This window comes from Hoplias malabaricus, chromosome 6 (assembly GCF_029633855.1).
Source record: "Hoplias malabaricus isolate fHopMal1 chromosome 6, fHopMal1.hap1, whole genome shotgun sequence".
NCBI lineage: Eukaryota > Metazoa > Chordata > Actinopteri > Characiformes > Erythrinidae > Hoplias > Hoplias malabaricus.
In genome coordinates, this window is record NC_089805.1 from 16,658,649 (window position 1) to 16,730,737 (window position 72,089).

Consider the following 72,089-nt stretch of genomic DNA (forward strand, 5'->3'; position numbering starts at 1 on the left):
CAAAAACCATGGATGACTAACCAAGTCCGCATGCTCCTCCAAGCCCGTGATGTGGCCTTCAGATTGGGTGACAGAGTACTATATAGTACCACTAGTGCTAACCCGAGGAGAGGCATCAGAATCGCAAAAGCAGAGCACAAGAGGACAATAGAGGAGCAGCTAAACAACCCTCATCAGGTTTGGCAGAGCATCCAGTCCATCACCAATTACAAAGGCTGTGCTACGACATCCGATGACTCAGAAGTGGCACTGGCGGAGGAACTGAACTGCTTCTATGCCCGCTTTGAAACCCAGGCACAGCTATTAACTACAACACCACCCACCCTCCCACTACAACCCACTTCTGTCTCTGGCTCCCCCCCATTCATTCTTGCAGCTGAGGATGTGAGATGGGCGCTTTGTGCTGTGAACCCCAGGAAGACTACAGGCCCGGATGGTGTACCAGGGAAGGTGCTTAAGGCATGTGCTGACCAGCTAGCACAGATCTTAACCAATATCTTCAACCTGTCACTGAAGCAAGCCGTCATCCCAGCCTGCTTGAAATCAGCCACTATTATTCCAGTCCCCAAAATATCACCCACGACCAGTCTCAATGACTTTCGCCCGGTAGCACTCACCCCAGTTATCACCAAGTGCTTTGACAAACTGGTTCTAAAACACATCAGAGCCTGTCTCTCCCCTACTGTAGACCCGCATCAGTTTGCATACCGGACTAACAGATCTATAGAAGACGCAATAGCCATAGCTCTCCATTCAGCACTGAGTCACCTGGAGAAACGGGGGAGTTATGTCAGGATGCTCTTCAATGACTACAGCTCTGCCTATAATACAATAATTCCAGACTTTTTGATCCCCAAGTTAGTCAATCTGGGGCTCCCACCATTAACCTGCTACTGGATCAAAGACTTTCTGACCAACCGACCCCAGCAGGTGAAACTGGGATGTCACTTCTCTTCCGTCCATACCATCAGCATCAGCTCCCCCCAAGGATGTGTTTTGAGCCCACTTCTCTATTCACTCTACACATCCGACTGCAGTCCTGCCCACCCAGAGAACATCATAGTGAAATTTGCTGATGACACAACGGTGGTGGGACTGATAACAGGGGGATACGAGACGGCCTACAGAGATGAGGTCCTGAAACTTGGTGAGTGGAGTGCAGCTAACAACCTGGCACTGAACATCACTAAGACTAAAGAATTCATCCTGGACTTCCGGCGGAACAGGACTGCTCCTGCCCCCTTACACATAAACGGTGAACGTGTGGAGCAAGTGGAATCTTTCAAATCTCCGCAGACCTCTCTTGGACAATCAACACCTCTGCACTGGTTAAGGCCGCAGCCAGCAGCGGCTTCATTTCCTGAGGGTGCTCAGGAAGAAGCAACTACACACGTGCCTGCTGGTGACCTTCTACTGCTCCAACATAGAGAGCCTACTGACCTATGCTGTGTCAGTGTGGCACTCCAGCTGCACAGAGGCTGACAGAAAGAGGCTGCAGAGGGTGACCGATACTGCAGGAAAAATCATTGGCTGCTCTCTGCCTTCCATAAACTCCATCTACAATTCTATTTCTATCATATTCAATAAAGGACATTCAACTTACTCAACCTAATGCTATTTCTCTACCATCTCACATGACACTCAGTCATGCACCAGTTTATTAAAAGTAGTTAATTCATAGACTCACTAACGCCTTTCATTTACCTACACACAATCCAGGACACCAATCAAACCCTTGACCAGAGTACCTGAATCTGTCCATTCTGTAGCACTTAATGACCAGCATTCCTGTACGTTTTTGGGGGTCTGGCTTCATACGCATTCATAAGCCACCCTGAGCTCCTCCCCAAAGACTTCTGAGTTCACCTCGCCGATTCAGCCTCTACGGGCGTGGTCCGTACTAGCAAAATATGGGTTATTGAATACATTTTAATTGTAATTCTCCACAGTGATGACATTTGTATGGGTAGAGAGCTCAAACTTTTCACTGTTAGAAAATACAAACTGTTTAAATTGCACGCATAATAAGCCATTTGTAATTCAGTAAGTATTCATTCAGCCTGTTCTTTTACTTCAAAAACTTTTGTCATTGAAATGCTTCCATATGTATGCCTACTCTTTTGTCTGCTGATGCTTTGCTGTAAACAGTTTCACAATGTGCCAGAGGGTAGAAACATCACAATGTTAAACTTATTCTTTTCCCAGAGATATACAGTATTTCAATGCAATATATAGTAAGACCTGTAAGAATCTAAGTACACACACTAATAGCTTTTATTCAATATATTCAGTATTGAATGCATATTTTTCTACACTCCTGACAAATGGGTGTGGATGTTGGAGCACAATATTTTCAATAATAATAATAATAATAATTAAAGTGTGGTCTGTGATTTTTGCATGGTATAGTAGATGAAACATTTTAAAACGCCTGAATGTTCTGTAAGTATATAGGTGTGTGTGTAGTGCTGGGAGTGTGATTTCGCTGGCCCTTAATTAGAGTTCTAGTTTACTCTTTCTAATTATTTCATTCATTCATTCATTCATTATCTGTAACCGCTTATCCAGTTCAGGGTCGCGGTCGGTCCAGAGCCTACCTGGAATCATTGGGCGCAAGGCGGGAATACACTCTGGAGGGGGCGCCAGTCCTTCACAGGGCAACACAGACAAACACACACATTCACTCACACCTACGGACACTTTTGAGTCGCCAATCCACCTACCAATGTGTGTTTTTGGTTTCTAATTATTTATGAATTCTTATTCAAATACCATGACACTGTTATGACACTTTTATGTATGTTTTCAATGGCCCTTATGTAAAGTGAGTTCTACTTAACATTTTATAATATATTTATAAATTCTTATTCAATAAGCCGGAACTTGGAATCAAAGTTACATTTAACCCTTTGAGGTCTAAGGAAATTTTCTCAATCTTTGCAAATTTTCTTTAAAGCCTTTGAAGATTTATATTATAACATAACGCCCACATGTTTTATATCAAAATGTCCAGAACAGTCTCAGCCCCATGTGACCTATAAATCCGATTTTTAAAATTCTTCATATCTCTTGTGAAAACATCCCTTTACTTATGTGGATGAATTGTTCTGATGAATGAAATGTGTCCATTAGTAAATTCATGGCCTGTCAATTAGTATATTTTTCTCTGTAATGGTATAAGGTCTGTCCAATAGTAGCTAAATGTTCATTTTACTGTGCAAAAGGCCATTATAAAAGCCCCCTATCTCTAAGTTTGTCCATAAATATGCATTGCATTCAAGAAAAAGAAGACACCTGAGAAGATGTGTCCAGTGATCATCTGAGTACAGATTTTGGAGTATAAGCCTTGTATCGGACACATACAGGTGCTGGTGATAAAATTAGAATATCATGAAAATGTTTATTTATTTCAGTAGTTCCATTTAAAAGTGAAAATGAGTATATTATACTCATTCATTTCACACAGACTGCTATTTCAAGTGTTTATTTCTTTTAATTTGTTGATTATAGCTGACAACTAATAAAAAACCCCAATTCAGTATCTCAGAAAATTAGAATATTACTTAAGACCAATGCAACAAGATGATTTTTAGAAATGCTGGACAACTGAAATATATGAACATGAAAAGTATGAGTATGTACAGCATTCAGTACTTAGTTGGGGCTATCTTACCTTTTGCCTGACTTACTGCAGCAATGCGGCGAGTCAATCATTCTGTGGCACTGCTCAGGTGTTATGAGAGCCCAGGTTGCTCTGATAGTGGTCTTCATCTCTTCTGCATTGTTGCGTCTGGCATATTGTATCTTCCTCTTCACAATAAGTTGTGTTAAGGTCAAGTGATTTTGCTGGCAAATTAAGGACAGAGGTACCATGGTCCTTAAACCAGGTATTGGTAGCTTTGGCACTGTGTGCAGGTGCCAAGTCCTGTTGGAAAATGAAATGTGCATTTCCATAAAGTTGGTCAGCAGCAGGTAGCATGAAGTGTTCTAAAACATGCTGGTAGACGGCTGCATTGACCTTGGACCTCAGAAAACACAATGGACCAACACCAGCAGACTTCATGACACGCCAAACCATCACTGACTGTGGAAACTTTACACTGGACCTCAAGCAACATGGATTCTGTGCCTCTCCCCTCTTCCTCCAGACTCTGGGACCTTGATTTCCAAAGGAAATGCTAAATTTACTTTCAATAGACAAAATAACTTTGGACCACTCAGAAGCAGAATATTATCAGGAGGCACTGTTGTCTGAAATGTATCTCTCAGCACACGCCACACTTTACCTCTATTTGCAGAAAACAGCTATGGATCATTCACAGCAGCCCCCACATATATATTAAGTCCAGCTTTTTCTAGAATGTCTTCCATAGCGGGAACCCAGGAGGTTCTATTATTTCTCTCCTTTTTGGTGTCAAAACCTCCTTGTTTTTCTGTGATAGAGTATCTGAGCTTTTAAATATACACAAGTCAGCAGAACTATGAAGCCATAATTCAGTGGCAGATGCTGGTCTTTCAAGGAGGGGAAGCTCAATTTCGGCCTACATCTTAAAATGTGTTGTTTATTTATACGTAAATTCTACCCTCCTTTCCTTTTCAAGAAAATGATCTGTGACCCTGTCGTACCAACAAGGCGTCATTTCCAGGGATTTGACTAGTGTACTCTCAATGGCCAGCAGAGCTAGGCTGCTTAAACGGCCTTGGCCCAAGTGAAGTGTGTCCGCCTGTGAGTGCTTTGTGACGGTGGAGGGGCTCAGCAGCACCTGCTGTACAGAAACTGTGATAGAAGTCAGAAAGAGTGATAGAAGTCAATAACGAGCAGCAACAAGAAACCCCACCAGAAATAGAAGCTCGGTTTGTCGCTAGATGTTTTTAACAAAGAAAATGCATTTAGGATTAAGAAAGTCTCCGGTTCAACTCAGAACAGAATGAAAATGTAATGCTCCCACGGATCTTTACACCACAGGATAGCTGATTCGTTCATTTCGCTGTCAATCAAAAAGGGATTCAGCCTCAGAAAGATCATCCAATCATCATGCAGAAGCTGAGCGTCCCGGCCAGCCGAGGCCAGCCCACTGGCCCATAGACCCCCAGAGACGCTGAGCGTCCGATGGGCGGGACAAAGCCCAGCATTTATCCTATGACTCATCTCGTTTCGCTGCACTTCGCTGCTTCGAAATTGAACTATGTGGATGCTCGGCGTCCACACTATTAAAGCACTCTGAAGCTGCGGGAATGATTGAGAGGAAAGCCGCGTCTTTACTAGTGATAAGAAGGAGTTTCTGAACAAAAGTTGAGCGGGTTGTAGTGCATATTTATTCAATGACATGTACACCCAACAGTATATATTTGATCATTTATTTTTTGACATTTTAGGAGAAGCTGAGCTTCCCTTGCAGTCTTAGAGCAATCGCCTCTGCCATAATTGGACATTTTCTGCTTTTGATACTTTTTAAAGTAGTGTGATTGCTCTAGGAACCAGGGCTGTTCTAACAACCAGGGCAGTTTCAACAGGCTACAGTGAAAGAAACTTTGTGAAATGCCTCATCATTTTTTTCAACACATGTGCTGTCAGAATTGTTATAGACTTCTACTGAGAATTACAGCTTTGGAAAGGGATTTTCTGAGCCTGCTATCAGAGTGAAAGAACTGGCATTTCAGCACTGTGCGAGGAGTAACAGTAAGTGGAATTTTGGGCAGCAGACAGCGGGCTCAGGACTTAACAGAAAAGTGGACAGAATCTAACCAGACCAGAGGATCTTGTGGATGGCAACACTGCGAGTAAAGGGAGCAAGTTAAAGCTAGACCCAAATGCCAAGCTTTGTATAGCTCTGTAGTCTCGTTTTCTACTCCTGGTACCAAAGCCGGTCCAGGAAATTTAGCTGCTAAACCTAACACTGCTGCTCAGAAATCACAGCCCAGAACAAGACCAGAATATTGGTCTTACTCACTTCAGCAGAAAAATTTATTTAAACCACTGCATGCCTTCATTAGAATCACAAACGCAGTGAACACAACACAGAAAGTGCCAGAAGTGTCAGCCGATCACAACACCACAACAAACATACAGCAGACGCCCTGATCTTTGGAGATGACGCTGGTAACAAACCCAAAACTCATAGTTTGATGTGAGTTGAACATCAAAGTCTCTGAACTTAGTGCAAAGCTTCTTGCTGTACTCTCTGAGTACACAAATGTGAAGCAGATTATTGTACATGTTGGAAAGAATGATAGTGTCAAGCAGGAGTCTGAAGTTTTACAAAGAGACTTTAATAACCTCTGTAACACACTCAGCAAGCTCAACATACAATCTTTCATCAGTAACCCTTTACCTGCAGGAGGCACCAATATGTTCTCAGGGTTACTGGGATTAAACACCTGGCTACAGAAAAGCTGCAGGTCAAATGGACTGGACTTCATTGACAACTTTAACTTGTTCTTTGGGAAGAGAAAACTTTTTAGGAGAGATGGACCGCACACAAACAAGAGTGGTGTTAAATTTCTGACAGACAACCTAATTTTCGCAGTGTGCAATTTATCCACTTCTCTTGGTGGTGGCACATCAGCACCAACATCCAGGAACTCTACTGTACAAGATGGTGACTCCATTTCAGAGCCAGAACATCCTCCCCTCACTGAGGACGACCTGAGGGAGCAGCAGACACTGGACATGAGTGGCAATGATCAATTCTATCAGCTGCCAGACACCATAACTCCAAAAGGAACTCTCCATGTCATCTACCCCACCCCCACCTCCCATACACACACACATCACCCCACCTGAACCACCCAGCAGCTGTGGAGAAGCTGGTATCGGCTGGGACATGGCTGTCACTTTGCCTGTCAGCCAGCCCTCAGGTGTAGAGAAGAACTACCCCAGCTTCTATTCCACTCTCATCTACTGCCACATCCCCACTGCAGTCCCCCAGACTGTCCCTTAAGAAAGATTATGCTCCATCACTACCTAGACCACCTCAAAGAAAGAGACAATCCCCTTGACCCCTGGAAAGGCAGCTTCGCTCACAGCCCCATTGCTAGCAGGAGCTCCAAACAGCTCTGTCAGCTGATAAAGGCAAGGAAAAGTGATGTTTTTGGGTCCTGGCTGCTGCATTGATGATGTCAGCAGTACATGTTTTCAAAACAAGCTTGGACCCTTGGTGCCTGTAATCTCTCCCATTCCAGTACTTATACGATAGAGAAAGAACAGGGAGTTCAGGTACCTCTGAGTACCTTTGTGCAGTTCTGAAAGGGACACCACAGATATTTTTAGTAACTGTCTACAGGTCTCAGCAAGTACAGTGCTAATTTTATTGATGAATATACAGAGATGTTGTCTTTTAATTTTACTGACTTTGACCATCTTATTTTTGCTGGTGACTTTAACATGCATATTGACAAGGACAGTGTTGCCAAGGAACTACAAGCCATATTTGACTCTCTTGGCCTTTAACAGCATGTTACAGCGAGTACACACTCTCTGTTCTCCCCGTGTCTGTGTGGGTTTCCTCCGGGTGCTCTGGTTTCCTCCCACAGTCCAAAAACACACGATGCAGGTGGATTGGCGACTCAAAAGTGTCCGTAGGTGTGAGTGTGTGAGTGAATGTGTGTGTGTGTGTGTGTTGCCCTGTGAAGGAATGGCGCCCCCTCCAGGGTGTATTCCCGCCTTGCGCCTAATGATTCCAGGTAGGCTCTGGACCCACCGCGACCCTGAATTGGATAAGCGGTTACAGATAATGAATGAATGAATGAATGAATGAATGAATGATGTAATGAGTTTGCAGGCTTTATACTGAAATCCAGAATATCTGACAAGCAATTAATACATCCATATCCAACAATGAGTCTGTACCCTCTCCATCTCCTCATAAAGACACCTTAGTTAAAATGTCAGAGTTCAGTACTGTTAATAATTAAATTTTAATTGACACAGTTAGTCATCTCAAACCATCCACTTGCAGTCTTGACACACTACCAACCAAATTTTTAAAGAGTGTGTTTCACACTATAGCACCAGACATACTCTACATTGTAAACACCTCACTCATGTCGGGGGTCTTTCTGAGCTCATTGAAAACTGCAGTTATAAAGCCTCTTTTTTAAAAAGAAAACTTTAGTAATAAAGTAAATAAAGTAAAACTTTAGTAATTAGTAATTATAATCTCATATAAGTAACTACAGACCAATTTCTAATTTACTGTTCATTGGCAAAATCATTGAGAAAATAGTTTTCAGGCAAATCACTAGTTTCTTGTCCATAAACAGTAGCCTAGACAAATTCCAGTCTGGGTTCCAATCTAATCACAGAATTGATTAATGTAATTAATGACATTCGCTTAAGGCTAGAAAAGTAACTTTTCTATTACTTCTTGACCACAGTGCTGCCTTTGATACCATTGACCATAAGATGTTATAGTTGAGTCTTCAAGATTTTCTGACAAAAACAGACCTAGAGAAACTTATCCACAATTTTATTTCTAGCAGGATTAATTACTGTAATGGTCTCTTAACTGGACTTCCAAAAAAGACCATTAAACAGCTTCAGCTGATTCAAAATGCAGCTGCCAGAGTTCCCACTCGGAGCAAAAGAAGAGATCACATCACCCCCATTCTCAAATCCTTACACTGGATACCAGTCTGTTACAGAATAGACTTTATGATATTATTACTGGTCTATAAGTGTGTTAATGGGGTAGGACCAGCGTATTTATCAGATCTGCTACAGAGATATGAGCTGAGCAGAGCTCTCAGATCTTTAGGAACTAGTCAGTTAGTCCTGCCTCAGGTGAAAGCTAAACATGGAGAAGCAACATTTAGCTACTATACTGCTCTTAAATGGAACCAGCTGACTGAGAGTATTAGTAGAGCCCTGACTTTAGACACTTTTAAATCACAATACCTGTTTAAGCAGGCTTACAGTTTAAAATACTCTGCACTTTGTATTCTCTAACATCACTTTAGTTATTTTATTTATTTTATCATTTGAAATTGTTTTAATCATTTTTATCATGCTTTCTCTTACTCTTTTTTATGTATTTCCTTTTATTGCACTATTTTAATTGTTTTAATGGATTTAATGATTTTTATTCTTGCTTTTAATTAAAATGTTTTTTTTTGTAAATAAACTTGCCTTGCTTTTCCTTGCCTTGCCCATAGTGTTAATAGATTTCAAATTGATGACTGCAAATTGACCTACCAAACCTTTTTTTCCAGTCTCTTGGTATTCAGCTGTGATATCCTATGGATTGCTGTATGTTGCTGATTGAGAGAGGCTACTCATGCAATGGGAGGACAAGATTATTGGGAAGGGACAGTCCCATGGGAAACCCCAAACAAATATAAACCTGACTAGGTAAATGTGTCGATAAACCAGTTGAGAAAGCCTACCTATATTTAGGCTCCATTTATGTTGGGATATATGCTTAGGTTTCTCTCAAGTCATTGAACAAGTCAAGCGCTGCACAGTCGACCGCTTTCACCTGCAGTTGTCAGTCACACTGGAGACGTGCCGGTCAGTGGACATTACACTGCAGTTTTGATCAGCTGTCTGGTCTTTGTGGGCGGAGCCCGAGGCATCACAACGCTCTTTCATTGGATAACGGACCGAGAAAGTGAGTAGAAGAGAGGAGCGCAACTCTGGCTTCCAAAAGTTAAGAAGTTTCGGTGACACGTACTGCTCGCAGAAATCAGAATTCATTTAGCTATCGTTACGAGGCGAAAAGGATCTACTGAGGTTGTGGCTTTACGCACACGGTAGGACGGCTTTAATTAGCCTGTATGGCTGCTAAACTGTCGAGTTCTGTGTACGTTCAAGACAGAGGCTTCGTTTTGTATGTCGTGCTCGGGTTTGGATGTTACTGTGATAAGGATATATAACATACATGATGATAATATCATTTAACACCATTATATGGATGTTTTATTTCACACCAGATTGGTTCAAACGATTCCGACGGACGCTTCTTATTCAATATGTTTTCCTGACCTTATTGTAGAAGCCTGATTCGCGTTTATTCCACATTACCTCGCTAAAGATTAACAGACTGCTGGAGTTCGGAAAACATTCAGGGTTTAACCTGTTGTTCTCTCTAATCTTTGAACATCCTCCCTGTGTGTGTGTGTGTGCAATGTTTTGTTGGTTATGTAAGAGTCAATTAATTGCGTTTCTTGCGCTCCACACAAAACTCGTCACGACGAATAAACCCACACACACCCTTTTTTTGTAGGATTTGCTTTTTGTGATAAAGGCCCTTTTCTGTGCTTTCACTGTAGTCGTCTGTGAAATCTGCATCCCCCCCAATAGTGTTTTGGACCGCGGTTACGCCATCTGCACTTCGCGAAAACGCAGTCACGCCATCTACACTAGGATTTCCTGTGCGCGTCTACATCGCGGTTTACGGTAGAACGAGCGAGAGGGGGGCTGGCAGAAAAGCGCAAATATTGAAAATTCATAAGAAATGGAATGTAAGACATAATTCAATACAGTTAATATTAAAAACAGGCCTGATTGGCTAAATGAACGGTTTGCAACCCTTAAAAAGTCCAGAAAGATCCATAAAATGGAGGGAATACAGTTTCACTGAAATTAAAAATCAAATTGTTACCAGAAAATCTCACTGTTGTATTGAAAAACATGTCCTCAGGTACACGGGGTATACTATTTATGTGTATTTACTGTAAGAATTAGAAGTAATTGGCTTGAAAAAAACTCAGATATTAAATTCCATAAAATGGTTAAATCAAACTGTTACCAGAACACTTCACTGCATTCTTGAAGAGCATGTTCTCATGTACTCAGGGTATAATTTTCATACATTTTTACTGTAGGAATTTGAAGTAATATTATTTGATGATGTTTAATTTACATATGACAATTTTGAGTTTTATTAAAGGGTTAAATCAAACTGTTACCAAACCACTCCACAGCAGCCTTGAAGAACCTGTTCTAGAGTACCAGAGAATAATTGTCATACATTTTTACTGTAGGAATTTGGAGTAATATCATTTCAAACTCATAAATATGCTGTTTCATTTACAAATATTGCAAAATTGTGAGAGCTATTAAAGGTTTAAATCAAATTGTTACCAAACCACTTCACTGAAGCCTTGAAGAACATGTTCCAAGGTACCCAGAGAATAATTGTCGTACATTTTTACTGTAGGAATTTGGAGTAATATTATTTCAAATCTCATAAATATTATGTTTAATTTACATATGTGGCCAATTTTGAGTGCTATTAAAGGGTTAAATCAAACTGTTACCAGACCATTCCACTGCAGCCTTGAAGAACATGTTCTAGAGTACCCAGATTATAATGGTCATACATTTTTACTGTAAGAATTTGGCGTAATAGCATTACAAACTTCATAAGAATAAAAACACAATTCCATAAATTGCAGAATGCTGAAGGCCATAAAATGGTTAAATCAAACTGTTACCAGACCACTCCACTGCAGCCTTGAAGAACATGTTCTAGAGTACCCAGGGTACAATTGTCATACATTTTTACTGTAGGAATTTGGAGTAATAGCATTGCAAATTCAGTAAAACTTTTTAATTTGCACATATTGTGATATTGTGAATGCTATTAAAGGGTTAAATCGAACTGTTACCAGACTACTCCACTGCAGCCTTGAAGAACATATTCTAGAGTACCCAGATTATACTTTTCATACATATTTACTGTAGGAATTTGGAGTAATATTATTTTAAAATCATCATAAAAATGATGTTTAATTTACAAACCGGGTTCCAAAAAAGTTGGGACACTAAACAAATTGTGAACAAAAACTGAATGCAATGATGTGGAGATGGCAAATGTCAATATATTCTTCGTAATAGAACATAGATGACAGATCAAAAGTTTAATCTGAGTAAATGTAACATTTTAAAGGAAAAATATGGTGATTCAAAATTTCACAGTGTCAACAAATCCCAAAAAAGTTGGGACAAGTAGCAATAAGTGGCTGGAAAAAGGAAATTGAGCATATAACAAACAGCTGGAAGACCAATTAACACTAATTAGGTCAATTGACAACATGATTGGGTATAAAAAGAGCTTCTCAGAGTGTCAGTGTCTCTCTGAAGCCAAGATGGTAAGAGGATCACCAATTCCACCATTGTTGCGCTGAAAGATGCAATACCAGAAAGTGCAGCAATACCAGAATGGTGTTACCCAGCATAAAATAGCAAAGACTTTTAAGTTATCATCATCAAACGTGCATAACATCATCAAAAGATTCAGCGAATCTGGAACATTTGCTGTGCGTAAGGGTCAAGGCCGTAAAACATTACTGGATGTCCGTGATGTCCGGGCCCTTAAACGTCACCTCAAACAGGAATGTCACTGTCAAGGAAATAACAGAATGGGCTCAGAAATACTTCCAGAAAGCATTGTCAGTGAACACAATCCACCGTGCCATTTGCCGTTGCCAGCTGAAACTCTACAGTGCAAAGAGGAAGCCATTTCTAAGCAAGCTCCACAAGCTCAGATGTTTGCACTGGACCAGGGGTCTTTTAAAAAGGAGTGTGGCAAAATGGAAGACTGTTCTGTGGTCAGATGAGTCACGATTTGAAGTTCTTTATGGAACACTGGGACGCCATGTCATCCGGACCAGAGAGGACAAGGATAACCCAAGTTGTTATCAACGCTCCGTTCAGAAGCCTGCATCACTGATGGTATGGGGTTGCATGAGTGCTTGTGGCATGGGCAGCTTGCATGTCTGGAAAGGCACCAATAATGCAGAGAACTATGTTCAGGTTCTAGAACAACATCTAGACATCATCTCTTTCAGTGAAGACACTGCCTTTTTCAACAAGATAATGCCAGACCACATTCTGCAGCAATCACAACATCATGGCTACGTAGGAGAAGGATCCAGGTACTGAAATGGCCAGCCTGCAGTCCAGATATTTCACCTATAGAGAACATTTGGCGCATCATAAAGAGGAAGGTGCGACAAAGAAGGCCCAAGACGATTGAACAGTTAGAGGCTTGTATTAGACATGAATGGGAGAGCATTCCTATTTCTAAACTTGAGAAACTTGTCTCCTCTGTCCCCAGACGTCTGTTGGCTGTTGTAAGAAGAAGGGGGGATGCCACACAGTAGCAAAAAATGGCCTTGTCCCAACTTTTTTGGGATTTGTTGATGCCATGAAATTTTGAAACAACATATTTTTCCCTTAAAATGATACATTCTCTCAGTTTAAACTTTTGATCTGTGATTTGTTTTCTATTCTGAATATAATATTAGATGTTGGCACCTCCACATCATTGCATTCAGTTTTTATTCACAATTTGTTTAGTGTCCCAACTTTTTTGGAATCCGGTTTGTACATATATGGCATTTTTGAGTGCTATTAAAGCGTTAAATCATACTATTACCAGACTATTCCAATGCAGCCTTCCAGAGAATAATTTGTACTAGAGAATAATTATTATTCCAGAGAATAATTACCAGACTATTCCAACATGTTCCAGAGAATAATTTGTACTGTAGGAATTTGGAGTAATAGCATTGCAAAATTCACTAAAATATTATGTTTAATTTGCACATATTGCAAAATTGAGTGCTAATAATGGGTTAAATCAATATGTTACCAGATAATTTACCAGAAACTGTCCACTGCAGTCTTGAAGTACATATTTTCAGTTCATATTCAGTACATATTTTCATATTTTTAGTTTTTTATGTAGCGAAAAACAAAAGACCCATCACACCTGACACAACTACAATCCCTGCTCTCAGCCTTCTCAACAAATGTCACCATTGCAAAAAAGAAATTCTACCAAGACAAAATCAACAATGCTACTGACACCCGGAAGCTGTTTTCAACCTTCAAGTCTCTGCTGAACCCTCCACCTCCACCCCCTGCAACCAACCTCACCGCTGACACATTTGCTGACTTCTTCACCAGCAAAGTTGCTGCAATCAGCAGCCGGTTTTCTGACCCTTCTACACAGCCTCCAGCTAACCCTAACCCTAGCCCCCTTCGAATCCTCCTAAACCTACTGCTTCCTTCCCTTCTTTCACTCCTCTCACAGAAGACGAGGTATCAAATCTTCTTAGAGGTGGCCGTCCCACATCCTGTCCACTGGATCCCATTCCTACCACCCTACTGCAAACCATAGCCCCGTCCATTGTGTCCGCAGCCACTCATGTAATCAATTCCTCACTAACCTCTGGAACATTTCCAAACACCTTCAAGCAAGCTCAAGTAAGACCTCTACTCAAAAAACCTGCTCTTGCTCCTTCTATAGTAGAGAACTACCGACCAGTCTCTCTCCTCCCCTTCCTGTCTAAAATCATTGAAAGAGCTGTCTTTAAGCAGGCAACAAAATTCCTCTCCCAACATAACCTTCTTGACTCGAACCAATCCGGCTTCAAGAGCGGCCACTCGACGGAACTGCACTTCTGTCAGTAATGGAAGCTCTTAAAGATGCAAAAGCAACAGGTCAATCCTCAGTTCTCATTCTGCTCGACCTATCAGCAGCATTTGATACGGTCAACCACCACATCTTACTAAACAAACTCACTGACATGGGCTTCAGGAACAATGCACTCTCCTGGTTTGAGTCTTATCTCACTGGACGATCCTTCAGTGTGTCATGGCTTGGACAAACATCAGCGCGACACCACCTCACCACAGGTGTGCCCCAAAGCTCGGTGCTGGGACCCCTCCTCTTTGCCTTGTACACCACCTCTCTAGGCCCAATCATACATTCGCACGGCTTCTGCTATGACACACAGCTCTATTTATCCTTTCCTCCGGGAGACACTTCAGTGGCAACTCGAATCTCTGACTGTCTCTCTGACGTATCTACCTGGATGAAGGAACATCACCTCCAATTGAATTTATCCAAAACTGAACTACTGGTCCTCCCAGCCAAGCAAGCTATTCTCCACAACATCAGCATCAAGCAAGAGTCCCTATCAGTGGCTCCCACCAAGGTTGTAAGAAACCTAGGTGTCATGGTTGATGATCAGCTGACCTTCGCAGATCACGTTACCGCTGTAGCTCGATCGTGCCGCTTCTCCCTATTCAACATAAGGAAGATTAGGCCATACCTAACTCAACATACAACACAGCTCCTCGTTCAGACGTTAGTAATCTCCCGTCTAGACTATTGCAACGCCCTCCTGACAGGTCTTCCGGCCTGTGCTGTGAGACCGCTACAGATGATCCAGAATGCGGCAGTACGCCTGGTCTTCAACCAACCAACCAAAAAGAGCACATGTCACGCCCCTATTAGTTGAGCTGCATTGGCTACCCTTAGCTGCTCGCATCAAATTCAAATCACTAATGATGGCCTTCAGAGTATTCACTGGTTCTGCTCCCATCTACCTCAATAGACTCTTAAAACCATACGTTAGCGCCCGCCCTCTCCGTTCCTCAAAGGAGCGCCAACTAACACGACCAACCCCCCGTACAGGTCAGTTGAGGCTATTCTCATCTCTGGTACCACGCTGGTGGAACGAGCTTCCAAGCACTATCAGAGCAACAGAAACCCTCTCTGCATTCAAGAAATCATTGAAAACCCAGCTCTTCCGAGAGTATCTTTTGCACTGAATGTCTTTCTTTAATGCACTTATTACTTCCTGGTATATTGCACTTAATGTAAGGTATTTTGTATAATTTGTGCTGTAGTTCGAATGTTAGATCCTCTTTTGTAAGTCACTTTGGATAAAAGCGTCTGCCAAATGCATAAATATAAAATATATAAATATAAGTTAATAAATGCGATTATTTACTGATCAGAAATGATAGTTTGACATCCTACTACTACAAATTCCTACAGAATTACATGACAATTATACCCTGGGTACATGAGGATACATTCCAGAATACTTCAGTGGGGTTTTCAAATAACAATTTGATTTAATCCCGTTATGACACACAAAACATTGATTTTTAAAATAATTTTGAATACAAGAGTTCAAAATTTCAAGACTACAGACATGATCTCTAGCATCTTTTGAATTTAACATTTTTAAAATTCTTTTATAACTGTCATTTTCAGGAAATATGAATTACTAGCAGGAGATAATCATTAACTGCTTTTACCCACAATACCAAAAGTAAACGATAATGAAATCTTATGCACATTGTACCTAAGAAAAAAGGTTTTAAAGACTGCACTTGGCTCCCTGGTAACACTACAATTGTATTTAACCATCATTTTTAGGGAAATGTGAAATATTACTATTCCGAAAAAAAAACATATACTTTTTACCTGAGACCATGTTCTTCGTAAATGCAGTACATATCCCTGGTAGTTAGTACCTAGTACTATAAACTTTTTATGGTCTTAAACATTACAAGATTCATAAAATTTTATTATTTTTTTTTCTGAATTTTACCATGCTATTCCTCCAAATTCCTAGAGTAAAAAGTTATGAGAATTATACCCAGGGAAACTGAGAATATGTACTTCAAGACTGCAGTGGATATTTTCTGGTAAATTATCTGGTAACATATTGATTTAACCCATTATTAGCACTCAATTTTGCAATATGTGCAAATTAAACATAATATTTTAGTGAATTTTGCAATGCTGTTACTCCAAATTCCTACAGTAAAAATTATTCTCTAGAACATGTTCTTCAAGGCTGCATTGGAATAGTGTGGTAACAGTATTATTTAACGCTTTAAAAGCACTCAAAAATGCCATATATGTAAATTAAACATTTTTTTTATGAGATTTGAAATAATATTACTCCAAATTCCTACAGTAAAAATGTATGAAAATTATTCCCTGGGTACCTCAGAACATGTCCCTCAAAGCTGCAGTGGAGTGGTCTGCTAACAGTTTAATTTAACCATTTTATGGCCTTCAGTATTCTTCAATTTATAGAATTGCGTCCTTATTCTTATGAAGTTTGTAATGTTGTTACTTCAAATTCTTACAGTAAAAATGTATGAACATTATAATCTGGGTACTCTAGAACATGTTCTTCAAGGCTGCAGAGGAATGGTCTGGTTACAGTTTGATTTAACCCTTTAATAGCACTCAAAATTGGTCACATATGTAAATTAAACATAATATTTATGAGATTTGAAATAATATTACTTCAAATTCCTACAGTAAAAATGTATGACAATTGTACCCTGGGTATTCTAGAACCTGTTCTTCAAGGCTTCAGTGGAGTGGTCTGGTAACAGTTTGATTTAACTATTTTATGGCCTTCAGCATTCTGCAATTTATGGAATTGTGTTTTTATTCTTATGAAGTTTGTAATGCTATTACGCCAAATTCTTACAGTAAAAATGTATGAACATTATAATCTGGGTACTCTAGAACATGTTCTTCAAGGCTGCAGTGGAATGGTCTGGTAACAGTTTGATTTAACCCTTTAATAGCACTCAAAATTGGCCACATATGTAAATTAAACATAATATTTATGAGATTTGAAATAATATTACTCCAATTTCCTATGGTAAAAATGTACAACAATTATTCTCTGGGTACCTTGGAACATGTTCTTCAAGACTTCAGTCAAGTAATTTGGTAACAATTTGATTTAACCCTTTAATAGCACTCAGAATTTTGCAATATTTGTAAATGAAACAGCATATTTATAAGTTTGAAATGATATTTCTCCAAATTCCTACAGTAAAAATATATAAAAATTATTCTATGGGTACCTGAGAACATGTTCTGTAAGGCTGCAGTGGAGCGGTCTGGTAACAGTTTGATTTAACCATTTTATGGGCTTCTGCAATTTGTGGAGTTGTCTTGTTGTTCTTATGAAGTTTGTAATGCTATTACTCCAAATTCTTAGAGTAAAAATGTATGAAAAGTATAATCTGGGTACTCTAGAACATGTTCTTTAAGGCTGCAGTGGAATGGTCTGGTAATAGTTTGATTTAACCCTTTAATAGCACTCAATATTTGCCAAACATGTAAATTAAACATCATATTTATGAGATTTGAAAAAAATATTACTCCAAATTCCTACAGTAAAAATGTATGAAAATTATATTCTGAGTGCCTGAGAACATATTCTTTAAGGCTGCAGTGGAGTGGTCTGGTAATAGTTTGATTTAACCCTTTAATAGCTCTCACAATTTTGCAATATTTGTAAATCAAACAGCATATTCATGAGTTTGAAATGATATTACTCCAAATTCCTACAGTAAAAATGTACGACAATTATTCTCTGGGTACTCTAGAACATGTTCTTCAAGGCTGCTGTGGAATGGTTTGGTAACAGTTTGATTTAACCCTTTAATACAACTCAAAATTGTCCATATATGTAAATTAAACATCATCAAATAATATTACTTCAAATTCCTACAGTAAAAATATATGAAAATTATACCCTGAATACCTGAGAACATGCTCTTCAAGAATGCAGTGGAGTGGTCTGGTAACAGTTTGATTTAACCATTTTATGGAATTTAATATCTGAGTTTTTTCAAGCCTATTACTTCTAATTCTTACAGTAAATACACATAAATATTATACCCTGTGTACCTGAGGACATGTTTTTCAATACAACAGTGAGATTTTCTGGTAACAATTTGATTTTTAATTTTAATTTCAGTGAAACTGTATTCCCTCCATTTTATGGATCTTTCTGGACTTTTTAAGGGTTGCAAACCGTTCTTTTAGCCAATCAGGCCTGTTTTTAATATTAACTGTATTAAATTATGTTTTAAATTCCATTTCTTATGAATTTTCAATATCTGCGCTTTTCTGCCAGTCCCCCCTTTCGCTCGCACACGTTCTACCGTAAACCGCGATGTAGACGCGCATAGGAAATCCTAGTGTAGATGGTAGTGATGGGAATTTCGGCTCTTTTTGGGGAGCCGGCACTTTTGGCTTCTTCTCTTCTTGAAGAGCTGGCTCTTTCGGCTCCTAAATGGCTCTTTGTTTTACCACTTATTTCCACTGGTACAGAACAATATTACCTACATTTTACATGACTATATGGACAAAATATTATTGTTCAATATTAAAAATAATAAATAGTGTTGCAATGGCCAATTTTTTTTATGGCTGTCTTGTAATAACTCACTGATTGCACTCACACATTCAATTGTATAAATAACTGGACTTTTATTTAAACACCTTAATAAAAAAATCACTTGTAAACTCTGAAATATAGCCAATGGAACCCAAAAGGTAGGTATTACAAAACAGCTTAATAAATTAAATAATCATTCATTTCTGAGTAATAAAATAAACAAATAATCTGCAAAGTGCAAAACAGCAGCATTCAACGGTAGTGATTAAAACAACCACAACTGTCAACAAACATTTAACTGATTTAACATTTTCTTCAGCAGATTGGCATTCAGGAAAACCAAGTGTCTCAGCTTGGAGGGTTGGAGGGTTGGAGCTTGCTTGTTGTTCTCTGATTTGTTGAATGACAAGCCTTAGAAAAAAAATGGCTCGGTCTTAGACGGGAACCTACGACGGAGTTTTAGGGCCACAGCGGTAAAAAAAAAAAAAAAGATTCCGAGATTAAAGTCTCAGAAAAATTCTGAGAAAAAAATGTCGGAATAATTCTGAGAAAAAATCTCAGAATAATTCACTGCGTATAATGGAGCAGACACAGTGTAACAGAGTAGAACTCTGGCGCCCACGAAGCTCCATCGTGTTACGGCTCGGACTCATACAAAAAACTAAAGCCTTTATGCATCTCAGTCAAGGGCTGCGTCATGTCGTGTGGATGCGTTTAATAAATAATTCATGCATAAGGCTTTAGTTTTTTGTACGAGTCCGAGCCGTAACGCGATGGAGCTTCGTGGGCGCCAGAGTTCTACTCGTTCTGTATCCATCATTTTCGTGATCATTAATTGTATCGTGAAACTACATGCTATGAATTTGTGCACTGATTCAGGGTTTAAACACTTATCACACTGTGGCCCTGATGTGGAAGGGAAGAGTGTTTACTCCTGAAATCTATACCATAGCATAACTTAAGCAACACATTGCATTCCACAGTTACACTGTGTCTGCTCCATTGCACGCAGCGAATAATTCCGAGATTTTGTCTCAGAATTATTCCGACTTTTTTTCTCAGAATTATTCCGACTTTTTTCTCGGAATTCTGACGTTAATCTCAGAATCTTTTTTTTTTCAACGCTGTGGCCCTAAAACTCCGTCGTAGGAACCGGCTCTCATCGTTCACTTACAAGAGTCGGCTCTTTGAACCGGTTCGTTCGCGACCGACACATCACTAGTAGATGGCGTGACTACGTTTTCGCGAAGTGCAGATGGCGTGACCGCGGTTGTCCTAGCTAATGGTAGCGAGCTGTAAAGATTCCGCAATACATCGGGTATATCGTATGGTTCTCGTTATTTTCATAATTTTTAATGTAAGTGGGGTCAGCGTTTAACATTGAACTTTTGACTAATGGTGTACCAAGCCCAGAAATTAAATTGTGAGAAATATGCACGGTGTTGGTGAACAGTACTGTGTTCGAAATGGCTCCCTATTCACTACACCCTATAGTACTCATTATTTAACTATTATAAGGAACTGACTTCAGGAGAATAGTTAATAATTTCTGACACTACCACATGCAGGTTTTTAACCAAACAATGTATTGCATTATGGGTCCGAAAACATAGTGGACAATCTTCAGTGCACTCAAACATCCAGACCGCGAGCATATATCGGTCCACTGGGATAAAAAGGCTGGCACACCACTGACTGTAAACCACTGCTGGTCCACCATCAGACCACTCAGATTACTCTCCTGTGTACAGGATATAACAAATTTTTAATCTCCTCAACAGATTTTAAATTCACAGAGACTTTTATTCTGGAAAACAAACTAATACAAATATTACCAACTATGAGATATATAATGAGTATGCCTTATATAAAATGATTATGCTAAAAATGTTGAAACTGTGGTGGATTAAAATTGTTTACTAATATTGTTTATAAAGGATAAAAAAACAACCTGATGAAGGAAAAAATGTAAATTAGACTGTGAATGGAAAAGTGTTAAAATGTGGCATTTTGTCTAAAATTCTGTTTAATCACCAGCGGTCTGCCCAGAAAACGCTGTGCAAAGCACTAGTGGACCTTCAACTTTGCCCTCAGTGGGTCAACAGTGGTTGGCTGTCTCCTTGCTATCAGGGCAATCCCACAATGCAGTGCCAAGAGTAGTGTACATCCCATGTACACTAACAGATATCAGATTACCCATAATCCACTGTGTTGTTCGGTAAAAACCCACATGAAATGGTGTCCTAAAGCATTCACTTCCCTCCTGAATTCAGTCCCTAATAATAGTGAACTTTATAGTGAATAATATAGTGAATAGGAAGCCATTTTAAGCACAGGCACATTGTACACTGTCTTTTGCAATTCATTGTGGGATTGTGGGAGTCAACTGGAAATGATCCACTATGGTTTCAGATACTACTACAAAATGGCGGAATCCCAAAGTAGTGCACTATATAGTGAATAGGGCAAAGTTTTGGACACAGCATAGGTTCTCTCTGTTCTGGTAAATTTCCCGCTAAGCTCATGACGCTTTAAACATTTCCCAAGATGGAGCACCCCAAAACTGCAGTCCCACAATTATGAACAAAACCAATCAAAACACAGAAGCTGCAATCCCACCCCAAAGGAACACAGCCAATGAGATTGCAACATAGAATTTCTAGTGAAATTCAACTTTTTGTTTTTTTTTCTTTTAAGCCGTCATGCTAAAACCTGCAGGTCTGCATAGCACAAGTGATATCTTGATGAAAAAAGTGGAAGATTTTGGCTAAAATCTTTTGCACTTCAGGGCCAAACAATTCAGAGTATTGAAGGAGTAATTTACAGTGGCTTCTCCACACAGACACGGTTCAGCAAGGAACATTTATAAAAATTGGGCTAACCGTACTTGGGGTGACATAGAACAGCTAAGTGAGAAGACTTAATGACATAATTGGCTGGACTTGTGTGGAATATGGCATGGCCTTAGAAATTTCTTGCCTCTGTGGTGGAAAATGGACTATAGTTTGTAACCATTAACCATTAGTTAGCCAGTTATCATTGAGGGTTATACAACATTTTTTACAGCGACATAAGCTAATGCAAAATGTATTATGTCACTCATAAACTTTGTTATTTTTTTCTAATATTTATTTGAAAACAAAAACTATGAAGAATTTTTGCACTTTTTGTCAAAAAAAAAAAAAAAAAAAGAAAATGCTCAGACTGTTTTCCATTGTCATTGCAATGAGAGCAGCTGAGCAGAATGGTGAATAGGAGTCTACGCTCAAAGAATCAGCTGTTGGCCAATAATTCAATTCTTAATTTGCAAGCACTATCTTTGAACATAAAGTGTTAATGTTAAATTATTTGAATAAATCCGTGGCCATATTTTTTCCATAGTTTTTGATGTAAACATGTTTTTAAATGTACTGTAATTTTTAAGCTATTATTAATGAACATTAGTTATAATTGAAGTTATACTATAACAGAATTTTGGGAGTTGGGCCACGCCCACGCTCCTCCCCCCAGGCCTATTTATACCCTTCAACCTCACATAATCTCAGTGACAATCAAGTCACTAGTCTTGCGCTTCCTGCTTGCGTCACTGAATTGCCAACTGCTACCATGGATCTCGACCTGCTCGCCTCTGACCATGAGCTCTTCTCTCCTTCCCCTACTCGATCGCCCAAAGCCACCCCGGTCATCAGCACTAGGAGACTGCGTTCGGCAGTCGTTGTGCCTGCCTCACCTGCCACTTCAGCTGCTCCAAGCTCCTCCGCACGCTCTCGTCATTCTCGCTCCACACTCAGGGGTCCTGCGCGCCAACCCCGCTCCTCTCCGATTTCTCCTCCTCCCCAGCGACCTCATCGCCGCGACCAGCGCGCTCGGCAGACGATCCGGCTTCTCCCGCTTCTCCGTCCATCTCCGACTGGACCGTGGCGGGCCTCCAGAGAGCGCTGCGAGACCGCGGTATCCCCTTCGCTCGTTCAGCCAACAAGAGGACCCTTTTTTCCCTGTTTTCGGCTCCTACCCCGGAGGATGAGGTCTTTCCCGCTCAACCTACGCCATCACGCCATGACGTCATTGCACCTGCGACGCGGCGCCGAGGACGCCCCGCGAGGGCCTCCCTCCCCGGCTCAGTGCCCCCTGCTGGTGCCACAAATCTGGCTCCTGTCTGCACTACTGGGCCCGACCCTGCCCCGACTTCCATTTTTTCTCGTTTGTCCCCCCTTTTACGTGCTTCTGATCTTCCTGCTCTCTCTCTCCCTGCTACTACTTCTTCCACCTACCCTGTTTTTCCCTTATCATCCCAACCCCTTCCCTTATCATCCCAACCCCTACCTCTCACGGGCTTGCAGTATCCTGTTTTTTATCATAACGATTCTCTCTCCGCAGGTTTTGCAAGTCAACCTCTCGCTCTGGCGCCCCGAGCTCCCGACGCCACATTCTCTCTCTTCACCACTGCTCCAGCTCCTCCTCCTCCCAATGCTCGTGTCTTTAATCCACCCCTGGTGCAGCCCACCCTTCGTCAGCGGATTCTCCAAGGTGCGGACATTGACCTGTCCTCTCTATTGCTTCCCTCAGCTTCCTGTACAGCACCCCGCTCCATTGACGTGGGGGACGTGACCCTTTCATTGAAGACTTCAGAGCACAGAGCTTTTAAGCTCCTCACAACTTCCGAATTTGCACTCGCATTTTCCCTCTATCGCGACGTGGTGTGCTCCTCCTTCCCTGCCCGCAGGCAGGAATTGGACGATTACCTCGCCATCGTCCTCGACCTCGCAGTCCGTTTTGGAGGCTCTGGTTTTTATGACTACCATCGGCTCTTCTCTGCACGGGCCGCCGCCCGCTTGCAACAGTGGAATATTCCATCCTACTGGGGTGCACTCGACTTGGAGCTCTACTGCCGCATTTTTGCTGGCCGAACTGCACTTTCCTATGGGTTGTGCGGCAACCCTTCTCATCCCACTTCTGCATGCTCCCAGGTCACCCCGGCGCCCACTCCGGGCCCTAACTTTTCTTTCATCCCTGACCAGGCCCCAATCAGCGTATCACCAGTTCTAGCTCCCGTGATACCCGCGGTAGACGCTTGTTCTTTCTAAATGGCTCCATGATCTGCAATAATTTCAATTCCGCTGGCTGCTTTGCATCTTCCTGCAGGTTCCTTCATGTATGCACCTACTGCGCTCAAGCCCACGCTCGGCCAAGCTGCCCCAAGTGGCCGCCTAAGTTCGGTAACAGCTGACTGATCCGTTTTCTCTCCACCCCTGTCAACGTTCCTGAGCTCGCAAGCTGCCTCTCGCGCCACCCTGACCCTGCATTTGTATGTTATCTCCTTGATGGTCTATTGTTTGGTTTCTCCCCAGGTTTGGTGGTTCTGCCCGTCTCCTCGTTCCATGCCTCCAACCTTCTCTCCGCCGAATCGGAGCCTGATGTTGTTACTTCTCTTCTGGCCAAAGAAGTCTCGGAGGGTTTTATGATGGGCCCCTATTCTTCCCCCCCATTTTCTACTTTCCGAATTAACCCCATCGGCGTTGCCACTCGAAAATATTCTGGTAAGAAGCGGCTCGTCATCGACTTATCAGCCCCTCAATAAACAGTCTCGTGCCCAGCTCGGAATTTTCCCTCTGCTATGCTCGGGTCGACGATGCCATATCACTGATTAAGCTCCTTGGCCGCGGCACTTGGCTGGCTAAAGCAGACGTGGTCTCCGCCTTCAAAATCATTCCCCTCCATCCTGACTTCTGGCACCTGTTTGGGGTGAAATGGCGGGGACAGTTCTACTTCGCAGTTCGACTGACCTTCGGCTGTAAGAGCAGCCCCAAGATTTTTGACACACTCGCTGAGGCTCTTTCATGGATCCTCCTTAACGTCTATGATGTCCCGTATGTGGTACACCTCCTGGATGATTTCTTGGTCCTTGACTCGCCGTCCTCCCCTCCGGCCCACTGCATCACTTCTCTCACTGCTGCTTTCCATCTCCTGGGCATTCCTTTGTCTTCCGAGAAAACCATCGGCCCCGCCACCTCACTTGAGTTCTTGGGCATCTTTCTGGATTCAGTTTCTTTTCGTGCTTCACTCCCACACGACAAGCTGGCCCGCATTACTGAATTCCTCTCTGAATTTCATTCTCTTCGACGTGTCACCAAACGACAACTCCTCTCCCTTTTGGGGCATCTTAATTTCGCTATGAGTGTTGTCCCACAAGGTCGTTCCTTCAACTCTCATTTGCTGCACCTAGCCTCTTCAGCCTCTTCTCTCTCTCAGTTAATATCCCTGGACCAAGCCTGCGCTTCAGAGCTACAATTCTGGTTGCTCCTCCTCCGTAGATGGAATGGCATCTCTTTCTTTTACAATGACGGACTAGCTAACCCAGAGGACGTCGATTTGTTCGTCGACGCAGCCCCGTCCGTGGGGTGTGGAGGTTTTTACAAGGGACACTGGTTCGCATCCTCCTGGCCTGATCAATTCACCCGTCTAGCGCTAGACTGTGGTGACTCCATTGCGCTCCGTGAACTCTTTCCGGCTGTCATTGCTGCAGTTCTTTGGGGACATGAATGGACTGGCTGAGTTATCCTTCTCCATTCAGATAATGAATCAGTCGTTCATATTATTAATAAAGGACGCTCCTGTTCACTCAGTCTCATGCCATTCGTCCGCCGCCTCACTTGGCACTCAGTCGTCCATCAATTTCTATTAAAAGCTGTTTACATTCCTGGTCACATTAACCCTATTGCTGACTCTCTGTCTCGTTCCCAATTTCAGAAGTTCAAGCTATTGGCTCCACAGTCCGACTTGCATCCTACTCATACTTGATCCAAACACACTCGTCTTTACTATTAAACACAGTAAAACAGACCAATTTCACAATTCTTCTCAAATATTTCTCTTTAAACTCCCTTCCCCTATAAGCCCCTATGAACCTCTTACACGCTACCTCTAGCTTAGATTATCCCAAGGTGCCTCCCATTCCGATCCATTGTTTACAACCGAATCGGGTTCGGTCGCCACTCGCCACTGGTTTCAGTCCCACTTACGACAAATCCTTTCACGTAGTAATCTTAACCCATCACATTTTCCCGCTCACTCTTTCAGGATCGGTGCTGCCTCTACAGCTTACCATCAAGGCCTTTCAGATCATACCATTCAGACACTCGGCCGATGGACCTCCCAAGCACATCATTTATACATCCGCACCCATATCCGTGATCTTTTCGAAGCTCACCAACCTATCGCTTCACTGTAACTTTTGGGGGCCTGGTTCTACACACGCTCAAAACCGCGCTGAACTCCATCCCAAATTCCTCTGAGTTCGCCTCTCTCCCCCCCCCCCCCCCGTTCCAAACTATAGGGCGTGGACCATACTAGCAAATTGAAGTTATACTATAACAGAATTTTGGGAGTTGGGCCACGCCCACGCTCCTCCCCCCAGGCCTATTTATACCCTTCAACCTCACGTAATCTCCGTGACAATCAAGTCGCTCTCACCTCCTCCCCATCTCCTCCCTCTTCTTAAATTAATCTTCTAATGGGGGGGCCTGGTTCTACACACTCTCAAAACCGCGCTGAACTCCATCCCAAATTCCTCTGAGTTCGCCTCCCCCCCCCCGTTCCAAACTATAGGGCGTGGACCATACTAGCAAAATAATGCCTCAAATAGTAAATAATTTAAAAATACACAAGTGAAATTAAACTTTTTTTAATTTAATGGACTAAAACTAGATGAGAATGTTTTTATTTAAACTAACAACAATTAAAAAAAAATGAAAAGTAAACTAAAACTAAGACATTTAATTAAAAAAGTAAAACTAAAACTACATCAAAACAAGCTGACAAAATTAAAACTGCCTACAAAGCATATACTTTGGCACCTTCTAGCTTCCTTTTTCAGTTTAACTGCTATTGATTAGAAAAACTGTTTTATGATGCAGAAGAGCAACATTTAAACAATTGGCTCCAACAAATTTATCGGACTAATCGATACATCAGTTTGAGATTCCCAGCTTCTGTTCACTGAATTATTTTGTGGCAGTATTCTCAGTAGTGTGGTGGTAAACGCAGGTAAACATGTTAGCTTTATCTGTTACATTTTCTTTTCAGAAGCTTTATTTTGTGCACACCCTCAGGTGACAATGTGAGCAACCAAGAGCAGACACACACACACACACACACGACAAACATAAATAGAGGGGGGGGTGTTGTTGTACTGAAAAGAGTTAGCAAGCTAAAGTAAGCTAAAGTTAATTAACCCAGTTATCAAACTAAGAAAAACCTTCAAAGTTAGCTTAGTCTATCAAGACCTTATGTGTACTATCAATAATCCTCCAACATGTTCAGTACAGGGCGACATAGTGGCGCAGCAGGTAGTGTCGCAGTCACATAGCTCCAGGGACCTGGAGGTTGTGGGTTTAAGTCCTGTTCCGGATGACTGTCTGCGTTCTCCCTGTGTCCATGTGGGTTTCCAGTCCAAAAACACACATTGGTAGGTGGATTGGCAACTAAAAAGTGTGAGTAAATGTGAGTGTGTCGCCCTGTGAAGGACTGGCTCCGCACCCATCACGACCATAAACTGGACAAGCGCTTAAAGACAATGAATGTTCAGTACAAAAATAGGAGAATGTTAATTATTATCAGTGTCTCCAAAATAATTAATCAATTAGGCTAATTATTTTGCCATTTTATCAGTCGGACCCTTATAGAAACATAAGTCTGTATATAAACATCTCTCAGCAATGCCCTGTTTCGTTATCAAGTATAGATTACTTGTTTGATAAAATGTTAAGGTACTTGGTTTTAGAAATCTTCAAAAACTTTTTGCTTTCTGGTAAACAAGTTGCTTTAATATCATCTCAACATGGTGCTTCAGTTTTGTAGCTTTGTATGAACAAAAAATAACAGGCTTTCCATGATCATACATACACTGTCAGCAACTGACAAGATAAACTATTTTGATAGTTTGTTATTGTTTGTTATTATTATAAACAAAGACATTGATATGAAGCACCAAAGCTTCTCCAGACCTTTCAGTGACAAGGGTATGTATTTTGAGCATTCCTGTTTTTTAAATGCCAGAAAAATCTCTGTGACAATGGTTAAATGGCTAATGGCAGTCCTAGGCTTGCCTGGTTCCTAGTTGCTCGTTTTTAAAATCAAATTTCACTTGCTTCTCTTTCTTTTCCTTTTTTTCCTTGTACTTGCTGATACCGATGCCCATGCTTACTTAAAATTAAGCAATCAGAAACACCGTGTAATAGTATAGTAATTAATTAAGACATTTTTGTTTAATGTAAACCTTTTTTGTTTATTTATGGAACTGTCCATCTTTTATTTAACATTTTCCCATATTACACCACCAATAATTAGAATTTCCCTCTGGGATCAAAATAAAGTATCTACTTACCTATAAATTAGTAACATGAGATGTAACAAGCTCTGAATATGCATTTGCATATTTAGTAAGATATTAAGTAAGTTTCCGTTATAGGATGGGAAGTTCTGCACTTGGGAGTGTTTGTTTATTGGCAGTGTTAATTTAAGAGCAGTAGCCTGCTCTATGCCGTCCGATTCAATTTAAAATCACGAGCAGAGAAAATAATTTAGTTTGAAGAAAAACAACATCAGGCAATGAACAGTGCTCTCGCAATAGGGAAAACATTTGCGGGGAGGAAAATACACTTTGTTCGAGGACAGGGAAAACAGTGTGGCATACTCACTGCTCTCAGTTTCTACCTGCAGTCTGCTTTGCTTGGGTTGCCATTACTGATTGTGAAATAATTCAAGATTGTAGACATTTTTAATTGTCTGCTCATTAGCGCAGCAACGTTCACTACACAATGTATTGGATGTTGGTATCAGAGCCTCAATTACGAGTACGAGTAAATGAACACAGTATCGGGCAAATACCCGATACCAGTACCGGTATTCATGCATATCTACTCTGTGCTCATTGTGTTAGTTTACACTCATACTTGTGCTTTCATGTAAACCTGTGTCCATGTGACTATACGTAGGCAGAGCTCATTTAACCTACTGGGTTGTTTTATTTTTGTATGAGGTTGGCACTCCATGTACTCATATTAATGTGATAATGTAATTCATTTTTTTATTATACATTTTTTTTTATTTCCCTTAAAGGTGCACTATGCAATTGTATTTTTGCAGAACACGACTGGGCAATAGCACAAACACAAGTACATTCTGTACATGAGAAAATCTGTTTGAAAAACAGAATTACGGTCCATACTGCTCATTTAAACTTGACCTCCTTTCATAATTTAGTCATCACATTCAATTACATAATCTAATTCCATCCATCCATTATCCACCGCTTATCCGGGTCCGGGTCGCGAGGGAAGCAGTCGGAGCAAAGAAACCCAGACCTCCCTCTCCCCAGCCACCGCCTCCAGCTCCTCTGGGGGTATACCGAGGCGTTCCCAGGCCAGTCGAGACATGTAGTCTCTCCAGCGTGTTCTTGGTCTGCCCCGGGGCCTCCTCCCCCTTGGACATGCCCGGAACACCTCACCAGGAAGGCGTCCAGGAGGCATCTGGACCAGATGCCCGAACCACCTCAACTGGCTCCTCTCGACGTGGAGGAGCAGCGGCTCCACTCCGAATCTCTCCCGGATGTCCGAGCTCCTAACCCTGTCTCTAAGGGAGAGTCCAGACACCCTGCGGAGAAAACTCATTTCAGCCGCTTGTACCCGCCATCTCGTTCTTTCGGTCACTACCCAAAGCTTGGGACGCTTGGGTTGGGACGTAGATTGAACGGTAAATCAAGAGCTTTGCTTTTCTGCTCAGCTCTCTCTTTACCACAACGGACCGGTACAGAGCCCGCATTACTGCTGACGCTGCACCAATCCGCCTGTTAATCTCACGCTCCATCTTTCCCTCACTCTTGAACAAGACCCCGAGGTATTTAAACTCCTCCACTTGAGGCAGGATCTCCCTTCCAACCTGGAGAGAGCACTCCACCCTTTTCCGACTGAGTACCATGGACTCTGACTTGGAGGTGCTGATCTTCATCCCTACCGCTTCACACTCGGCTGCAAACTGGTCCAGCAAGAGCTGGAGGTCCCGGCTCGATGAAGCCAACAAGACCACATCATCTGCAAAAAGCAGACATGGAATCCTGAGACCACCAAACCAGACAGCCTCCGCCACTTGGCTACGCCGAGAAATTCTGTCCATAAAAATTATGAACAGAACCGGTGACAACGGGCAGCCCTGACGGAGTCCAACTCCGATTGGAAACCAGTCGGACTTACTGCCAGCCATACGAACCAGACTCCTGCTCTGTTTGTACAGGGACTGGATAGCTCGTAGCAAAGAGCCCAGTACCCCATACACCCTGAGCACCCCCCACAGAATATCCCGAGGGACACGGTCAAATGCCTTCTCCAGATCCACAAAACACATGTAGACTGGTTGAGCAAACTCCCATGCACCCTCCAGGATCCTAGCGAGGGTAAAGAGCTGGTCCTGTGTTCCACGACCGGGGCGGAATCCGCAATTTTTCCTCCTGGATCCAAGGTTCAACTATCAGTCGGACTCTCTTCTCCAGTACCCCCGCATAGACCTTACCAGGGAGGCTGAGGAGTGTGATCCCACTATAGTTGGAACACACCCTCCGATCCCCCTTTTTAAAAAGGGGAACCACCACCCCAGTCTGCCAGTCCAGAGGCACTGCCCCCGATGTACACGCGTGTCAGCCAGGACAGCCCCACAACGTGGTTAAGAAGATGATTAGCCTACTGAGGGCTTGTGGTTTTTTTTGCTAATTGTTTTATGCTATAAATCTAAAGATACATGTAATATAGGCAATTTTTAAATTTTACGTATTTGTAAATTGCAGAAGTAATAATCGAATTCGAATACATATTATATTAAACCTTTTTCATGGGCACAGTGGTGTGTCACACTCACACTAGGGTCCTGGGTTTGGTTCAACCCTGCTCCTTATGTCCACATGGGTTTCCTCCAGGTGCTTCGGTTTCATCTCACAATCCAAAAACACATGTTGGTAGCTGGATTGGCTACTCCAAAAATGTTAACAGGTGTGAGTGAATGTTTAATGCCTCATTCAGAGAACTGGTACCCCCTGCAGGGTGTGCTCCTGCACTGTGCCCAGTGATTCTGGGTAGGATCCGGACCCACCGTGACCCTGAACTGGATAAGCAATTAGAGACAATGAATGAATGAACCTTGGAAGGGTGACCATAATGCAGCTATACTTTTTACCTTCGGAATCCATTCTGTGTGCTAAAATTCCATGGCAGGCCATTGAATATTGTGGTTTGGGCAGCAATAATTATTGTTAATTTTGATAAATTCACATTTGTTTGCTAATTTCTCTGCTCAGTAAACTCAATAAACATTTTGGCCAGATTCTAGGATGACTCTGGATGGTACACTCCAAAAGTTCCTTGTTATTGCATACCTAATCAGCTGCTATTGGTTGCATATCGTGAACTTTGCCCAGTGTTCTGGTATGAAGAATTTTTGCCTGTCATCATGAATTGTACATCATTTTGTGAAAACCTAGCGAGAATCTGGCATGACTGCTTTAATCAGTGAATCTAGAAAGTTTTGAAAATTGATAGGTAAATTATTTATTAATTAATTGATTGATTGATTGTCTGTAAAAACCTATTCAGTTCAGGGTTGCAGTGGGTTCAAAGCCCATCTGGAATTACTAGGCGTAAGGCAGGAACATATCCTGGACAAGGCGCCAGTCCATTACATGGTCCCACACACACATTTACTCACACACTCATTTATTAATTAGAATAATTGATTATATCCAAATTAAGTTTTCTTGCTTTACTCATTGTCATAAAGTCTCATGACCAGACGCTAACCAGAAACATATCTGAACTATATACTATGCCAGAGAGCACTCTAAAACTTGTGTCTTCACAGAGATTCTGATGTTAAGCGAAAAACAACAGAAACCTGACTAAAAACAATTAGCAGTGTCACACTGATCTTTAAATAAACTTTGAGTTTTTAAATCTATCAGTAATTGTGAAAAAGGTAAGGTCACACTAATTTTCTGAAGTGACACAAAGATTTCTGGGACAGGACGCTTTCTCAACTGGCTTTGTTTTCAACTCATTTTCAACATAATAAAATTGAATAAAAAAAAAAGATATATATATATGTGTGTGTATGTATATGTATGTATGTATATATATATATATATATATGTAAAACATGTTCCAGAATGCTGTGTTGTTTAAAATTAAAATAAATAAATTAATGAATTAATAATAAAAAACAAATTGAACACTTTTTTTGCGAAATTAAGAACAGCATTTACTCATTTATTGTTCATTTTGTTTAGATTTATTTTCATTAAAAGGTAATCAGTCATCACATAACAAAATACACTCCTTCAATGAATGCGTCCTCTGATGGTTATCAGCAAAAAAAAAAAAAAAACATTGACTGTTAGTAGCAAAACATGCAAAAGCCTACATCTTTCACTCCATGGAGTGCTTCAGTACCATTGGCATGGGTGACTTATGTCTGTGTGAATGTAACATTTATGCTTTGCTGGGAAGTACTTGGTTATTTCAGCAAGACAATGCTAGGCCTTATTCTGCATGTGCTACACGTGTTAAGCTTCTTAGATACAGAATTTGTATGTGTGTTAGACTGGCCTGCCTGTGGTCCAGATATGTGTCCTGTCGAACATGAGGCATCATGACGAGGAGAATCAGACAAATGTGACCACAGACTGTTTGAGCATCTCAAGTCTTGAATAAAAAACGAATGGGCAAAATTCTCTGCTACAGTTTATACCCTCAATTCTTAAATTAAGATGTGTCAATGTAAAGATGATGTAACAATAGTAAATTATGCCTCTGTCCCACCATTTTTGAATGCTGAATGTATACATTTCTAAATTTGTTTATATTTACAAAATACAAATGTTGATCAACCAAAACACTAGAAAATGGTCCCACTTTATATTGCCTCTAATAACTGTGCAGTTACACATGAACAACAATAATGTAACTACCAATGAATTAGTACCTGTTACAGATGGATTACAGCAATGAAGCTTATGTAATTACATATGTGTATCAACTTTTTGTAATTATACATGTGGATCTTCATAGTTGTAACAGCATATTCGCTCTCAGGTAAATACACACATGTAATACCATATGTGTAATTACATCAATCAAACTGGAACAAGATTTTTAGTTCCAAAAGTCTTTTCTGGCAGGTATGTATTACATTAAGACATTAAACTGGATTTGCCATAGTTTCTAACTTTTACCTAATGATTATGTTATTGTTGAGACATTGTTTTAGCTTTAAACCATTCTGTAATGTGATAGTTCAGTGGATGTCCATAATTTCATAATGTAACATTAACTTGTTGCATTAATATAACTAAACATAAAATTCACTGATAAAATGATGAATATGTTGAAAATTTCCTGTCACTATTAGGATACATTTACTAAACTCTTAGTATATGAAATTCTGTAGTTACAGCATATATTTTATAATGCATAGTAGTTTCATTTAAATTAGTCTTTAACGATAAATGATTACAGCATAATTATATAAAAGTTACACTTTAAAATAGGTGGACAGTTCAGGTTAACATGATACAACACAGTTATAACACAGGGCAATAATTTAGTAATCAACAGGAAGTGTACTGTAAATGACGTTCCACAATGCTGAATTTATATATATTGATCTAAAGGGTTTCTTTTTACTTTTTTTAAATCGTATAAAATTACCATTTTTCCAGTTTTTACATTAATCCTTATTTACTGCTACCTACCACTTTTCTTCCTTGTTAAATTATGAAATTGTTTAATATAATACAATTCTGAGGGTATAATGTTGTATGTAATCCCTGTTATGGTATTAAAATTAAGTATAAAATAAATTCATTATATGTCTGCAGTGAAAGCTAACATGGTTTTTATGTTTCATGTGCTTAGCCTCTGGACAGTGATGTCTGATAATAGCACTGGCAGCAGTAGATCTTCCAGTAACACCTGGACTCTCCTCTCTCCTGAGGTATACAGAAAAAATACACATTTACGCTAGACCAACATATCATGACTTTTTAAGATGGTAGCAATAAATGTGGTACATTTTGTCATACTTAATACAAAATACATTTTAAATGACAAGATTACTAAAATCTACCATCAGCTCCTCTCATCTTCTTTCTCATCTTAGCATAGTTTTAATTTGATCCCTGCGCATAAACCCCTGGCTAATTTCTCTTCCATTGATCAAGACTTTATATCAGAGCTTATAGTTAAATCCAATTCTTGTACCTGTCCTCAATTGTATCTCAATGCTGCTCCAACCCCAAGCCTCAGGTCATATTCCCATAGGCCTTAAAACATCTGCCATCACACCCATTCTCAAAAACCTGGTCTGAACACTGCCAACCTTGATAATTTCTGACCAATTTCTAACCTGCCCTTTTTGGCTAAGCTGTTAGAAAGGATGGTGGCCATTCAGTTACAGTTATTCCTGATGCACAATAACCTAGTACTGAGTCAGTCCTTCTATGGGTTTTAAGTGATACCCTACTGACACTGGCACACTCAGTATCCTTCTTCTCTTATATTTGAGTGCACCAATTGACACTGTTAATCACACCATACTCATCTCCTGTCTATCAGCTATTGGCACAACTGACACTGCAGTTTCCTGGTTCATTTCCTACTTTACCAGTAGATCTCATTTTGTTGCCCTTGGCACACACAATCTTCCCCTAGTACTGCTAAAAAATGTGTTCCCTAAGGTTCAGTCCTAGGCCCTATACTATTCATCATCTACATGCTGCCACTTGATCCGATCATTCACAGCCATGGTCTTAATTACCACTGCTATGCAGGCGACACTCAAATATGTGAGCACCAAAAATACCTCCACTCTGCCCCCCTCTGCCCTCATTTCCTGCGTTTGGAATCTGAGACACTGGATGTTCACAATTTAGATGTACTTCTTGACTCCTCTCTTTCTTTCAAATCTCATATTAAGGCCCTAACCAAAACAACTTTTTTCCATCTAAGTAATATTGCTCACCTTCACCCCCTGCTTTCTGTTAAGGATGCTGAAATTCTGGTCCATGCATTCATCTCTTCCTGTTTAGAATACTGTAATTCTCTCTTCATTTGTCTTCCTTTTAAGACCATATACTCTCTTCAGTATGTTCAGAACTTTGCTGCTAGAGTTCTTTCTTATTCAAAAAAATCAGCTCATATCAGCCCTGTTCTTCATCAGCTCCACTGGCTACATGTCTCTCTCCGTATTCAGTTTAAATTTCTCCTGTTCACATACAAAGCTCTGGGTGGTCTGCCGCCAGCTATACGTTTCTGAACATTAGCACCCCTGCTGTCCTTCAAGATCCCTGAGGTCCTCTGAAAATGGTCTTTTGTCAGTACCCAAATTCAAATTAGTTACCGCTGGTGGTAGATCATTCGGTGTGATGGCACCCAAGCTCTGGAATTCTTTACTGCAAAGTCTTCGCCTCCGCTCTTCATTTTCTGCCTTTAAATCACAGCTAAAGCCCTAACTCTTCACTCAGTACTTCTGCATTCTGCAGGTATAAGTGCTTTCCTTTTTTCTTTTTTTTTTGCCTCTTTGTGTAAAGCGACCTTGGGTATTAGAAAGGCACTATATAAATGTAACTTATTATTATTATTATAATTATTATATATTTTTTATTATTTTAAGTTAATATAAGCAGTATCACTTTATGCAGTTTTGAATGGCTCTTTACAATGACATCATGTAAAAGTTGTTAAATAAGTAAGTTTTGGTCCCAGCTGTGTAGTTGTGTTTATTTGAAATTAAAATTATTGCAGGTTAAGCTCAATAACATGCACACTCTTACTGTGATACAATCTGTGCAGGGTATTATTAAATACATTTTATATATAAAATGCTAAATAGCCATTAAGTTAAATTCTTAATGTATGTTTTGTATAAACTAGGATCTTGTGCAATTAATAACTGGGGTACTATATTATCGATGGAGGTACTTATAAACTCTTCTAGATATTTTAGATCAACTACGTATACATAATATGTATATATAATATGTAGTACAGTTGGGGAAAAGTGATTTTTGACACATATTACAGATTTAAATGATTTTAGTCCTCAAAGATATATTTATTATCAAGCCCTACTCTGTTACATTTTGCAATTTTAGTTTAGCAGCACATGAGCATCTCTTCTGTAATTAAAGTTAATTTTAGGAACATGCACTTTGGAAATCAGTGATACTATTCTTTTCTCAGTTTTGTATCCTCAGAAAGTGGATGTATTTATTTCAGGAGTCTGCCATTGACTCTGCTGGACCAGTGGACGATGGGACAGAAAGTATTGGTGATGCATCAGGCCTTTCTGAGGAAATTGCAGGTTATTATTTCAATTAAAAAATGCCCAGCTAAAGTTTTTATTTTATTTTATTGAGTGAAACAAACTGTTTGTGTTCTTGAATTTCAATGGAACACTTTCCACAGGAAGTTCTTTGGAGATTAAGCCAAGAGAAAGTGAAGCTCCACATGAAAATGTCCTGTTGGAGGATATTCATCAGGTTAGAGCCCTTTTTTACATCCAACGGAAATAGGCATTTAAAAGGGCATATTATGCAAAAAAAAATAGGCTGCCAAGTTTTGAAAGAAAACTTATAAAAATGTCCTCTAAAAAAAAAAACAACAACTATATAGTCTGGATCTTTGGTGGCTGTTTTTTTATTTTTTTATTTATTACATGGTTAATTTAGAAGGAGGGCAGATTCTAGCTTAACTGCTTATAATCAGAATTTCTTATTGCTGAAGTACAATGTACTATTTTGAATTACTCAATCATTTGAGATCAGGTAGGCCAGCTGTAAGTTTTAATTAACAAGGTAGCTGTTTGGTTATACATATAAACTTACCACAAAAAAGTAAGGAAATTTGTTTGTTAGATTATTTCTTTGTTGTAACAATGCTTCTTTGCAGTAAATCTTATACTGTTGAAAAGCCTTTTAATTTCCCTTTTAAATGGTGCCACTTTTGTAAGGAACATGCATTTGCGGGGATGAGCAGTAGAGCTGAGTATGTGGGTTGTGCCCATGAAAAATTGTGCCCACATCCTCAGTGCCCGCCAGTGCCAAACATCTTTTTCTGTCATTGACTCATTTAGTTGACTCATTGGTCAACTGGAGGTTTGAAGTTTGAAGAAACAAGACATATTGTCAATTTAATAATTTATTAATTTAACAAACAGAACCATTAGTAGTGTGTGGAAGAACCATACACAGCCACAACAGCCTGGCACCTTCTCCTCGTGCTGGTCACCAGCCTGGTCAGAGAGGAACTGCAGAGACAGAAGAACCTGAGTAAGTGCATGTTTGTGCATTCTGTATTTTTTTATCAACTTAACTGATCTTGTGGACTTCCTGTGTTGTGGCTCCAGTCACCTGACTGCAAGTATCAACTGAAAGTTCTAAAGGTGTTAAGTACCACTACTGATTCAATTAGGGAAACAATCAGCTCGAGGGAGTTTCAGCTGTGACCACTCCCTCAGGCCTTTTGTTCTCTACCAAACTGTCAGTGGGCAGTCTCTGCCGACTGGACCAACACAGGACAGCTGTGTGAGATCTCCATTACAAAAAGAATGATCCCTCTGAAGCATCAGCGAAGCGTCAGCCTTTCTGGTGTGAAGACATTCAAGCGAGGCCACTAAACAAACAAACAAAGCCTAATTTTTCTCTTTCCACAATGTGTCTCTACCCCATCTCTGCTCTCTCTGGAACTCGCAGGCGCTTTTACTTCCACAGACGGAAACGAAACCTCGATAACCTTCGCTCTTTATATCACACATCCACACCCATAACCAATTCCTTCTCAATAGGTCTATGGAACTGTCAATCTGCAGTAAACAAAACAGACTTCATCTCCCCTTGGATCAAACCGGAAAACAGCGCTACCCCCACTGCTCTCTCCATCAAATCAAATCAAATCAAATCAAATTTATTTATATAGCGCTTTTCACAACTGGTGTTGTCACAAAGCAGCTTCACAGAATTCCAGTAAGACAAAGATTTGACATGAAATGTAAAAACAAATGTAAAACCCTCAAGTGAGCAAGCCAGGGGCGACAGTGGCAAGGAAAAACTCCCCCAGCTGAGGAAGAAACCTTGGGAGGAACCAAGGCTCACATGGGGTGACCCATCCTCCTCTGGTCAATCTACTGGTGATGATAGTTAGTAGTCCATGAGAACTTCAGTGTAGGGACAGCTTCACGGCACTTGGTGGTTGCTGGAGCGTGGGCAGCTGGTCTGAAGCGTGGAGGAGGATCTCGACAGTCATCCATCAGTGTCCAGACAGACAGGTGGGCAGTCGTTTACTCGGAAAGATGTAAAGGGATGGAATTAGTTTTGAACTGTTTTGTGTTTGTAAAGTAGAAAATATGAAAATTTCCAGAGTGTGGCTAATGACTCCGGCAGATCTGACTATGACAGCATTAACTAAAAGGAGAGAACCAGGAGGACACACAGACACGGGAGCATCCTGAAACACTGGCATCCCTCCGCTCCACCGTCAACAAACCTGAGTGATCGCGAGAAGCGGCGGGACGACAGCACCAGCGTCTCAGTTTACTATAATTCCCTGTGTCCATGGCCCCCCGGATCTGCCGCCTTTATCTATGGGGGAGCATTAGCTACCAAATGATAAACTAAACAAATGAGTTTTTAGCCTACATTTGAAGATTGTGACTGTGTCTGAGTCCCGAACATTTTCTGGAAGATCATTCCAGAGTTGGGGGGCTTTATAAGAAAAGGCTCTTCCCCCAGCTGAGGCCTTCTGAATTCTGGGAACATTTAAAAATCCAGTATTCTGTGATCTGAGTAAACGTGGAGGCTCATAATAGGAAATTGTATCTTGAAGATATTCAGGAGCAAGCCCATGTAGAGCTTTATATGTTAATAACAAAATTTTGTAGTCAATGCGGAATTTAACAGGCAGCCAATGAAGTGATGATAAAACTGGGCTGATATGTTCAAATTTTCTAGTTTTAGTGAGGACCCTAGCTGCAGCATTTTGAACTAGTTGAAGTTTTCTTAAATTGCTGCTGGTGCATCCTGACAGTAGTGCGTTACAGTAGTCAAGCCTTGAAGTAATAAAGGCATGTACTAATGTTTCTGCGTCCTGGAGGGATAAGGCATTTCTAATCTTAGCAATATTGCGAAGATGTAAAAAAGCTGTCCTAGTGATACTACCTATGTGTTGATCAAATGATAAATCCGGGTCAATTATGACACCAAGATTTTTTGCTGCTGAACCAGGTTTAACTGGAAAGTTAGCTAGATTTAAAATTAAGTCTGATAATTTATTTCTTGTCACTTTTGGACCCAAAAGCAGGACCTCTGTTTTGTTGCTGTTTAGAAGGAGGAAGTTACGCAACATCCAGCCTTTCACGTCTTTTACACAGTCCTCTATTTTCTTTAATCGGTGTTTGTCATCGGGCTTGGCTGAAATATACAATTGTGTGTCGTCTGCGTAACAGTGAAAGTTAATGTCATGGTTTCTTATAACTGTGCCTAGCGGTAACATGTATAATGTAAATAATAATGGTCCTAAAATAGAGCCTTGTGGAATTCCAAATCTTACTTTAGAATAATTTGAATTTAGATTGTTTACTTTTACGAATTGATAACGTTCCATTAAGTAAGATTTGAACCATAATAGGGCTGTCCCTGTGATTCCAACGATGTTTTCTAACCTTTCTATGAGAATATTGTGGTCTATTGTATCGAAGGCTGCGCTTAGGTCAAGAAGCACCAACAGGGATACGTGGCCTTGATCAGAGGCAAGAAGAAGATCATTTGTTATCTTGACTAGAGCTGTCTCTGTACTATGATGTTGCCTGAATCCAGATTGGAATTTTTCATATATATGATTCTTATGTAGATATGAACTAAGTTGTTGGGCCACAGCTTTTTCTAAGATCTTAGACAGAAATGGCAAATTAGAAATAGGCCTGTAATTAGACAGTGTACTAGCATCAAGATTTGGTTTCTTGATCATAGGTTTAATAACTGCTAGTTTAAAAGCTTTGGGTACATGGCCCAGACTAAGCGATGAGTTTACTATAGTTAAAAGAGGATCAATAATAGCTGGTAGTACTTCTTTGAGCAACTTTGTGGGAATTGCATCAAGTGTGCAAGTTGTACAGTTTGCGGAGGTGATAATCTTCTCTAGTTCTAATTGTGGGAGTGGGTAAAAGGTTTCAAGTCTTTCTTTTACAGTTACATTATGTTTTATATCATTCACATCGGGTGGCAGCGAGGATGGATTTGATCCTGTGGCTTGAGTTTGTTGTCTAATATTCTCAATTTTATTATTAAAAAAGTCCATAAAACCTTTACTGGTGAGAGTTGCTGGAATTAGTTGTTCAGAACCTGCTTGATTTTTTGTAATTCTAGAAAACACACTAAACAATGCTCTCGGATTATTTTTATTATTGGAGATCAGCGAGGCCAGATATGCTGAGCGAGCTTTAGTGAGGGCATTTCTATACTGTATAAGGCTGTCCTTCCAGGCAGAATGGAACACTTCAAGCTTGGTTGATCGCCATTTCCGCTCTAGTTTTCGTAATGTTTGTTTTAAAGTACGGGTCTTATCATTATACCATGGTGCGAGCTTTTTCTGTCTTATACTTTTATGTTTAAGTGGTGCTACCTTTTCTAAAGTAGATCGACAGGTATTTTCTAGGTAATCAGTTAGTACATCTAGGTCTATTGGGTCTGATGGAGTTGGAACTGGGGTCGATAGTTCTGGTAGGTTTTCTATAAATTGTAGGGCGGTAGATGGTTTTATTATACGCCTTGTAGAATAGCGAGGGTTCTTACATATATTATGGATAAAACGTAGCTCATATGAAATTAAGTAATGATCGGAGATTGCTGAGGATTGCGGTAAGATATTAATTTTGTCAATGTTAAGACCTAGTGTCAGAACTAAGTCTAAAGTGTGGCTGCAGTAGTGTGTAGGCCCTGTTACATTTTGAGTAATACCAATAGAGTCTAAGATTGAGGTAAATGCCTTTTTTAGTGGGTCACTTTCCTTCTCAAAATGGATATTGAAATCTCCTACAATTATAACTTTATGATTGCACACCGCTAGGTTTGTAGCAAAATCGCTGAATTCTTTCAGAAATTCTAAGTAAGGCCCTGGTGGTCTGTAAATGTTGCATAATAAAAATGCGTCCTTTTTTGTGACCGGATTTGTAATAATAGTGGAGAGAACCTCAAAAGAAGAGAAGGTGTCACATTGTTTAAGACTAATTTCTAGGGTATTTTGGTAAATTACACATACTCCACCTCCTTTGCCTGATATTCTTGGGCTATGTGCATAATTATAGCCTAGGGGGGTGGCTTCATTTAGTGCTAAATATTCATTTGGTTTAACCCACGTTTCCGTGAGACAGAAAACATTGAATTTATGATCACTTATAATATCATTTACGATGAGTGCTTTTGAGTTTAGTGATCTTATGTTGAGTAACCCAAATTTTAGTTCTGAGGTGTTGCTGCTAGGTGTTGTGTATGATTTAATATTGATTAGGTTGCTGAAACAGGCTGATTTTGTTTTTCTACTTTTACATTTAGTTCGGGGGAAAGACACAGTCTCAATACAGTTGAACCTGGGTGACGTCTCAAGACAGTTCGCAGACGGTCGGTTTAGCCTGTCTGTCTGCGGCCTGGTCCCGGCTCTGGATTGTCAGCAGCTATCTACACTACTCTGCTGACTAACTAAAAGACTATGTGCTATACTGCAAGAAAGTAAGACAGCACCCTCCCGCGTGGGGTGGATACCATCCCTACCTATAAGACCAGGCTTGCCCTCAAAACATAGCCAATTGTCTATAAAGCCCACTTGATTTTCGGAACACCACTTGGACATCCAGCAGTTTAACGCCCAAAGTCTGCTGTAAGCTTCGTCGCCACGCCGCATTGGTATGGGGCCAGCAACTACAGATCAACTACAGATTCTCCCATACCCCACGGCCTGGTAAACCAGGTGGTGGTACGGGGCTGTTGATTTCCCACACATGGAAATATACCCTGTTCGAATCATCAGTCTTGTACAGCTCCTTCGAATTCCATGCCATCCTGATGACTGCACCTGTAAAAATGTATGTGGTCGTTGTATATCGTCCCCCACTGGGTTAACTGGGTTACTTCCTAGAAGAACTAGACACCCTGCTTTCATCCATCCCTGAACATGACTGTCCCATGCTCATTCTCGATGACATGAACATCCACCTAGACACTTTGGCCGCTGTTGACTTCTCTCTGACTCCCTCCCCTTTGAGCTACAGCAGGTATGCACCCCTTCAACTCACAAAGCAGGTAATGCACTTGATCTCATTCTCACCAAACACTGCTTAATTAACTCTGTAAAAGTTACTCCTCTACATCTCTCTGACCATTACTTTATTCAGCTCAATGCTTGTTTCCCTCAGCAACCCACTGTGTCTGCTCCCTCTGTCCCCTTCCGGCGCAATCTCCGCAACCTATCTCCCACCCACTCCTCTGCCTTTGTGACTTCTGCTCTCCCACCCCCCAGCACCTTCTTATCTCTTGAGGTCAATGACGCCACAGAGTCACTCTGCACAACACTGAGCTCCTGCTTGGATCGCCTGTGCTCTCTGACTACCAGACCCGCAAGACCCATGCAGCCCCACCCGTGGCTTACTGACTCCCTTCGATCAATGCACACTAACCTCAGAGCTGCTGAGAGGAGATGGCGAAAAACAAAAGACCCATCACACCTGACACAACTGCAATCCCTGCTCTCAGCCTTCTCAACAAATGTTACCTCTGCAAAAAATAAATTCTATCAAGACAAAATCAACAACGCTACTGACACCCGGAAGCTGTTTTCAACCTTCAAGTCTCTGCTGAACCCTCCACCTCCACCCCCTGCAATTAACTGCCGGTTTTCTGACCCTTCTACACAGCCTCCAGCTCTCCCTTCGAATCCTCCTAAACCTACTGCTTCCTTCCCTTCTTTCACTCCTCTCACAGAAGACAAGGTATCAAATCTTCTTAGAGGCGGCCGTCCTACATCCTGTCCACTGGATCCCATTCCTACCAGCCTACTGCAAACCATAGCTCCATACATTGTGTCCGCAGCCACTCATGTAATCAATTCTTCACTAACCTCTGGAACATTTCCAAACACCTTCAAGCAAGCTCAAGTAAGACCTCTACTCAAAAAACCTTCTCTTGCTCCTTCTATAGTAGAGAACTAAGGACCAGTCTCTCTCCTCCCCTTTCTGTCTAAAATCATTGAAAGAGCTGTCTTTAAGCAGGCAACAAAATTCCTCTCCCAACATAACCTTCTTGACTCGAACCAATCCGGCTTCAAGAGCAGCTGATGGAAACTGCACTTCTGTCAATAATGGAAGCTCTTAAAGATGCCAAAGCAACAGGTCAGTCCTCAGTTCTCATTCTGCTTGACCTATCAGCAGCATTTGATACTGTCAACCACCACATCTTACTAAACAAACTTACTGACATGAACTTCAAGAACAATGCACTCTCCTGGTTTGAGTCTTATTTCACTGGACGATCCTTCAATGTGTCATGGCTTGGACAAACATCAGCGCGACACCACCTCACCACAGGTGAGCTCACTCCCAGCCAAGCAAGCTATTCTCCACAACATCAGCATCAAGCTAGAGTCCCTATCAGTGACTCCCACCAAGGTTGTAAGAAACCTGGGTGTCATGGTTGATGAACAGCTGACCTTTGCAGATCACGTTACCGCTGTAGCTCGATCGTGCTGCTTCTCCCTATTCAACATAAGGAAGATCAGGCCATACCTAACTCAACATGCAACACAGCTCCTTGTTCAGACGTTAGTAATCTCCTGTCTAGACTATTGCAACGCCCTCCTGACAGGTCTTCCGGCCTGTGCTGTGAGACCGCTACAGATGATCCAGAATGCTGCAGCACGCCTGGTTTTTACCCAGCCTAAAAGAGCACGGGTCAGTCGAGGCTATTCTCATCTCTGGTACCACGCTGGTGGAACGAGCTTCCAAGCACTATCAGAGCAACAGAAACCCTCTCCGCATTCAAGAAATCCATGAAAACCCAACTCTTCCGAGAGTATCTTTTGCACTGAAAGTCTTTCTTTAATGCACTTATTACTTCCTGGCATATTGCACTTAATGTAAGGTATTTTGTATAATTTGTGCTGTAGTTTGAATGTTAGATCCTCTTTTGTAAGTCGCTTTGGATAAAAGCGTCTGCCAAATGCATAAATGTAAATGTAAATGGTCATACACTGCTGTGGGATGGCATCCCATTGTTCAACCAGCATTTGTCGCAAGTCAGCCAAAGTGGTTGTGTTTGGCACTCCGGTACAAAGAGCCCGCCCAAGCTGATCCCACATGTGTTCAAAGAGGTTGAGGTCAGGACTGATGGCAGGCCGTTCCATCCTCTCCACTCCCAAATTCTGGGGGTAGTCTCTGATAAAACCTGCATTTTTGAGGATAGTGTTTGGTCCCAGACTGTGGAGATATGGGATTGCCACTGGTTGCATCTCTCTGCATTGAGATTGTCTCCAATGATGACAAGCCTCGTTTTTCCAGTGAGAGAGCCTCCAACAATAGATGTTACTCTATTGGTGCAGCAATCAGCAAAGTGTTCTCCACGTCTTCTCCACACTTTGACCCTACGATCCAACTGCCGCAGGCAGAATCTGGAGTCGCTGAACATAACGTGTTATGTCATGTTCAGGTTCCAGTGCATGTGTTCCCTACACCAGTGCAAACAGGTCTGACAATGAAGGGCAGTCATGGCAGGCCTCCTGGCAGTCCGATGAGACCAGAGATTGGCTGTGTGCAGTCTGTTCCGGATTGTCTGGGCAGAGATCCATCGGCCATATTGTCCTGCAAACCTCGACTGCAAAAATCAGTAGAAAACCCTAAGTGCTGACATGGTGAGGAAACGATCTGGGACACTGGGACATCTGCTCATCCCAACAAATGTGGCACCATTTAAAAGGGAAATTAACAGGCTTTCCAACAGTATAAGATTTACTGCCAAGAAGCTTTGTTACAACAAAGAAATAATCTACCAGTTAAGTTGGAATGGGTTTCTGTATTTTTAGAGTTCCAAGTTACGTCCAATTAAATTAAACAATGCTACACTACACCCCTTTAAGATGAAGTGTACCTGTCAGTGACTCATTTGTCCAAGAGATAGGGGATAGACTTAAAGCATGAATAAAACAGCATGAAATGTTGTCTGATTTTCAGATGTACCAGACAGCATCCCCAGAATTCTTTGAGGGGGTGGCTTCTGACATTACCTTTGCTGAAGATGACCCTGATATCTGTGCCCCTGTCATTCATGATACCATAACTAGCTCCCCGCCTGACAATGACCTTCTTGGTGCAGTTCCCTTTAACATAGCTACAGAGTCCTCCCTCTTTCTTTCAGAGGAAACTATACTTGATCAAGAGATGTTTCCTGATGCTCAGCCTACTTTGGAGCTTCCTCCAAAAGAAAGCCCTGCTGCAGAATCAAAGGCTGAAGTGACGCCTGTCCCAGAAATAACAGAAATAAGATCCTCAACTGAGAATCCTGATTCTCCTTTTTCTGATATTACTGAAGTCATTCACCCCATTTCTGAAATTAGTTGTACCTCTGTAGTTCGTGAAGTAGATATTCAATCTAATATAAACAATGCACCAGAAAGTTCATTTCCAAGTCAGCCTGATTTTGGGTCTGTAGCCAAAAGCGCTCTAGCTGAGGGCCCTCACCCAGAAGTGATTGCTCCATCTGTCTTGGATGAGAAGACATCTGCAATACAGAGGGAAGAACCTGAGCTGTTAGACGAATCAGTAGATGTGGTAAGAGAGCCAGGTATAGTATGGAATGAGACCAAATATCTGGATCATGTAGGTTGTTTCTTATTTTCAATTTCTTCCTTTTATTTTCTTTTTGATTTTATTTTTATATTTATTCTTTTATACTTAGAAACTCTGGGTGCACAGGTCTCAACAGACCATCCCAGTAAGGGTGATGGTCTACGGCTCCGACATTTGCAGAGACAGAGCTCAGATGAAGAAGAGGAGGAAGAAGAGTTTAAGCTGCTGGAGAAAAAAGAAGAGAAATTGGGTTTCTCATTGAAACATTTCATCATAGGGGCTCTGGTACTGTTGTGTTTCGGCTCTCTTTTCTATTCAGGTGAGATTTACCTGAGATTTACCTGTTAGAATGGAAGGGCTTAGTTTGCCACAAGGCAATACTAGACTCATACTAGTTAGGCATTCAGTTTACACTTGCCCTTCACAAAAGTTGTGATGGCATGTAGCATTCTTAAAGCTTGTCAGGGGCAGCCAGACGTACTGATTTTGGCTCAGTAATTTCATTTTCATACCACTTTCAGCTTTTAAAATGTTGGTATGAAATTGTGCTGTGTTTACAGGTTTCTTGGTCAACCAGGCTCTTGAAGATCTTAAAGATGTGGTACTGCTAGAGGGCAGTATAAGCTTGTGTATGAACTTTTGGGATATTCCTTTTAGCTCTGATTCAGGACCATGTTATTCCTGCAGATTTTACTATTGACTGACTCTCTGTGGAAAGAATAAGAAATTGTTTTTAGAATTCAGGCTGAGGGACATGTCTTTTACCAATGTATATGTTAAGTCTAACTTAATAGTACATTGCATGCACTACATTAAATGCACTTGCATCCCAGCTTTGCCCTTGTGTGTAGCAGTGTGTCATTCTATGCATTTGCTTGTTCATAGTGTCATAGCCTGATACCTTGGACTCAGCATATATATCCAATGCACAGGAATTCATTACCTGAATATTGTGACCATTCACATAATTGGGGAGTAGCAAAAAAAAGGAGAATGAAAAATTGGGGCATTGTGAGCAGCCAAGAACTCCCTCATAGTACTGTGAAGAAAGTTGAGAATGTTTGTAGTTTATGCACATTATACACAACAGGTGCGTTGTACTGCCGTGACAGCCAGTTAGGTAAAGGCAGTTGTCTGCTGGATATTTCTTCAGTGATTTTGCTGACCTCATTATTGTTCGTTATGTTTACTGGCATGATTGTTACATAAGAATGAACATCATCAATATTGAGCCCATTATGTCAGTTTAATTGTTTGTTTGTTTTTATTTAATTTATGTTTTATTTAGTTAGGATAGTTAAACAACAAAAGAAAAATCCACTTTCAATGTCTGAATATTCTAAATAACAACTTTGTTAAATATTCACGCTCTTTAAATTGGTGTAATTGCATTAATATGTTATTATATTTTCATTAAATCATTGGCATAAATGGTTGATTATATAATATATTAACCACTAAAAATGGCTATTATGACAGGCCTAACTAATTAATATAGAATGGGAGTTGCATGGTGTCACAACTTTAAATTTAGTGACCCAATTGATAGCCAAATACAGTTTTTATAAATACATCACATTTCAACATTAATTTTTAAAGACATGAATTAATTTAATTTACATGTTAGAAATACCTTTAAAAGACTGGATTATATAATTAAAAATTTATTAATCTTTTGTCTAAGATTTTCTGATTTCATAAAGTACATTTGCATTCTGGTCGGTGGACAAACCTGTTACAGTCTGTGCAGTGGACATGTGCTGTAAGTGTATATATTATCAGATACATTGTAGTATTAGTTGATACCTTTTTCTCAACCATGTAGGGACAGAAACCGATAAAATGTTGTGGATGCCATATATGACAAGCATGTCAATGTCTGCAGTGATTTAAACCTAGTATCAAGACCTGTATTAGTTTTCCCGTATTATATGTTTGCACTAAAATGCTGTGGTTATTTTGAATGCTTCTCTCAAACATGTGCGAGGACATGAACTTTCTGTTTGTGCTTTATCCATTTTACTCATCTTTTTTCTATTTCCATTTCTTCCTGTTTTTTTTGTTTGTTTGTTGGTTTTTTGTATGTACATGTTTTTCTCTCCTTTAGAAGATTTTGATGTCTCTGAACTAAGTGATCAGGTTAGCTGTTTCTGCATCTTTTTAATTTTGTAATTGCTTCTTTCTTGGCAGTAATATAAAGCTTAATAATTTTTGCATATTTATTTGTCAAAATGTATCAAATAGAATAACGTTTGTCAAAATCGTTTTCCCTCTAGGAACTTCTTGAAAAACTTGCTCAAGAAAACAAAAAGATTTTAATACTGGAGGCACAAATACAGGTCAGAATATAATGTTTTTTTTTTTTTTCATTTTTTGTTTTTTTTGCTCCTTTAATGGCTGCTTGTTTATAAGCTTTCTTTTCCATCAAAATCTTGCTAAACATTTTTTAGAGGCTTTAATACGTGGCCATAGAACTACAAACAGTTTCTGGAAAAGTTGGGATTTTTGGAAAATGATCAAGAAGAGAATTGTGTAAACAAGAATATTTGCCAAAAGTAAATGTTGATTAAGCTTAGAATATAAATATATTTTTTCTGCAGTCCTTTTAGTGCTTTAAAACTGTGCACCATGGTCTAGGGCAGTGGTTCTCAAACATTTTCTATCATTCCCTACCTCAGATGAAAGGAAATTTCCGTGCCCCACATGTCCCATATTGCTCCCAAAAAATGGCAATAAAATACACATTCAAGTTTAAAATGTTCTAATTTAGTTAAGTAACATCAATTTCTATCTCTAAATCAGTAGCTTAACATTATAACACCAGATACAACATTAACATAAATGTTAACAAAAATATAAATAATTTGCCTACTGTGCTTCAGGTTCTCACTTTTCAATCTGTGCAAAAATGAGCAAAGGCAGGTGCAAGGACGTAGGAGTGAGCTTGATATTGGTGGGGGACATATATGCTGAGTGAAAGCCCAGCCAATACCCAAAATATTAGATAGCTATAAGTTGATTCCTATGTAGCTAAGGCAGGAAAATACTGCATTTATAATAGTGAGGTACATCATTTGATTAACGTTAGAGAGTGAAGCTGTGTCCCAAGCAGCACACTTTGGAATTTGTATATTATACTCATTAATTACACACAGACTGGTATATTTCAAGTGTTTATTTCCTTTAATTTGAATATTATAACTGACAACTAATGAAAACCTCAAATTCAGTATCTCAGAATATTAGAATATTACTTAAGACCAATACAAAAAAAAGGATTTTTAGAAATGCTGGCCAAATGAAAAGTATGAACATGAAAAGTATGAGAACGTACAGCACTCAATACTGAGTTGTGGCTCCTTTTGCCTGAATTACTGCAGCAATGCGGCATGGCATGGAGTTGATCTGTCTGTGGCATTGCTCAGGTGTTATGAGAGCCCAGGTTGCTCTGATAGTGGCCTTCAGCTCTTCTGCATTGTTGGGTCTGGCGTATTGCATCTTCCTCTTCACAATACCCCATAGATTTTCTATGGGGTTATGGTCAGGCGAGTTTGCTGGCCAATTAAGAACAGGGATACCATGGTTTTAAACCAGGTACTGGTAGCTTTGGCGCTGTGTGCAGGTTCCAAGTCCTGTTGGAAAATGAAATCTGCATGTCCATAAAGTTGGTCAGCAGCAGGAAGCATGAAGTGCTCTAAAACTTCCTGGTAGATGGCTGTGTTGACCTTAGACCTCAGAAAACACAGTGGACCAACACCAGCAGATGACATGGCACCCCAAACCATCACTGACTGTGGTAACTTTACACTAGACCTCAAGCAACATGGATTCTATGCCTCTCCTCTCTATCTCCAGACTCTGGGACCGTGATTACCAAAGGAAATGCAAAATTTACTTTCATCAAAGAACATGACTTTGGATCATTCAGCAGCAGTCCAGTCTTTAGCCCAGGCGAGACACTTTTGACGCTGTTTCTTGTTCAAGAGTGGCTTGACACAAGGAATGCGACAGCTGAAACCCATGTCTTGCATACATCTTGTGTGCGGTGGTTCTTGAAGCACTGACTCCAGCTGCAGACCAGTCTTTGTGAATCTCTCCCACATTTTTGAATTGGTTTTGTTTCACAATCCTCTCCAGGGTGCAATTATCCCTATTGTGTGTACACTTTTTTCTATCACATCTTTTCCTTCCCTTCACCTCTCTATTAATGTGCTGGGACACAGCTCTGTGAACAGCCAGCCTCTTTAGCGATGACCTTTTGTGTCTTGCTCTGCTTGTGTAATTGTGTAATGGTGGTATTTTTGATAACTGTCAAGTCAGCAGTCTTCCCCATGATTGTGTAGCCTACAGAACAAGACTGAGAGATCATTTAAAGGCTTTTGCAGGTGTTTTGAGCTAATTAGCAGGTAAAACACTACCTGCTCCACCACCGTGCCACCCGTGTGTGTATGTATATATATATATATATACATACACCCGTGTGTCTGCTTCCTGCTTGTTCCCTGGTCATGTGATATACTTCCCTTGTGTTTCTAGTGTCATGTGTCATAATTAGTACCCAGGTGTTTCTTGTTGGTGTTGTTTTTATATAGTCCTTGTCGGTGTTTCATGTTTGTGGGTCAATGTACATATGTTAGGTTGAGGTTCATGGTCCTTAGCCTTGTTCTATGTTTAATGCTCTGTGTTTTGTCTTGCTCTGTGTTTAGCCTTGCTTTGTGTTTAGCCTTTTTGTTTAACTCTTGTTTTATGTTTAGATTCCTTGTTTAGTATTTAGCCATTGTGTTTAGTGTCCCTCTGTCTAGTTTCCTTTAAGTTATTGTAATAAAGCCTCCTGCATATACCTCCATCCCTTAGTCCAACACCCCAGCGCTGATTACATATATATATTCATACTATTCAGTGCAGCGGTGTGCAGTATGGGACATGGCCAGAGACTAATGTTAACTTGCTGCATGTTTAGAGCACTTTCTCACAACCTGAACACAGCTAATATTAACATTAACTAACTCTCATATCCTCCTCTGTTACCCTAACAGTTATATACGAGCCGCTTTCATAACTTTATTAATGCCTTTCTGTTTTGCCTATGAAGCCTACTCAGTAAAAAGCACCCACTCAATGGATTTATTAATAGCCCTTAAACATACTAAAAGAACATTAGATAGGAGACCGAAAAAAACGTAGCTTGCCTGGAACCAAAATATGCTTTTATTCGCAAACTTTTATTTTGAAAATGGGCCTCTGAGATTAACGTGTTTTGACAGTGAGTCAGACACATTAAAATATAAAGCTTCTCCAATCATCAGCTTCACTGGGAAGAAACCGGAGCACCCCGAGAAACCCACTGGGTGAACACACAACTCCTCAGTCACCCAGAGTGGGGCTCAAACCCACAACCCCAAGACCAGGCACGTGCACATATAGAACCCTGGCAACAGGGTGAGTAAAGAAGCTCAGGCATCTCTATCCCCCACAGCTTCCACCAGCTACTCCTGGGGGATCATCAGGTGTTCCCAGGGCAGCTGGGAGATATAATCCCTCCAGCGTGTCTTTCCAATTGAACGTGCCAGATATACCTCCAGTGGGACCATCCAGGGGACATCCTTATAAGATGCCTGAACCACCTCAGCGGACCCCTCTCAATGCGAAGGAGCAGTGACTCTACTCGATCACTGAAAGTTTGTCCCGCAACCCATTGAAGAAAACTAATTTTGGCCGCTTGTATCCGAAATCTCGTTCTTTTGGTCATTACCCAAAACTCATATCCATAGGTGAGAGTGGGTATGTAAATTGACTGGTAAATTGAGAGCATTGCTTTATGGCTCAGCTCTCTCTTCACCATGGTGGTCCAGTACAGTGACCGCATTACTGCAGACGCTGCACCTAACCTAAAGTCAACCTCACGAACCCTCTTCCCATCACTCTTGAACAAGATCCAAAGATCCTTGAACTCCTTCACTTGGGCTAGATTCTCACCCCCTACCTGAAGGGAGCATGCCACCTGTTTCTGGGAGATAATCATGGCCTCAGATTTGGAGGTGCTGATCTGACTACTTCACACTTGGTTGCAAACTGTTCAAGTGAATGCTGGAGGCCTCCATGTGAGCAAGCCAGAAGAACAACATCAATAGCAGACATGCCACCTCCTGAGCCCCTCAATGGAAACCTCCCTGCCCCAGGCTAGGTCTCGCCACCCTCTCCATGAATATAAGGAATTTTTTTTAAAATTGGGAACCACCACCCCAGTTTGCCTATCCAAAGTCACAGTTCCCAAGGTCCATGCAGTATTGTAGAGACGTTTCAGTCAAAACAGCCCCACAGTATCATGAGCCTTCAGTAACTCTGGGCAAATCTCTTCTATTCCAGGGGCTTTGCCACTGCGGAGCTTTTAAACGACCTCAGTGCCTTCAGCCAAGGAAATGGAATCTGACACCCTGGACACTTCTGGCCCTCCTAAACCCAAGAGGCATTTTCCTCAATATGCTCTTTCCAACACCTGACAATACGCTCAGTCAAGTTCAGAGTTTCATCATCCTTGCTGAGCACAGCTTGGACAGTGTGTCCCCCCCCACCTTCCCAAGCTGTCGTAGCATTTTCCAGAACATCTTTCAGGCCTCCCTGAAATCATTCCCCATGGCCTCTTCAAACTCCTGCCATGCTCTGGATTTTGCTTCAGCAACTGCCACCACTGCAGCCTTTTTTTCGCCTGTCAGTACCCAACCACAGAATCACATTCTGCACGTGTTACAACAGCGTGGCTTCGTAGTAAAAGAGTGCGGGCCTGTCACCCATTGAAAATGTGTGGTGCATTATGAAGTGCAAAATATGACAACAGAGACCCCAGAGTGTTGAGCAACTAAAGTTGTACCTCAAGCAAGAATGGGAAATAATTCCACCTACAAAGCTTCAACCATTAGTGTACCTCAGTTCCCAAACGATTATTGAGTGCTGTTAAAAGGAAAGATGATGTAACACAGTGCTAAAACATGCCCTTGTCCCAACTTTTTTGGAACACTACATGCAGCGCCAACATGCTACTACTGGGATTAAGTTATTAAATAAAGTCACATGAGCTCAGAAGTACTTTGGAAAACCACTGTAACCTAAACTTTGAAAAACATTGAGAATTCTTACTTTGTACTTTTGCTAGTTTAAAAAGACTTTAAAATCATACATTTTGGTTATTATTGACAAAAATAAATAAATAAATAAAATAAAATAAAACAGGAATAACTATATATATCCAACTTTTGTGGAAAATGGGTTGCAGTATATACATATAACCAGATTTATGTTAGCTAGTTATGTATTATCACAATTTAGTGTTTGGTTTGTAAGTTGCTCCAAGGTTTAACTGATTGCATTTTATTCTGATTCTTCTGAATTCATCATACATGTTACTTGTAGTCTGTTACTGAAAGTAAACAGTATGCAATCATTTTCCAGTCCCAAAATGAAGAGCTGGACAAGGCACTAAGTATAGCTGCAGATAAAGGGTCTTCTAAAAAAGAAAATGTTAAGCTACAAGAAGAACTATCTTCATTGCCTACTCTAAAGAAAGAACTAGAGGAGTTGAAAGCCAGGATCAGTGAGCTCACCCAACTCACAGGTAAGAATGACTAGTGTGGCAGAAGCTTATTATTATTATTATTTTGCCATGAATATAGGGCAGAAGATATTTTGCTTCTGTGCTTATTTTCTGAAATTCATATAAGCAGTTTTGAAGTGTAGTTTCAAAAATATTTATATATAAATATAAAAAGGTGTAATAAGTTGATATGCTTGGGCAATGACATTTTTGTTGAGGGGAAAATAAGCAAATCTAAAACAACGCATTTTAAATTTTGCAATGTATTCTGTGCATTGATTCCATTATTTGCTTATTTGTTCAAAATCTAAAAAATGTATGTATAATAAGTGCAGTGTAATGGTGTAGGTAAACTAAGGTGAATGCTTCAACAGATTTATTTACAACATACAGGGTAGGCTAAATGCAGAATTCTGAACTAAATATAAAGGTGTAAAATCCAGTGAAGAACATGTATGAGGACAGGTTAGGAATGGAAAAGATTACCAAAAGTAATGCAAAAAGGTAAAATATAAAATAGTTGAACAAATGTATATGTGTATATTTATATTTATAACAAGTCCTATAGCAAAATTAATAAATGATGAGTACTGGAAAGTAATATAAAATAATTTAAGTAAATAGTCAATGTGATTTCTTTGGAGACTTCTACAGTATATAAAGTCAATCTCCAGCTTTGTATTGGCTTATTTGTTCAGCAAGTGAGATTCAAGTCACTCAACTATTTTCATAACAGCATCATACATGTATCTGCACTGCAAAATGCAAACTGTTGTATAGCATTATCATTATAATATTTTTCAGTATAGCCAAATAGCTAATAAGACCTTGGTCATCAGTCCAGTTTTTTTGGTCCACCTATGTTTTTTGTGTGATATTATCTTTGTAGCCATTTATTAGAACTTATCTAGGTTAGTGATCATATTGCCCTTCTTTGTTTTAGCTGTATCAGTATTTTTGTTGTGGAAGCACATGATTGGAAAGTGCTGGTGGATGTAGGAAAAAAGCTGCAGGTCCCAGACATGGTGCTGTACTCCGAAAGTAAACAGATAGTTTATTTCATATAGTTAACGGTTCCATTTGAGGATGCATTAGATAAAGCATTCGAAATGAAAAAGCTAAAGTATGCAGACATGCCGGCTGAGGTGAGGGAACCCAGGGGGCAGGCACATGTAAGACCGGTGGAGATAGGTGTTAGGGGGTTTGTAGCCAAATTAGCCACATCCCTGCTTGTGCAGTTTGGCATCAGGGGCCGGAAACTAAGGGCAGCTGTGAAGGAGTTATCAGAAACAGCTGAAAGGTCTAGTCAGTGGTTGTGGATATGGAGAGCACAGATAACTTGGGGGAAATGCACTGCAGGATGGTTGGTGATGTAGCATGTAATGTTTACATGGAACTGGTGGCACTGAACCATGCATTAATGGTGCCAGTGGGGCTAGGTACAGCCTTAGCACCACTGTGGATTTATGGTTGAAGGTAAATGGTAAAGTAGGACTGTAAATCTGGCTTGGAGGTGGGTGGGTCTGGGACACCAGACTTCGCTGTTAAGCCTTCTGGAGGTGTTGTGGGCTTAATTCAGCAAAACACCAATGAGAGGAGGTGCCTACCTGATGACCCTACCTACCCTGTGAAGAACTAGTTATACAGTGGGTGGTTTGGTCATGGGCTGGGTTCAATGAGTAACCGTAGTTGTTAAGGATAGCTGGTTGCTGATCGGATCAAAAACAGCCAAAGCAACCTTAGTGAGGTGTTGAGGTGTAGGATTCAACAGAAACAGGCTGCAGGTAGGAAAAGGGTGGGGTTGGCTCTATGTGAAGCTTTTATGGATTGGGATAGGATATTTTACATCTTATCTAGTGTATGATTATATAATAATTATATAGATAATTTTCTGATATTATAATGCATCTATATACCAACAATAGATTTGCTATTCATTAGTTTTGTGAGAACTGTAAACATTGTATATATAAAGTTAACAATGTATTGCTTCCCCTGTACTCTTTAGCTGAGGAATCCTCTAAAACACCCTTCATTCCATCTTCTGCTGGTAATTCGAAAGATATGCAAGGTCCTTTAGGCCCTAATGTACTGTGGGATAAACAACAGGAGCTCAAGAGACAAAAACTTCTCTTGGAAGAGAGCAGAAGGAGACTGGAAGGGATAAAGAAGCAAGGCTGGTCCAAGACTAGCCTAAGGGAGAGCTTGGTTGAGCTGCAGCAGAGGCTTTCGGAACAGGTGGATCACATGTGTAAGAGAGATGAGCGGAAGAGGAAACACAAGGTGCATAAAAAAGGGAAGGAGGAGTGGGAAGAAAAAGATAAAAGCAATGAGTGGAAGATGGAGGAGATGGAGAAGAAAAGGAAATGGAAGCTTGATGGTGGCTTAAAACACAAAGGGCACTTCAAGAAGTGCAGTGAAGAATGGGACCATAAAAAGGAGCAAAAGAGCAGGAAGCAAGAGAGCCCTTGGCAGACCAAGCTGGGCCATCATCACAATCAACATCATAAACAGCATCAACAGCAAGAGCCAGTGGACTTTTGGAAGCACCAAGAGGAGAAACTCAGAAGGAACCAGAACCCTACTGAAAACTGCTATAGTGTGTCAGACTGTGCTCATGCAGAGGGACTCATTCCTGTGAAACTTTCTGACTTCCAAACCCTCCTGAAAATCTACCTGAGCAAATTGGAAGGTGATGCTGAGGAGAAACTAGAAGCTCTTCGTAGCGTGGTGGCTCAGTTCTTCCATGGTGGCATCTTCAGGCATGATAGGATGCTCTTCAGCAAGTTTTCAGAAGATGTCGCTGATGTCTTGGAGGACCTGGCTACTGTTTGGAAACGCAGGGACAGTGAAGCACTGGAGGAGGAAATGGAACAGTTTGAGAAGGAGGCACTGTGGAAATTTTCAGCTCCTGGTCCATAGGAATGGGACGGATAGAAAAGGAGCCATATGTAGAAAAACATTATACACCAAAATTAGAAGACTTAAAAACATTCTCTACACTGTCAGAAAATTTGTCTCTGTGGTGGTACCCTCAAGGGTACATATTTGTACCTTTAAATAGGGAACATAATTGTACCTTATTTTATTATAATTTTATATTTTAAAATTGTGTTGATTTCATACACGCAATTTCATCTCCAGGACTTATATTATTGTGTTTTATATGACACAGTTCTATAATGAAAGATTAAAAACATTTATTTCTCCTTCTAGAGAAGAGAATTTAATGTACCTTTAAGGAACTGGACTTATATCTTTTAAAGGTACATTTACACAGTTAGTACCTTTAGTGACAAATAATGTACTTGTACCGTACTTTTTTTTCTGAGAGTGTACAGACATGGTTAATTTTCCCCAGGCTATATGGTGCAGAATGTACAGAGTGTCTTTCCAGAGTTTTGTCATTTAGTAAGTTCCGCCTGTATGTAGGATGTCCTAAGCTACGTATGTTTATCAGTGCCAGTCCTCTTGCTTGCTTTGTAAAGCATTAATTACTTTTAAATTTGTGTCAATTGAAATCATTTCATTTTTAGAAAAGAAGGGATCTTTTGCCCTCTTTTAGTGAATAGGTTTTTGGCCTGGGCCTATAAAGTGAGATGCATTTTTGGAATGTTTGTGTCCCTGCTGGTTTGAACAACCTGTTTTATACTCACACTGTAGTATTGCTGACTGGTTGTATTTTGGCTCTGCCACTTTGTTGTGATGACCTAGAGTAAAAATATATATATGGCTTTTTTTTTTTTTTTGCTGGACTACCTACCGGGCCAGAATAGAAGAGGCATTTTCTCTTACTGACTGACTTCTAATGTTGAAAACCACATGCACAAGTAGGTAAGTTATTCACCTTCTGCTGTTAGTTCAGCCATATTTCACAAAGTTGCATTACTACACCATATGTTGTTAGTTCAGCCATAATTCACATAGCGTTTTTCCAACAACGAGGAACTGAAAAAGTTCCATATTTGGTTCACGAACTGGAATCATTCTGGTTCCTCATTGGTGGAAAATCACTATGTGAATTGTGGCTGAACTAACAACTAAGTAACACACTACTAAGGGTGTAGTATCACCCCCTTGTGAAATATGGCTGAACTGACAGCAGAAAGTGAAATAATGTGCGTACTTGCGCATGTGCTAGCAAGAACTAAATTTGAAACTGGCCCGTTTCCACCAACATAAACTGGTTCGCAAACCAGAAAATATTGTTGCCAGCTGAAATCAAAGAGTAAGTTCTTCAGCATGAATCGTGGCTTTGTCCATTGGTGTGTCAAGGTTCAGTAACTCAAGAAAGAGCTCATAGCTTTAAACACAGTGTTACCGCCCAGTGGAGCTGGACGCGGTTATTTACCACATTTCATATATATAAAAAATAGGAAATAAAATAGGAACGCACTCCACTTGTGTGTTTCTTTAGCTGTGTTTGGCTCTGCATTAGTTACGTTTTTCTGCTGTGCACACGCTCACACATATATCTCCAGAAAGAGGAGGACTGATGAATTTGTTTTATTACTCGTTAGTGTTTGACTTTTGACATGAAATATTGTAGAGGGAAGTGGTGGGGAGACATTTTGTGGCGTTAGTGTGTTCAGAAAACTCCATATAGCTGCACACAGCCACCATAAACTTCGCATGCTTTACTCTTACTTGTTACACAGAATATATAAGTCATTGTAATTCTTAAAATCAACAAAATGTTCTTGTATTTACTTTTAAATAAAACAAGAAAAACACTGATACTGGTGTTATGTATTATGAACAAAATTTTGTGCTCTTTTTTTTTTTCTTCTGTATTTTTTACCCACCCTCCATATATTCTGCACCACACAATCATGTAATAAACACCACATGTAAACAAAAACAATGATATGAAGCACTGAATCTGCAGACCTTCCAGTGACAAGAGTAATTATTTAGGGCTTTCCTGCTTTTGAAAGGCCAGAAACACCTCTGTAACCATGGCAATATGGCTAATGGCAGTCCTGGAAAAAGTATGCTTGCCTAGTTTTCCTTTTTCTTGTTTTTATTTTATTTTTGTTTTAATAAGGATATTGGAAGAACTGATTTTGTTGGTGAAGAAATAGTAAATTGCTACAATCTGCAACAATTGTATTTGTAGTAGAATCATGGTATCAATTTTAGCAATGTCTAAGAATGTCTGCTTATGTAAACCTTTCACAATTCAACTGCCAACTGCATTGCACAATCCTGCCTACTTTCCCAATTTCAGCAAATTTGCATAGCAAGTTGCTTATATTATTTGATTTTTAAGAAATAATTTCAATATTTGATATTGTACCTTTTATTTGTCTGGTTGAATTTAGATTTAAAACTACCCCTGCATTTAATTAATGGACTATAACATTTATTAACAGGAAATTAAGCAACTTTATTTAATACCTCACCAAACTGAGGTATAAAGGTCACTTGAAGAGGTTAGCATGAAATTGTATAGAAACATGATTTTTATTTATTTATTTTTATTATAATTTGCCATGTGTTGTCTAAATTATTTAACAAAAAAGAAACTGTACAAGTGGGATTTTCTTTTTCTACTTTCTAGGAAAATGGCCATTGCAATAAATCCCTGGCATAATTAGACATTTTTCAGTCTTCCTAATTATTCATACATAAATCTAAATTTTTCTAGATTATTTTTCATAGACTAAAAAAGGAAAGAAAATTTTATTTAACCAAGTTAATAAAATGTGTTCTTGATTTTTGAGTGGACAACAGAATTACAGGTAATGCTAACTTTTTTCAAATGAGAGTTTAATCCAGGGGTCCTGCCAGATTCAGATGTTACAGTGTAATCAATTTTTAAATGTCAATATAATTTGTCTTGTGTTTCCATAAAAATACAATATTTTGCCTAAGCACTTTTAATTCACATATCAGTTATACCACACTAATGCATAATATGCCCAGACAGAGAATTAGGCCTCTATATTTTAATTAAGTGGGGGTTAATTGAGTTTGGACATTTAGCTTTAGGTAGTGTTTAACCTTGTGGACAGGTTTATCAGGTCATACGTATATTCTCAATGCTATTATAGCGCTGTCAACAACCTGAGTACAAGCTGCGAAATAATGAACCTGTTAACGTTTTTCAGAAAATGCATGCTGAGACAATAAAACTGCATCAGCATTCATCATTAACATACATTTAGTTGGCCTCATATTTTACCTCTGATATATAACATCTGTTAAACTTAAAATATCTGTTAGAAGGACTTCACTTAGCAGGCACATTCCATGTTTGTGTCGCCTGATTTGCAATGGAAAGATTTTAAAAACCAGATAAGGGCATTTGTGGAATCTTGTGACAGGGAAGTGCGATTTTGTTTGGGAAAATTCTTGTTTTCCGCTGAGCTGTGGTTTAGGGTGAAGGGAATAAAAGAGGAGCCTGAACATACATGGATCGTGTCCACATGCTTCTCATAGCACAACACTCAGGTACAGTGACTTTTCTTAAAATACTGATATTTATTTTATTGCTCTTATTTATTGTGCACATAAAGTGATATTGGGTGGCACGGTGGCGCAGCAGGTAGTGTCGCAGTCACACAGCTCCAGGGACCTGGAGGTTGTGGGTTCGATTTCCGCTCTGGGTGACTGTCTGTGAGGAGTTTGGTGTGTTCTCCCTGTGTCCGTGTGGGTTTCCTCCGGGTGCTCCGGTTTCCTCCCACAGTCCAAAAACACACGTTGGTAGGTGGATTGGCGACTCAAAAGTGTGTGTGTCTGTGTTGCCCTGTGTACACTCCAGGGTGTAATCCCGCCTTGCGCCCAATGATTCCAGGTAGGCTCTGGACCCACCGCGACCCTGAATTGGATAAGCGGTTACAGATAATGAATGAATGAATAAAGTGATATTGTTGAAATTGTTGTTCAGTTAAATACATACCAACTTAATAGGAGAACTAAAACCAACTTTTAGTTAAAAAACATAATGTATGAATAATTCTTAACAATGACAATGTATTTTAAAGTACAAATATTTTTAAAAATGCATTTTTTTAATTGTCAGATTGAAATGCAATCACTAAACATAAAAAGGTTTGCATCTATTTAAAGACCTATGTATATCCGCTATCCGCATTTGTTATGATGCTACATTGTGCAACTGCTGTAATGGTACTTCTACTTAAAATGTTTTTTTTTTTTTTTTTTTTTTGGGTGGGGGGGCTTCTCTTGAGCCAGTAATTTGCTACAACGCTTGCAATTCACTATGAACCAAATCTGCTGTTTTTCCACACTGGTGATTGCATTTCAATTTGTCACCCATTCCACCCCATATAAAATCACAGTAATTACAATTTGTCCTCTTGTCTTTTTCTAGTCCATTTTAAACCACCAGTTCCTCTCACAATGGAATGTGCTATTAATGTGCTTGTCAGCCAGTTTATGACTTATGCCGGTAAATCTGGCTCCTCACAAACCCTTAGCAGAGATGAATTCCAAAGCCTTGTGACGTCTGAGCTCCCAAACTTCATCAAGGTCAGATACTCTTCTCCTACACTGACATATTGGTTTTAGTAGTGTCTTGTATTTATCTTGTCCTGCATGTAAATGTGCAATATAATTACTACTGTAATTGACCATTGGATCCATTTTAATTAAACAAAATCTTAAGCTGGTGTTACAATTCACGACTTTTAGCCCGATTTTAAGCACGATTTCCAGTCAGCACAGTCTGTGCTAGTTGGTTCAGGTCTGCAGACTGTAGTGCAGTAGCAAGTGTCAGTCGGGGGGGGGGGGTCGTGTAATATGTGAGGGGCTCCGAGCCCGAATTTTTTGCCTCCAGATCACGTTTCATACCAGTCGCAGCATATCAAACATTACTTTTTTCGTCCCGACTTTCGATGTAGTGTAAATTCTTCACCGACTCAACGTGTCCCTTCAAGAGCCAATGAGAACATAGCACAGAAAGTAAACAGGCGCGTACAGTGGAGCTCGGAGTAAGACGGAGTAAACGGTAAAACTATGACAAAGTACAATACATTACATAGAGCTGGATGCACATGCCACCAAATAACCAGTATTGCCTGTAGGAGAACATGGTGAGCCACAAAACAGGCTGTTGCGGTCTTTGAGTTTTAATCTAATTTTCCATTCCACCTTAAGTGGCGCGGCACAGTGGCTACAGCTACCAAAGTTTCTGAAATGTTTAAGGTTAAATGTAGCCTCAAGTATGTGTTATTCTACAATCTCCAGCTCCCTCTGCAGTGTAGAGACAGGTGCTGACCAAGTCTTCACATACACGACCCAAACTTTTTTCTTTGTGGATCTACACAAGTAACAGTGTAAAACAACCACCACGAATTGCTCATCCATGTTTATGAGTGTTATCTAGGAAACGCGTGTCGCGTTTTCAGTTCATGATTGTGGGGTTGTGTAGTGTGTGTCTGACATTTTTCCACTCTCCATAAATATCGTTAAAAACAGTCATGTGGTGTGAAATACCCAGTATGTTTATAATCTGTCCCTAAATGGCATGTAGTGTCTCTAGGGCTTTAGAGAATATGTGAGTATTGTTGATGTGTCGGTCGCGAACGAACCGGTTCAAAGAGCCGGCTCTTGTAAGTGAACGATGAGAGCCTGTTCCCGTCTAAGACCGAGCCATTTGTTCTAAGGCTTGTCATTCAACCAATCAGAGAACAACAAGCAAATCTGAGACACTTGGTTTTTCTGAATGCCAATCTGCCTTCCAAAAAATAGTTGAAGAAAATGTTAAATCAGTTAAATGTGTGTTGACAGTTGTGGTTGTTTTAATCACTACTGTTGAATGCTGCTGTTTTGCACTTTGCAGAGTATTTGTTTATTTTATTACCCAGAAATGGATGATTATTTAATTTAATAAGCTATTTTGTAATACCTACCTTTTGGGTTCCATTGGCTATATTTCAGAGTTTACAAGTGATTTTTTATTAAGGTGTTTAAATAAAAATCCAGTTATTTATACAATTGAATGTGTGAGTGCAATTACAAGACAGCCATAAAAATAATTGGCCATTGCAAAACTATTTATTATTTTTAATACAATAATATTTTGTCCATATAGTCATGTAAAATGTAGGTAATATTGTTCTGTACCAGTGGAAATAAGTGGTAAAACAAAGAGCCATTTAGGAGCCGAAAGAGCCGGCTCTTTATGAAGAGCCGAGCCAAAAGAGCCGGCTCCCCAAAAAGAGCCGAAATTCCCATCATGTGACGCCCTGCAAAGGCACACTATACAGGGCGTGTTCTCGCCTTGCGCCCTGTGATTCTACCACGCAGCTATACATCTCTACAGACCGGAGAGTAGCATAGGAGTGGCATACACAGGAAGTAGGCAGATGTCGGCAAGTGGGAGGTTAGGGTTAGGGTAAAGGATAGGTAACTCCCACTTGGAGTTGTACCTCCCACTTGTAGGTGCCTCCTGCCTGCAGAGATTACCTTCTCAGTGATTCCGGCAAGGCTAAGGACACATCGTGACCCTGAACTGGATAAGCGGTTAAAGATAATGAAAGTATAAAAATCTTAAATATACAGTGCCTTGTGAAAGTATTCACCCCCTTGGTATTTTTCATGTTTTACTACCACACAACCTGGAATTAAAATTTATTATTTGAGGGCTTGCATCATTTCATTTACAGAACATGCCTACAATTTTGAACATTTGATTTTATCTTTATTTTGAAGCAAACAACAATAGGACAAAATAACAGAAAACGTCAATGTGCATAACTATTATTTGCACTTTGTAGAGCCACTTTTGCAGCAATTACAACTGCATGTTGCTTTGGATAAGTCTCAATGAGCTTGCCACATTTTGCCACTGGGAGTTTTGCACATTCCTCAAGGCAAAACTGCTCCAGCTCATTCAAGTTAGATGGTTTCCACTGGTGAACAGCAATATAGACTAGGCCATTCCAATACATTTACACATTTCCCCTTAAACCACTCTAGTGTTGCTTTAGCAGTATGCTTTTGGTCATTGTCCTGTTGGAAGGTGAACCACCATCCCAGTCTCAAATTACTGACAGACTGAAGTTTTACTCAAAAATATAATATAGTATTTAGCACAATCAAACTTCCCCTGAACTCTGACCAGTTTCCCAGTCCCTGCTGCTGAAAAAATTCCCACAGCATGATATTGCCACCATGTTTCACTGTGGGGATGGTGTCCTTCAGGTGATGAGATGTGTTGGTGTTGTGCCAGAGGTTTAGCATTTTCTTTGGTAGCTGAAAAGTTACATTTTGCTCTCATCTGACCATGTACTCCATACATTTGGGGAGTCTCCCACATGCCTTTTGGCAAACTCAAAACAAGCCTTCCTAATTTTGTCTGTAAGTGAAGGTTTTTTTCCGGCCACAGTTCCATAAAGCCCAGCTCTATGTGAGTGTACAGCTTATTGTGGTCATATGGACAAATCTGTGCCCAATGATTCTTAGTAGGCTTTGGACACACTGTGACCATGAACTGGATAAGAAGTTACAGACAATGAATGAATGAATATTTATTCATATATTATATAAATATGAAATCATGAAATTAAATTTGAGTTGAAAAATTAGTCAATTTTCAATTAATCACTTCTCAATTCACAACTCATTCACAACTCTCAATTGTGCACTCTGCCTGTACAAACTGAAATCTATCTATCTATGTATCATTACACTTATATAGCGCCTTTCTAGATACCCAAGGACACTTTACAATCCACACTGCTCAGAACACTCAATCCACACACTGGCGAGAAGCGGCAGCCAAACACACACAGTGTACTCTCGACCAGGAATAACTGTCCACCTGGAGGACTGCATCGGGCACTAGGATTTCACCCAGGACAGAGTGCCAATCCATATCTAGGCACACACACATTCACTCACACATACACACTCATTCACTCACACAGCAGGACAGTTATTAGACAGAAGCCAGTTCACCTACCCTCCATGTTTTTGGACCGTGGGAGGAAACCGGAAACCCACACAGACACGGGGAGAACATGGAAACTCCACCCAGATGGGACTTGAGCCCAAGAAATCTATTAAATGAAATAGAAAGCTCTGGAGCAGCTGCATGGGAGCATAAGGTCACCACTCTCTGTTGATTAGAGGGGTGTAAAAGCTGATGCCCATTAAAAAAAATGTCCATCAACCCTCAAAAGATTTTAGCCCACCCAAATAATCCAAAAGTAACAAAAAGTAGTTCTCTTAACAGGAACTCCCTGTAAAGTACACATTACCACTTGATGGTTCTATTGGTATTCTGCTGCTAATCTATGTAGTCCTCTTACATATGTGGAACACAATGTGTGGTCTAAATGCTTATTTACATAGTTTATTTTACACTGTTTTTTTAAAAATAGTATTGAGGTGTAAATTAATGCCTCTATGTCTTGTCTGATTACCTGCAGAATGCCACTGATCCAGCTGTGATTGACCAGCTCATGGGTTCACTGGATGAGAACAATGATGGTGAACTGACTTTCCAGGAGTTCTGGCAGCTGATTGGCAAGCTGGCGAGCAGGCATTGTGGGTACAGCCAATAAGGTTGCAGGGAATATATGTGGCAATTTGTTTTAAAGGTGCAATTAAAACAACCTTAAAGTGTTCAGTTAACCATTGGCTAAGGCAGGTGATGTGAAATAAAATAACCTACTGTTATATTCCTAAGTTTGTCTTGCTCTTGTCCTTTTATGGAACCAATACAGGATCATAAATATGGTATATTCCACAGTTGTAAATGTGTCATAGGCAAGTATATTCACACTTTAAACTGTACCCTCAGGATTGCATTATGCACACTGTCTCCTGTACATCCCTGATTTAACAGCAACTGTACCCCACCTCAAAGCCCCTGCTAGCAAACACACGTCCTGTTGCATGGCCGCACAGTTAATGCCAGATTTTGGGCTAAATCACATATAAATGTGACAGAGCCCTTTATAATATTGCTTACCATTAGATCTTCAAAAGGGAATTCCACTGATATATTAAAAATGCATTATTAATATGTAGACAAATCATTGTTCAATATTGACGTGATGGAAATGTGTCAGTGTGTTGTGCTGTTAAAATTGGATCAGGCACAGCAGTACTACTAGAGTCCTTAAACACTTCAGTGTCTCTGCTAGACTGGAAATATTCAACTAAATCAAAAATGTCTGGATGCTCATTGAAAAACATGATTCATTAATATAGTTAGAGGGAAATACTGCTGGAACTCTCATGAATGAAGCTTATAAGCTTCACTATACTCATGGAATTTCATACTCCCATACACTTAGCCAATTGCTCATTTGTAAGTTATGCAGTGAAATGTCATTAGCACAGGGTTCACAGCAGGTAAACTGCTTACCAATACTCATGTCCTAGCCAATTGGGCAGCTCATTAAAAATGTTTTTGTCAGTTGTGCACTCATAACGTGCTCCAGCTGTGGGTATTTTTTATATATTAAGGCCCAGTTGTTCCCAAACCTTTTCATAATTTTAAACACATACATGTATTTTTCTTTCTTACACCAGAGGAATTTATTTTAAACACTGTAATTCATACAAAATTATTTTGTTTTATTGAACAAAAGAAAAAATGAAAAATCACATTTACAGTGGGCCCCCTTGGCAATTGTTATGCCCTCCGCTTTTGGAAACACTTGTTTAGCCTGTATGTTTCAGCAAGCCAATAACGTAAATCTTGAAGGCTGTCTATGGGGGAATGTATAGTTTACATAGTTTAGATGCCCTGAGGCTCAGTTAGAATCTACTATGCTTATGGCTGTGGACTTTGTATCCTAATCAAACACAATGCGAGGTGTGACACAGGAGTGACTGAAGTTGACATACACCAACACAGACAGGTACAGTCACACATTACAAGGGCGTTGCCTCATCTACTGGGAAATACACACATGAAAAACACAATAGATATACCCCATACCCCATAGATAATGTAGTAAATGGTGGAGAATTACCAGGATTACCACCTGCCTACATCATTAGTCTCAGGGAGGATTTTTTGTTCACTATACAAATAGAAGCACTGTACAAATAAAAGTTAACTGCATAGAAGAATGCTATTAAACAAGACTCTTATGGTTGGCTTTCACAAAGGGATACATTTCTAATAAAACAATAAATTGCAATATTAGATAGAGCACCCATGATGGATAAAGAAAAGGCAATTGTGCTAGGGACCATGGCACAGAATGGTGCTTGTTTATCAGACCCCCTGCAATCATGAGTCCTTATACAGATCCTGACACAACTACCGTGTTTCCCCGATAGTAAGACACCCCCGATAGTAAGACGCAGTGTGGGTTTTAGGGGGGTCGGCTAATGTAAGACGTACCCCGAAAGTAAGACATAGTAAACTGTACGTTGGAAAAATATAAGCCATAGTACCGGTACCTTTTGCTGCATTAACTGCGGGATGCGGACGGATCTGGAGCGGAATGAGCGGAGGGATGTGGAGGCCGCGGGAGCAGCAGTAATGTTGTCCGTGGTCCAACACGCAGCCTCAGTGCCCTCATGTGCAGCCGCTGGTGGCCGCTCTGATTGGCATGGCCATGGTTGTCATGGAATAAATCTGTTTTATCTTCCAGTATAACATATTCAAACTGTTCGTTCTTACCGTTTTTCATTGTTTTACATGTTATACATGGAAATACCGTCATGATACGGTTGTAACAAGACATTCTTGGCACTTGCTTTTATAAAACTGTTTTATGGTGAATACCATACTGTTCAGGTTGTTAATAAATGTTAATTTTATGGTTAAAACAAAAATCGACATTTTTTACCAATATAAGACATACCCCGAAAGTAAGACATAGTGGGACTTTCGGGGGTAAAAAGAATGTAAGACACTGACTTACTTTCGGGGAAACACGGTATCTACCCATTCATTGGGAAATTAACAAGCCATTGACCACAGCAACATGGAATAAGAGAGGTGAAAGCAGAATTGTACTTTGGGCAATAATGATGTATGAAGGTGTCTACATAGACTTTACATCTTCCTACATTTGTTCACTATGCTCAATGTCTTTTATTGACAGACTCTAATGGGGCCAATCCACGGTTTCATATTCCATGTCCTGATTTACATATGTGCTCTGCCAGAGTCCTGTATATCTCAGCTCTATATAGCACAAAATGGGTACCTGAAAAAGATATAATCCCTTTCTGTTCTTGCTTAAAATTATGTGAATTTCGACTAAATTTGATTAACATTTTATCCATCAAGACTAATATACTCTGTTGGGTCAAGTATGAACTGGAACACGAGTTGTTTTTAGAGACCTGCAAAATCCAATATAAAAACTGCTGTATAACGCTCCTGTAACTGTTAAAGAACCATTTATGTATTTAGTGTTCATGGTTCTGTATTACCACTACCTTTAATAGAGAACCCCTAATGAAATATTTTTAAGAATGTGCCCCAAACACATGGGATCTTTGTACTTTAGTCTATTAAGCAGGTAGCATACGAATGTGGGCCATGTCTGGCAAAGATGGAGCAGTGTTGGCCCACTGTCAGTACTGTGAACTGCAAGTGAACCCAAAGTAGCCCATATAGTGAAAATGCTAATTTGGCCATATGTCACAAAACCCACTACGGGCCATGGTAAACTGAACGTGAGGCTAAAGTAGCCAAAAAAAAAACCAAAAAAAAAAAACATGTGACCTTCGTGCTGCAAGTGGTCTGCATTCAATGTGGCAAGTGCGCTATGAAAATGGGGTAAGTGAGTGAAACCTGGACCAGAATAATTTTGCTATCTGGGATATACTGTAATCACACCTGTGGCTCTTCAGTTCTGAATCCAGGGCAAACTGGAATCGAACTACAAACGCTAAAAGACCACGTTCCATAAGAAAAACGACAAATGAAATTCAAATAACCTATATAAAGTTGTGTTTTTTCCCCAGTTGAAACGGTGCCATATTATAGCTAAAGCACGTCCCACATTTCGTCTCCACTGGAACACGCCCTCTGCCCCTGTAAGCAAGGAGGAAAACAGTTAAAACGGAGAAAAAAATCACGGAAGAGATTCTGTAGCCATTCGAGTTTGACAAGTTTTGCTTAAGAGAAAGAAAGAGAGGGAAAAGCTGAGCAAAGCTGCTCGTCGTGTAGTCTTTGATTCGAGTTCTGTTTTTTACGGTAAGTCAATTACTTTAACTTCATCTTCAGCTTTTCTCTGCAAGTTTTGCCATCGGAACCGCTCAAGCTTCACTTTTAGCGCCACGTTTTACATTTCACACACACACACAAACTAGCCCTCTCACACAAACAGAGGGAGAGAACGTTAGTTTTCATGCATTGTGGGGGCATTACATGGACCTCCATTAATTTTGTGGTGACCTATTTTATTCATTACCACTAATAGCCTAACACTTGAAATGGTATGTTCTAGATTTTGTTGACCCATGGGAGAAAAGAGCACACAGTGCGGGTGTGTAAATAGATTTGGGTCTGATATATGCTTGGTGTACATACTCCCACGTCCGTCCAAGTGTGCTGAGTTTCTCTGTCTTTCATCTTCTGTCCCCACAAAACCAAAGTCTGACACCAAAACATCCCTGTTTTTTCTTCACTTTATTTATACAGATCTATTTAAGGCTTAGGCAGGTTTTCTCAAAGAGGTAGTTTAACATTTGAACTGTCAGCATTCATACATTTATATGTAGTACTTTTTACAATACATTTGAAACATTTTCGGGCATATTAATCACAATATAAAATAATAAAACAATTATAGGAAAGCTTAATGAAAATATATGTTGTTGTTACTGACTTTTTGCATCTTTTTAAGATAATGTTAACTAATATTGTTGAAGTGTAATGTTAAACGATTAAAAAAAGTGTCTTCTAATGAGGTGTTTCATTATTCTCGTTTATAGTATAACAAATCATTTTTTGCCATTCTTAACAAATCTGCACATCTCTATGGGTCATTTTCATCATATTTTGCATATTTCTGAATAGAAGACAAACGTGCACTCAACTCAGCTACACTTGTAACGTACAGAATATTGTTGTTATCTGTTATGTATGTGTTAATGTTACCTTTTCATATGTGCAATTTTCACATTCCCTTAGCACTAATTCACCCCACACCAAGTCAGAATGTCCCCACTGAACTGACAACTGTCTTTTTAAAAAATGGATAGATGGATGGATGGATGAAAAAGAAAAAAGGTTTAAAAAGTTTAGAACCATTTTTTCTCCATGAATATTCAGATAGGATTCCTAAGACCACAGTACACATTTCCACAGTGTTTAAGCTTTAGCCCAAAGAGGGTAAGGTTTTTTTGAGTCATAGTTCTCTCTGCCGGTTTCTCAAAGAGTAGGCTTCATCCTGAGACTGGATATGTTGATCAAACTTTATTTTCTTTGTGGAAATTGAGGATCTGTGTCTTTTTAAGTCAATTTGTTTTCCAACACGTTTACTAAGATGGGGTGATCTAAATGCTGCAAATGATACACCTGGATTGTCCTCCAATTCTCTCAGAATGTAGGCTGCATTTATTGTCTGTATATGAAGCATCCTTTGTATTAGAACAGCCTTTAATTAGATAAAATCTGACCACTGTAAATCATAGTAAAGGTCTTGGCTTTCAATCAGAGAGGTTTTTTTGTTTGTTTGTTTTAGGGTTTTTTTCCCGATGGTGGGTCCAGAGCCTACCTGGAATCACTGAAAGCAAGGTGGGAGCAGACCCCCTTTTTTCTGGCCAGAAAATAGACCTCTGGACATCTGGCTGGTGTATTGATTGTAAAAGATACAAATTCATTTATGCAGTAGAGCTACACATCTGTAAATACTATACTAACATTACTGTTTATCAGTACAGCTTTGCCAAAATTATAATGATTCATGTTGATGAGTGCAGTCCTATGTCTTTATATGGCCACAGTACAATAAAAAATAATATTAGATATGTTGTTTAAATCCTGTTTCTGGAAATTTTGGGATATTTCAAAAGTACAATAAAGCTAGAATCTGTGATTTGTTAACTCTATAAACCTTCATGGAACTGATAAGGTTACAAAATCTTCCAGTGTATTTTCTGACCAAATTGACTGTATTTTTTAAAAATAAAATTATAAGTTGCAGACTGTAACGCACACCTTTACCCTAAAACACTTATTTATGATATACTGACACATAACCACTCTGTTAGTGAGTGTTTGTGTGAGCCTTAATTCATTCTGTGAGTGTTTGTATGAGCTGTCTACATTTTTCATACTGGAGGAACAAAATAATTAGAAAATAAGATGGCTCTACACTATTTAGAAGCATAGCTGGCCAGCTAACAGGCCCTTGTGGTTAAGCACACCACATCAGATGATTTTTCCAATGAACTGAGTTCAGATCACACATACCTGTAAGCACAAATTCAAGTAAAGTATTTTCTGAGTATATCAACTTCCTTCCTTTCGCTTTTAACTTTGTGCTAAACTCACAGCTGTGGTGGGCTATTGGGCTTGTGTTTTTCCCCACCTCATCAGTCATTGAGCTCCCATAGCACCCCTACATGTGGCTCTCTTAAATGAACATAAATTAACTCTTTGGCATTGTACTTAACTTAGCCAGACACAGAACAGCAATTTGACACACCACATACGTCAATTTTGAAATACCATCGTCATTTTGAGATATTGTTCACATTTTTAGATACCACAGTATACAGTATTACCATTATTCGTCCCAACCTTAGAGTGAGCCCTGGTTCTCTCTGTGAGTAAGTGTTTGTGTTCTGTTTGGTATTGTTCTGTTTCTGTCTGTGAGTGAGTGGTTGTGTGTGCCCTGGTTCCTTCTGTGTTTTATTAGGGCCTGGTTTGCTCTGTAAAACAGTGTTTGTGTCCTGATTTTCAGTGTGCAAATGAAGCCTTAGTTCTCTCTGTGCATGTCTGAATGAACCTTAGTTTCTTATGAGAGTTTTGGTGTGATCATTGGTTCACTGTCTGAGTGAATAACTGAATATTGGTGAGTGCGTGAGCTTTTTCTCTCAGTGCTGCAAAGTAAACAAGCCACTCTCAGTGAGCCAATGTGATGTTGACATAGGGCTGTGTGGTCACTGCAGTCTGTGGTCACACTCCTCCAGGTACAGCACAGGACGCTGCTGCCTTTATATGCAGAACCAACTTTGTTTCTCTGTAAATATTTCATGACACCAGGCGGCTCATGTTCAGGCTCAATCTGTATCATGCACTGAAAAGAAACGGGAGCCTGTCAGGGTTCATATTTAATGGTATGCTTCAGGTTTTGTCTTATTTTGTAATATGTAGCTGTGGCTGGGAACCAGTTCCATTACCTCAGTTTCATATAGTAAAGCACAATTTTGATGGAATTTTTGCATACAGTTAGGAACATTTTGTACAAATATATATGAGTGGTAACATCCCTTTTTTCGTAAAATATTCTTTCATTTATTTGTTTGTTTGTTTGTTTGTTTGTGATTTTAAAGAATCATGTAAAAAAGGTTGTCTACCAAAGACAAAAATATTTTATTCATTCAAAGAACCATTAATAAAATTTTTTAGTTGTCATGGTTTAGTATATAATCATTCATTTGCAATAGTAAAGAATGCTTAAAGAACAGGTTTTAAATATTATAAGTACTACTG

General features: G+C 40.1%; 3 protein-coding genes across 7 annotated transcripts in view; all 3 read left to right on the top strand.

Annotated features, from left to right (window-relative positions):
* The first annotated feature begins 9,620 nt into the window (after positions 1-9,620).
* Positions 9,621-58,358, top strand: pbxip1a (pre-B-cell leukemia homeobox interacting protein 1a). 4 transcript variants are annotated; one of them, XM_066674478.1, is made up of 10 exons: positions 9,621-9,750; positions 33,921-33,999; positions 36,282-36,366; positions 36,471-36,544; positions 45,271-45,880; positions 45,995-46,204; positions 47,993-48,024; positions 48,162-48,224; positions 53,332-53,494; positions 55,482-58,357. In XM_066674478.1, exons 2-10 carry the CDS (start codon positions 33,934-33,936, stop codon positions 56,393-56,395), a joined length of 2,217 nt encoding a protein of 738 aa, XP_066530575.1. In that variant the 5' UTR covers positions 9,621-9,750; positions 33,921-33,933; the 3' UTR covers positions 56,396-58,357. The 4 variants fall into 4 exon arrangements, with proteins under 4 accessions (XP_066530575.1, XP_066530576.1, XP_066530579.1 ...); XM_066674479.1 differs by lacking the exon at positions 9,621-9,750 and adding an exon at positions 20,228-20,326 and having other exon boundaries at positions 55,482-58,358; XM_066674482.1 differs by lacking the exon at positions 9,621-9,750 and adding an exon at positions 20,234-20,287 and having other exon boundaries at positions 55,482-58,358.
* A 1,453-nt stretch (positions 58,359-59,811) lies between these two features.
* Positions 59,812-65,144, top strand: s100a11 (S100 calcium binding protein A11). Its single transcript, XM_066675236.1, has 3 exons — positions 59,812-59,929; positions 60,813-60,970; positions 64,876-65,144. Exons 1-3 carry the CDS (start codon positions 59,890-59,892, stop codon positions 65,008-65,010), a joined length of 333 nt encoding a protein of 110 aa, XP_066531333.1. The 5' UTR covers positions 59,812-59,889; the 3' UTR covers positions 65,011-65,144.
* A 3,328-nt stretch (positions 65,145-68,472) lies between these two features.
* The window catches only part of s100u (S100 calcium binding protein U), a 12,664-nt gene continuing 9,047 nt past the window's right edge, over positions 68,473-72,089 (top strand). The window contains exon 1 of one of the 2 annotated variants that reach the window (XM_066675903.1): positions 68,473-68,621. The gene's annotated coding sequence lies outside the window, so the exon portion shown is untranslated. The remainder of the gene's footprint in view (positions 68,622-72,089) is intronic. The other variant, XM_066675904.1, reaches the window with a different exon arrangement.

Excerpts from the sequence above, each read along its gene's own strand:
- pbxip1a (XM_066674478.1), top strand. The coding sequence starts at position 33,934 with ATGTCTGATAATAGCACTGGCAGCAGTAGATCTTCCAGTAACACCTGG. Across the intron at positions 48,225-53,331 it reads TACTGGAGGCACAAATACAG|TCCCAAAATGAAGAGCTGGA; the intron begins GTCAGAATATAA and ends ATCATTTTCCAG. Across the intron at positions 53,495-55,481 it reads TGAGCTCACCCAACTCACAG|CTGAGGAATCCTCTAAAACA; the intron begins GTAAGAATGACT and ends TGTACTCTTTAG.
- s100a11 (XM_066675236.1), top strand. The coding sequence starts at position 59,890 with ATGGATCGTGTCCACATGCTTCTCATAGCACAACACTCAG. Across the intron at positions 59,930-60,812 it reads TCTCATAGCACAACACTCAG|TCCATTTTAAACCACCAGTT; the intron begins GTACAGTGACTT and ends GTCTTTTTCTAG. Across the intron at positions 60,971-64,875 it reads AGCTCCCAAACTTCATCAAG|AATGCCACTGATCCAGCTGT; the intron begins GTCAGATACTCT and ends GATTACCTGCAG.